Source organism: Brachycentrus maculatus, unplaced genomic scaffold, assembly GCF_059751285.1.
Source record: "Brachycentrus maculatus isolate JH-2025_06_01 unplaced genomic scaffold, ASM5975128v1 h1tg000058l, whole genome shotgun sequence".
In the NCBI taxonomy this organism is placed as follows: Eukaryota; Metazoa; Arthropoda; class Insecta; order Trichoptera; family Brachycentridae; genus Brachycentrus; species Brachycentrus maculatus.
Genome location: NW_028280812.1, coordinates 327,201 through 399,289, shown reverse-complemented (window position 1 = coordinate 399,289; position 72,089 = coordinate 327,201). Strand labels below are relative to the sequence as shown.

The following is a 72,089-nucleotide window of genomic DNA, read 5'->3' as shown; positions in this document are numbered from 1 at the left end:
GCGCATTTGAGGGAATTTTCACGAGAACGGGTCACTATAATTGGCCATTAGTACAAATATAAACATTATTTAGATTGTTATATACTATTGTACAAATATCTTTACAAAAAATGGTACAGTTAAGAAACGATATTGATATGCACACGTGTTCCTCCGTCAAATTAATTAGCACACTTGCATAAATGAAATATATTTATACTCATTGTAGAAACAATAAACAAAAATCGTAATTTAATCATTTGTAGTGTGAATAAGTACAGGACAGAGTTTTAGATGAATTTGTTCCTGCATCCGGCATTTCCGTTCAAACTTCACTTTGGTGGTTTCACGTCCAGTGTTTCAGGATCTCGCCTAACCGCACTTTACACCCTCAACCCTTCCCCATTCACACCCCAATTATTCACGTCAAGACAAGGTAATTGTATAAAAGGGAAAACCGGGTTTGTATGCATAATAACTTCTCGATCATGAAATAATCACAGGAATGTGTATTTCGTGGTTAGCACGTTATTTGGGAATACATAAGTAATAGGTTTCATGCTATCATAATAAATGTTTGGGTTTGTTTTTGATCACTCTATTTCGTTTTGATGTTATATGCTTGTTTTTTTTACAGAACAATCTTTTATTTGAAATATCTCTATTTGAAATATCTCCATTTGAAATATCTCTATTTGAAATATCTCCATTTGAAATATCTCTATTTGAAATATCTCCATTTGAAATATCTCTATTTGATAAATCCTAGAAGCTACTTATTATATCGCTTTGCTCTAATTTTCTGCGTAATGTAGAGGTTAGTGCTAAAGTTCTTGGGCTAGAATTCCCCCTAGACTAGTACGAGAAGCGCGAGACTAATCAACGATCAAGATAACGCTGCGTTAATACGATACTATGCTCTGTGCACCTTTGGGTGCAGAAAAGGGTTAGAAAAATAATTCTTCATTTTTTCAATGTTTTTTTTCTTACAACATTTTGAGTGTGTCCAAATACTTGTTCACAAAATCTGGATTATCTCCAATTACAGGAGTTATTTTCATATTATTTTTTGACATCTCATCAAAGATGAAGAAGAATATGGAAGTCTGTGCATTTACGGGGCTGACGACCGTCAAAAAACAAAAAAAAAACATACAGAATAAGAATAGTAAGAATATATTTCCAAATAAAAAATTAAAAAGTAAATTAGAGCACATGTTTTAAGACAGAATAACATTTTTCAAAACCTGTTTTACAGTTGTTTTAATTAACGTATGTCAAAAACAGACGTTTAGTAAAATAATTTAAATTATCGTGTCGTACTACTTTTCTTTACATCTATTGGTTAGAAATGGTAGACAAAAAGTAGAAAAAATATGTGTCTATTACAATGATAAACGTTACAATTAGTCTGTGAGTTCCTATATATTTTTCATTCCTTCTTTCCCCATCCACTTTTTACCTGTAAGTACCTAAGCCTTTAAAATAGAAGCGGGTTGTTCCTTACAAAGAACATTTTTTTTACGAAAAATGGTAGTAAGCTGAATTTTTCAAAAGGGGTAGAAAAGGGTAAATAGTGTCAGAATATCAGTCCTAAGGGATGAACGTTTTAAGAGATTTATGTGCAAACCTGATTACAGGTGTAATCTAAAATTTATTTCCACCGGTAAAAAAATCATTACTGTGCCAAAAAAATAATTAATTAATGCAAAATTTCGTCTCTTTGCGGTCACAACGGTTGACCTACATAATTGGTAAATGAGGGGGAAACGATAAAGAGGTTCCACGTGACATTTTTATATAAGATTAAAATTTCAATACATAAAAATGGAATATTGAAATTCACAATTTATTGTGAATGTTGGATTCTGATAATAACCCTTAAAAACTTAAAAAATATATTATGTTTTCGATAAACAATGTATGTTTATCGAAAATATTAAAACATATGGTATGTAACATACAAAAGATAGGTAAATTAGTTACATTATCATAATTTCAATCAATATAATTTAGATTTACACATTAAAATTTAAAGTTTCACTATTTCAGTCTTAAAAACAACCATCTAACATTTATGTGCTCCTGGAATCTGCGCTTTTTGAGCCAGCAGCATCTTTGGTCCATATTTCTTTAAAGCTATAATTGTTATCGGTGATCGTAACATGTTGCTTAAATTAATTTTTTGTACTAAATTGAATCAATCAGGCTCACAGAATATCGTTCCAACACGATGGTGCCATAATATGTTCAGTGTACAGCTGTGTACAGCATATGTTGTGTTACGATGCAAATTTCGTCAAAACTTTTCCCGGTCTAACCTTACGAAAAAGTGACAATAACGATCCCAAATTTGACCACATTATTTCCTATAAAATTGTTGTATTTTTATTGTTTCTTTTCAAATAAAATTGATAAGTGAACAAAAGTAAGCCATTATAATCCCTTTGCTTAATTTGAACATTCATAAAGAAACTACTGAAATACTACGAGAATTTTGAAAGAAAGTTTTAAAATATATGATTCGATTGAAAATTAGACTGTGCTGCGGACCAAGGCAGCTATTTGACAGACATTTTTTCCACTTATAACTAACCGACTAACCACCACGCCGTTGCCCCGCAGGGATAGGCAGAGAGAATAAAACGCCACACCAACCTGTCTTTGCAAACCATCTTCGCCTCTTCCACATTCATGCATCTCCTCATACATACCCACCAATTATTATGATTCCTGACCTGACCACTTTCAAGAATTCGTAATACTTAATTATGCCAAGTTTTTCTATATAATTACGTATGTTATGGTAAAAACCATTTAACCAAAAAGTAGTTTTTTGAATATACTTTGTGCACATTTTATAAAACTGTATAAAATAAAACAAGAACTTTTTTTAACCACTTTTATTTCTGTTACTTTTTCCAACCAGTTTCGATAAGAACCTTTGTCATCTTAAGATTTAGTACATGTCTATCCCAGATTTTAAAAACAAAGTTCTATACAAAAAAAATATAAACAATTATGTTGTTTATAAAAATTGTTAAAACAAACATCAGCCTGGAACTTGAAGCGCACCTGACATCATTGAAAAAATATATACTCACCGTACTGAAAAGAGTTCGATGAAAATATGTGGGTGTCGGATTTGTCCTTTTTTAATCAATATTGTATCAAGCATTATAAAAAGTATATTAACCAATTTCTTTTCCCCGATTATCCCCGTCAAAGAAGCGTATGTAACAAATGTTTTTCAGATTTACATTTAAAAATTAATTACTGATGACAAACGTCAACATCAATGGGAATCTACCCATAGAAAAAGTCGAAAGCTATGTTTATCTTGGTCACAAAATCACCATCGGCAGAGACAACCAGACCAGCGAGGTGGGTAGAAGGATAAATCTCTCTTGGGTGGCTTTTGAAAAGCTTAATTCCACATTCCGAAGCCCCATTCCCAACTCACTCAAGACTCGAGTGTTTACCCAATGCATTCTCCCCCTCCTAACCTATGGCGCGGAAACAATGACTCTGACCAAGCAATCCTCCCATAAGTTGCAAGTTGCACAGAGGAGCATGGAGCAAATTATGCTTGGAATAACATTAACAGACAGAAAAAGGAACGATTGGATCCGACGCCAGATACAGGTCTGTGACGTGGTAGAGCGAATTGCTTGGCTGAAGTGGAAATGGGCCGGTCACGTAGCCAGAATGACCGACGACACATGGAGGAAACGCGTTCTGGTGTGGAGACCGAGGAACCAGAGGCCTCAAGGACGTCCACCGATGAGATGGGTGAACGACATCAGGAAGTTTGCTGGAAGACAGTGGATGGGGACGGCGTAGGATCGGGAGGAGTGGAGGCGGGAGGGGGAGGCCTATGTCCAGCAGTGGACCTTAACGGGCTGATATGATGAAATAATTAAAATATGCCATCAAAATATGTAAAAAAATACCCTAAATAAACATGGAAAGGGTTGTTTTTAGTTCGAAAAATGCTATCCAAATTATTTAATATCTTCATAACGAGCCCAAAACACAAAACTGCTGAATTGTGTGAATTTAAGGGACAATAATAAAAAGTTAACACAATTTCTTTCTAGTGAGTAAACGAAATAATGTAATTATTTTTTCATAAATTCAAAATTCAATTAAAATGTTAAACTTTTGAACACATTATTAAAAACGAAGTTAGAAAAATTGAACTCGATTACTCTGATGTCCAATTAAGAGCTATATCTAACTAAGCTTTACAATCCGCAATCGTATTTTTATTTTTTCATTTTATAAAATTTTATTTACTTATCAATTCCATCATATTAATTAATTTTGAATTATTGAATAAATAATTGAAATTTCTTTAATTTTTCGATTTACATAGATAGTTGACTACATAGTTAATAAAGTTTTTTAGAACCTGGGTTTGAATCTTTTGATTTGAGAATTTACTTTCACCATTTGAAATGATGTAATTAAAATTGATGACAAATTTGTAATTAACAATTAATTCACTTTAAAAAATATTTACTCTTTTCTTTATGCATTTCTTATAAAAAGAGTTACTTTTTCTATTATTGCTAGTAATTCAATTTTTTGCAGTTTAGAAATTAAACGCATAAATAACTTTAATGGGTTTTCTATTTTTCGTAATAATAAAGTCTGGGAGGTAACAGGATGCTTGTATACATTATATATACGTATAGGATATCCTTTATATAGGACGATTTACTTTCCGGACCAATGAACGCGAACAACTTTTAGCCGTCATCCTACACACCCTGTGGCAGGAGTATTCAACGCTAAATATAATTAAGATATTCCTTTTTATTTCCTTCAAGATAATAAAATGAAGTAATATAAAGCTTTAAAATTTCATATATGAGTGGTGTTGTCTTTTTTCAATACAATTTATTATAAGTATCAAAAATCAACGTTCGGATATTCTATCATGGGCGGAATATAATGAACGTTATAAATAAGTAATTTCTTATAACTAAAATTATTTCTCCAAAATTATATTTTGCCACGTACAGTTATTTTTTTTATAAAACTTACTAACAATTTGTCTTTGCAAACAAACGTCACCTCTTCCACATTCATGTGTCGCCTCATGCATATCCGCCGATTATTCCGATTTCTGACCTGAGTACTTTCAAGTATCTGAAAAACTTGATCATGCCTAGTTTTCCTTGGTCATCATTTCTTCTATAAAAAAACGATTATTCTAGACGTTATATGAAAAGAAAGAAATACAGCAATTATTTATTATACTAAGTGATTCAAAAACCAAGTTTTTAATGAAGTTTAAAAATTCAGATATTGATTGCATTCTTTTTTACCTCTGAGCGGTTTATTTGTGTTTATTCTTTCTACGTTATTATTAATTTATTAACCTAAAACTAGAATAATTATGAAACTTAACCAACATTTTTGAAAAAAATCTTATTAGAATAAAGATTTTGTTAAAAACTAAGCTAAAAAGTTGACAATTCCTGACACACGCCCCACATGTATCCCCATGGCAACCAGGGATATATCTCACGCAGGTGCTCTCTATAAAAATCGGTTTGTGAAGTGATGTGGATGATGAAAAAGATCGTGGTCAATTTAAATTAGATACACGAAAGAACATGAATCGATATATCGTCATACATAGATACGGAATACTTGCAATAAAATTTAAAAATTATTATTAGGTATTAATGTGACTACAGCCCACTTTATCATTTACTGGTTAAGAGAATAATTTTCTTTTTTCGTCAGATATTTGCGAATTTTAATTAGATACACGAATGAGTATGAATAGGATATATAGTCATGCATAGGTACAGAAAACTTTTGAAAAAAAAAATTAAAACATGGTAATTTTTTATTGTCAGCTGCCTGATATACATATGTAAAATAGAACCTAGTCAGGGATCCAAAATGAATGAACTGAAAAAATACTTCATGGAAAGATATTTGTGATATTATTTTTTGACATCTCATCAAACATGAAAAAGAATATGGAAGTCTGGGCATTTACGGGGCTGACGACCGTCATCGGCTGGTTTAAGTGATCACTTTACACACGTGTAACATTCACCAATTCTACCCATTATTGACAACCACACTACTCAAATTCTCGGAAGTTCTATATATATGTATATGAACCAATTTAGAAACCTTGTTCTTGAATCACTAGAACTTCACTAGAGATATCTATTGGTGAGATGTCATAAAATAATATGAAAATAACTCCTGTAATTGGAGATAATCCAGATTTTGTGAACAAGTATTTGGACATACTCAAAATCTTTTAGATATTTGTGATAGTGATTAGTTATATTTTCTCCTATTTTTTCTTTTATCACGCTCCTTACCGTCTATTGCTTTATATTATACATTTGATCCTGTGTTTTCTTATTTGTTTTTCAGTCTTGTTAATCTTGATCCCATGTCTAGTGGTAGTAATGGAAATTACTCATCGGGAATATTATAAATTTATTTTCTTATTATGACTAACCGTACTGGTGCATATGTATATTTAAATAGATTAATAGATTTGACTGCTTAAATTTTGAATTGTTGGGTAATATATCCAAAATTAAACAAGGTTTATTGGATTGAATTCTACATTTGTTTATGTATTTGTCAATATATGACGCGTTTCGTCTTATTAAGACATTATCAAACACTTTTGTGATTAAACACAATTCAATAAGGAATTCTACCAACTGTCTGCAGTAACAATAAATATGCTTAAATTTTTTCACCAAGGGCAAATGAAACTAGTTTAAAAAATAACATAAAATAAAACATATACGCACACACACATACATTTATATATATATATATATATATATATATATATATATATATATATATATATATATATATATATATATATATATATATATATATATATATATATATATATATATATATATATATATATATATATATATATATATATATATATATATATATATATATATATATATATATATATATATATATATATATATATATATATATATATATATATATATGTATATATATATATATATATAAATATATTTATATATATATATATATATATATATATATATATATATATATATATACACAAACATACATATTTGTATGAATATATCTTTATTTACGAAGATGTCTGTCGTGTGTTTGTCGTGCAGATTAAAAAGCTGGAATATGTTTTCATTCGCGGAATGGGGGAGATACGAAGACATAAGAAGACATAAATCGTCTCCAAATGAAGGAGTGGAAGTAGTGCTCGAATTAAATGTGAGTAAGCTGTCAAACGGAAAAAAGGAAATTTAAAATATAATATTATTTCGTTCGTGGTAAGCTGTTTGTGATTGTTTCTTAAGAATGAAAAAAAAATTCTTGTATTTTGTATATATTTTATATTTTATTTATTGTTTCGGCATTTAATTTGTAGTAAGACATGTTACAATGATTAAGGAAACACTTGTTTTTATAACACTTGAGTTTATTAATGACTACTAGTTTTGGAAGCTAAACGTCCATCGTCAGGTCTGAATAATAACTTTTTTCAGACCTGACGATGGAAGTTTAGCTTTTGAAACTAGAAGTCATTAATAAACTCAAGCGGTATAAAAACAAGTGTTTCCTTAATCATATTTTATATTTAAAAGCATTGATAATTTTTTGGTATGGTAATAAACCCTCTCTTCATCATCTATTGTTACTAAAGTTGTATTACACACTTTTGTAAAAGCGGTATTACACAATGTAAACAATGGGTAATAAGAACAGTGTTTTATTTCATATAAATTTATTCCAATATTTTATTGAAATCTCAAAACCGATGAAATATGTGCCCTTAAAAAAATGTGTATCCTATAAGAATAATAAAGGACCTCATATGTAGTGAGGTAACTCGGGTAGGTCCCTAAAAGGACTGCGGACCTGTCAAACTGTCAAGTTGAGAACAGTGAGTTAGTGAGAACAGTGACGTGGCGGAGGCTATAAAAGCCCTTACGCACTAAACTTGCAATCACTCTGTTTTCACCAACCCGCTCGACCAACTGCATCCAGAGCCAGGACCTTTCCGCGGCAAGATTATTGTTTGCTTAATTAAGTTATTTTCATTAATTAAATAGCTTTAGAATTCTTAAATTTAAATTTTATTTTCAATCTAAATTAATAATCACTGTTCTTTAAGCAAGTAAGTGAGACTTTCATAGCTAAACAATCTTTTGGTGAGTACAAAGAGCAAGATATTCACAAATCTTCATACAATACCCTCACCTCAATAGCAATCTTAACAAAGAAATGGGATAAATACTGGGAAAATTTATATATTTTTTTAAAAGAGAAATATTCGTGTTTTCATTATTTTCATAAATAGTTCAATTTCATAGTATTGAGCATACTATTATTCATATCTGTGAGCCTAAACGGCTCATGATTAGAAATAGGTATCATATTTCGGAAGAGGGGGTTCGAGTCCGTGACACTAACTACGGGACCAAAACCCGAGACTGACGATAATTTATAGTTTTATGACGATAATTTATTTTATTCATTTTCATTCAAACCCTTATCTGCCCCCCAATGGTGGATAGGGCACTACATATATATAAAAACGCAGTGTTATCTTGATCGTTAACACATGAAGGAAAGGTGATCAGCCCTCCGTTTCAGGTATCTACTATGACGTACAGGTGTAATGATAAACTTTCAGAGATATTTCAATTTATTCTTTTACTCAGTACACAGAAGTAGCTTGTGTTTAAAAATAGGAGTAAATTATAGCAGGGTGGTACTGAACTTAGAAACTTGAAGTCCGCGACACTAACCACAGCACCACAGCCCGATTCATGTTAGTATGCTACTTCGTGATATTTATGTAGGTTGGTCCAAATTGAATCGCTTTTATAATAAATTGAGGTTTAAATAACTAAATATTTATTATATTTTGATGGGTCTAAAGGTCGCATTCAAAATATAATTTCACTGTTTAAATTTATTTTACATCAGTTATTTAATCATCCCACAATGAAATGAAATTTTACCTTTGCTCTTTGGATATTTTAATCAAAAAATTCTTTTGGAAATAATTTTGAGAGTCAATTCAAACCTGTTTCGGAGTTTCAAATAAGAAATGTAATAATGGTTTCTGAAAAATGTTGCTCTTCCTTTTCGAATGTGACTTTAACATAACTTTGTACTTAATTCATAATAATTTAATAAAGCAATTGTAGAAAACATGACTTTTATATGTTTTCATATGTTATGTATATTATGTCATGAAAATCATTTATAATATATAGGCGTTACAACTTATTGAAAACTTCACTAAATTTTACGAATTTCAACACTTAGACGGAGATATACTCATGGCTAATTAATTGAAATAAATAGCATTTAATTATTATTGGTTATTCACACATATACAAGTATTATCTTAATACATTTAATTTCACGTTTACGTTACGTGATTTAATTTTATCACCTTGCAATCATGGTCTAGTACAGAAACACCCCAAGTTCTTTTTTCTTGCGTTTTATCCCACATGATATTTTATTTTACAATTTTATCATATCCTAGATATTTCGAATATTTAACAATACTATATTCGACTTAAAGGTGAATGCAGGCAACAATTTATGCATTTTCTTGGATTCGATTTGTATCGATTCATTCGTCCTACCAGAAATAGCACTTTTAAATCAAAGAAGCTGTGTATATTTTTGGGAAAAGTAATTTTTACTGTAAAATATATATCAAAGTAAGTTTTCTTACAGAGGTTTATTTTTTGTTGATTTGCTAGTATAAATAAGGGTTATTTTGGTAAAAAAATATTTCTTTGGTTTTAAAAATATGAAAATAAGTCATATAAATAAACTTGTATCTACGATATATAAATTCAGCGTGATACAAAAATTTGTGAATTGGTTATTCCGAAGATAATATTTTTATATATTAAATAACAATAAATTTCACGATTTTATCAGATCTAAGCAGGGTTAAAAATAACCATCTCATTGAAGTCAGTTTATATAAATTTCATTTATATCATGAAACCTTTTTAGTTCAGCTAATATGTTTGTTTTTGTATGAAATAAATAATTCCCAAATTTACCCAAACACACAAAGTATTATGTATACTTACTCTTACTACAAAAGTAAAATGAACTGCTCAGTTGAGTAGAGGCAATATTGTAAATGAACACCGACTTCAACGTCAGTTATTGCAAAACACGAATGCATCCACAGCGACTTATTAAAACTGTTGTCAAAATATAACTAATATATATTTGAAAATTTCGGTCATTTCACTGATATTTTTTAATGAATCTGAATTTTATAGGAAAAATACCTACATAGCTTTTTCAATTTAATTAAATTTGACCATTGACTGGGTATCATCGTTGCTTGGTATCTGGTCGAAAAAAATAAAAGCACGAAAAGCTATATAGTTTGAAGACTATTTTAGAATAAACATATATAATTAAAAATAATGTATCGGTACACAAGTTTAAAAAAAATGAAGCGAATATTCATTTTAATTATTTGCGAGGAACATAGGTTGTTACGTAAAAAAAAGTAGAATATTCATTTCGTTTTATAGGCGAATGCTGTTTTTTCTTCCAATTATTACGAGGATATAGGGTATCAACATATTTTAAGAATATAATTTAAAAAAATAACAAATAAGGTAAAACATTGCATTAGATCTTCCACTCAATGCTGTCGAGTTGTTTTTGAGCTTAGGTAAGATAATGCAAGTCATATTCGTACCATTAATATTCGCACGAGTATTATTGTGAGAAGCAGCATGTGATGCCTTGCAAAAATCGAGTACACTACCTTCCACAATATTATTCCAGCGAGTGGTTGGAACACCAAAGTGAAACAAGGGTTGAGAACAATAATACCGCGCTAAGTTAGTACTCCAGTACTCTCGTTAGCATGTAACTTCACCTTGAAAGCCTGACCAGAAGCCTTACACAGTGCCGGAGAGCATGGACGGTAATGTAGAGTCGTGAAACATCGATCGGCCGCATTAAGGGTAGGTTTTTTACTAACAGATATAATGGCACATCTGAAAATAGTTATTTATTTATATTTCAATTTTTGTTTACCAAAACAATATATAAACAAAGTATATCATTAAAATATTATTATGCAATATTTCGTACAAAATTTATTTCCATTATGTTTTACCATATCCATTAAAATATTTATGGTGAAATATTTAAAAAAATGCAGAAACAACAATAAATAAGAAATAAATATAGCATACGAGTATGTTCACAAAGTGGCTGATAAATATAATAAAATAAATATTGATTTATGATGGACGACGTGACCAATGTATCAAAAAAACTAAAAATTAAATTTTAAAAAATAACAGATAATTTTTAATTAAATAATAACAGATAATAACAGATAATTTAATTTTTTTGATAACAGAATCATTTTTTAAAATAATTTTTTTTAATTACAGATAATTTAATTTTTTGACCGTCCAATGTATTAAAAAAACTAAAAATTAAAATTAAAAAAATAACAGATAATTTTTAATTGGTCTGGGTATTTGTGACGTAAATTTTATAAGTGTTCTTATTATCTTACCTGCAGACAACCATATAAAAGAGAGGTTTTGCGGGTTATTCTTAAAAAAGGGCAATTAAACACAAACTTATTTTTTAAACATTTTGTTTTCTAATACAAGGCTTGTGTTTCATTAAATTTTAACAAGTTTACAAAATTTGCCAGATAGAGAACATAAATAACTTTTTTCTTCAAATTCATGGAAATAATAAGTGTATAATTTTACTGGGGTTATTGCTATGAAGGTTATTGCTATAAACGCTATCTTAGTAACCAAGTGTAAGCTAGTGATAGTTAAAGAGTGCCACAATGAGTGTGAAAAATCGTTAGACAAATATTGCTACTACATATAAATAATATAAAGTTGATAAGACTTACAAATTAATAAATTTTAAATAACGAATATAACAGTTGTTTGCCGCATATCACACACACCATATACGTGAAAAGAGGAAAATCGTGCCTTTAAAATAGAGATTTTACTAGCAATTTTTGTGTAAAATACGTACAAATCAACGATTAAATTTAAATTCATCCGAGCTATTGTCATAGCTGGAATTAAAACTGAAGAATTAATGGTTAATTTGTTTGTTATGTATATTTTCTAACTAAGCCATGGCTTGACCCGTTTCCTACTGGATTATTTCTGTGTTGAACTGAAAGCCCGCTCGAATGAAAGGTTTAATTTTTAAACCCTTATTAAAGTAAAATAAGAGACACGAAAAATAATTAAAACCTGCAGATTACGTTAAACAAACCATTTTTATCTTGAACATGAATTCGACCATGTAATACATATTATTGGCTATTAAAACAGGCTTAGATTTAATTTGCCTCTTAAAAAATACGTTTATACTTTTATGATCAGTTTTAGGGATAGGGATATAATCCCTCAATCTACGTGCCATCATAAAATACCAGTGAATTTATTTTCCCCAAAAATTAGCAGTAGTGATTCATTAAACTTGTCTATGCTCCAAAAATATTAAACTGCGTTAAATTTTTATCCAGAACGCCAAAAAATATACGACCACTATACTCGTATGTACTCGTTTTTATAACATTTATCCCTCAAAGGACTCATTATTTATTTTGATTATTTTATATTAAATAATGAGGATTATTTTAACAAGTTTTTTGATTACAAAATTTGACGTGTGTCCAAATCTTTATTCACAAATCTACGTTTGTCCACTTAGGAGTTACATTTTTATATTTTTTATGTTTTCAATTTTATTTAAAAAAAAAATGTTTTTTGATAGTCAAGTATTTTTTGTATTTTATATTAACACTATTATTCTAGTTGTACTTATAATACCTATACCCCTATACCCTTTTCTATGACCTAAATTTTATTGTATACCCACACACAGGCCATGCCTTTGTGGGATCTTTTTTTGTATTTATATTTATATTTTATTCATATTTTTTTGTATTTGAATTTATGTCATGTAATGCAAAAGAATATTGTGTAGGGAGAGGGGGTTAAGGAACAACATTTTATTGTAAAAGGAAACATTGATAATAATAGTGAATAAAATATAATAATAATTCAAAATATTGTGAATAAAATCTAGATAATTGTACTATATTAACTGATGTAGTATCCTATGCAACATTATAAGTGCGTCCAAATACTTGTTCACAAGTCTGGATTATCTTCAATTATAGGAGTTATTTTTCATATTATTTTTTACATCTCAAAACAAATGAAGAAGAATAATAATAATAATAGAAGTATTTACTATTACGTGTAAGTGATTAGTATTCACCAATTCCACCAATATATATATATATATATATATATATATATATATATATATATATATATATATATATATATATATATATATATATATATATATATATATATATATATATATATATATATATATATATATATGTGTAATAAAATACCTAGGTACCTACCTATATATTTTATTAAGTACTTACAAATAGTACCTACATAAAACAGTTCTACCACCAGATGTCACATGCGTCGCACAGAATAAAACAAAAGACTTCCGATAGAAAAAATATAATATTCTGAACTGTCAGAATCAGATAGATAGATAGAAAAAATATTATAAAGATAAATTAAGAATAAACTTTAATTATAAACTTTAATTACAAAGCCACGCATTGTTTATTTTATTATTATACACCCACTTTACACATTATTTACACCCAATTTACAAAGAAAAATACTACCACGATATATATATATATATATATATATATATATATATATATAAATATATATATATATATATATATATTTATATATATGTATGTATATATATATATATATATATATATATATATATATATATATATATATATATATATATATATATATATGTATGTATATATAAACAATTATAATCCTATTTCTATTTATTGTACTTGAATCACTAGAACTTTCACTAGAGACATCTATCCTATATATATTATCCTATGCATAATTGAGTCCAAATTAGAGACAAATAAGTTGTACTTATCATTTTTTTGTTCACGTTGAAGAAGAATAATGATTCCACGTGAAAAATGTAATAAAATTCAGGGAAACGTCTGAATGTTGCGAATATCTGAGCATAATATTTGAGTTAGTCAAGTGGCGCCTGTGAGTCCAAGGTAGAGAAGCTCTGGCCACGGGTGGGAGTCGGGACTGAATTTTATTGATTGAAATAATGTATTAGAAACATACTCGTAAATGGACTTCCTCAAATATTATTTTATTTATTGTTTGTATGAAGTGTAAAAAGGATATTGTTTTAAGCTCTGCTTATTATTTAAATTATTATTAATTTTTTTATGTTTTTGAAAATTTAACCTTTATCTTTAAACCATTTTTTTTCGTAAAAAAACTATTTTGGTTAATTTATATAGCAATGATTTTGTAGAAAAATGTCTCAAAATATGTTACTTATTGTTAAAAAATATAAAGCTTTGTCCGCCTGAAGCCCTCAAATGACTCAAAGGTATCAAATCTGACTCACTAACTTAACTGACTATCGTGCCAATTCCCCACAGAAGTAGGTAGAGAGAAAAGAACGCCACATCACTTTGTCTTTGCAAATAATCTTCGCCTTATATACCTATGGTAATATTTATTTAAAAAAAAAAACAATGATTTTTTTTTTGTTTAAAAAAATCTAAGTCTTTAAAAATTTCGCCTACAAGTAAGATTATTTAAAAAGTAGGAAATTTCGAAATAATGTTGGTGGAAAAACACACGTCACGGAAAACAGCACTCGTCATACATATGTTTGTATGGCGAGTATGTAGGAGATAATTAAATGGAAACCGTATCTAGACGACGATGAGACATCACGCTATCATTGTCTCGGTGGCAATTTTATTAACTTCTTATAGTCAACACGCCAAAAAAAAGTACTGTTTAGTTCACAAAGATATATGACGTCAAATATAACGTCAAAAAGTGATGTTTAATTATATAGAAGTCCGCGTCTGATTAAATTAAGAAAATTTAATATCCATTCAAACTCTTAACCAGAAAAATATAAATGTTTATCCATACAATTTTCCATAAGTATTATAAAGACAGACACCTTGTAATTATGATTAATTGTAGATAAGAACTAAATAATTATAAGGGGGGTCTAAACACTCCCATTTCCTGCCGACCGCAGATTATAGTGGATTATAGCGAAAACAAGTTAAATTTGCGAAAGTTTTCCCCGACCAGGATTTGTCATTCTGTCACAAAAGGTAACAGTTTAGTCAAAGTTTCAGTTGACAGTAAACATCAATATTCTCCGAAGTGACAGGGATACCGGGTTATCAATTTGTGATTGAAAAATTCAGTCATTTTAATAAATCTATTACTTTGCCCTTTTCCTGAAATGTTCAAATTAATTGTAGTTCATGCTTGGTTTAGATTTTACACAAATTATTGTCTCTTCGTGAAGAGATACCAGATATCGTGATACAGAGATATCGTGATACCAATGTATGTAGTTCAATATAAGCCCCCTTGAGGTTTTATTTTTTATATATGTCAATGATTCCTATCAATTTCTCAATCAATATAATTGATTATTTGTTATGTTATTATTGATAGATAATTGATTATTTTTTCTTATTAATTGATTCAACAGTCACTTCATGGCAATGTCTATCTATTTTTAATTCATGTTTTACTCGTAAATATAGCTATTTTTTGTTTGCGGTGTGTGAAAATGATGCAGAATAAATCGAAACATGTGTTGTCACAATGAATTTTAAGTCATAGTGGTATTTACCAAGTAAAACTAAAATTCCTTCTCCTTCCTGCTAAATGTTTTATTTTGTATAGGTAATACCCTTTTTTTATCTCTGAATGTTTTTTAATAGTTTTATAACATAAATGTGGAATTGTTTAATTGGCTTTTTTTTAACGGTACTATTTTTAGATAATGTAATGTAATGTTTATTATTGTTAATATAACAATTGTTTATTATATCATTTTTTATATGTTAGCTGTACAATTCCCGAATAAATAAAAAATAAAATATACAATTGATTGATTCGAGGTGATATATAAAGAAAATCCATAAACAATGCACTAACATTAACTCTCTCTCTATCTCTCTCTCTCTCTCTCTCTCTCTCTCTCTCTCTCTCTCTCTCTCTCTCTCTCTCTCACACACACACACACACACACACGCACACACAATGAGCGTTTCAAAAAACCCCTTTCAATACCAGTTTTGAATCGCAGTTTATAAAAGTTTTAAAACGACTGTTTCATTAAAGAGTTAACTTGTTTTAAGGGCTGGGAAACAGAACTTTACTAACTACTCATTTGCGGTGTAGATTAAATAGTAGCAGTAAAAGTATTAAATAGTAACATGGATTTAAGGCCTTTACTTTTAATAAATTTGATATTTTGAAAATGCTAGTCCATTTGTTTTATATTTAGAAGTTTAAAAAAAACCGACAAAAAACATGGATATTTGTTATTTTATTGACCGGAAATAAAGGTTACCCACACTGCGTTGTTAAAACGTTAATCTCTGAACGTAATCGGTGTCCAGAAGTCACTATAATTATCCAAGAAAGGTCACTCACCAAAATCGAGTTGGTATCACAATACAAATCCTATCGACAACGAAAGCCAAAAATAACTTAAAGGTCATAAAAAATTTAGCTACTTTTAATCCAATTAAGATAACCGATGGATCAACTTGTCACAGAGTGACATGATTTTTTAAAATAATTATAATAACTTTGAAAAAAACGGTGTTTGGTATTTATAAAAAAAAAAAAAAACTATTTAATGTTGGTTGGTTCATAAAACTGCTTCAAGAGAAAGATTTTTAAATTTTGGTTTATACATACATATCTTAGCTTTCCTTGATAAATTAACATTTTAACTGATTTAGTATTGTTGAAATTTAACACTCTGTATCTAGGCCTTTTAAAACTAATGACAGCTATATATTGGTTTAACAGCGATGAAAGCTCAGTGAACTAACCACTGTGTTGGCACTCTTCCAATTATTCCGGAATAAATGTCTTAAAAAATCCAAGGTACAGTCCACAGCTCTACCAGGTATCTTCACATATTTTTCCAAAAAAATATAATATTGTAAATCGTCTGCGTTCTTAGTACAGTTCTTTACGTGTTTATTTAGTTGTAAAGCTCCACTGTCTTTCCTTTTTTCTCTGAAGAATGACAAAAATAGTGAAAGCTCTCCAACGTTCTTCTACGGTCATGAAACAAATAGAGTTTGATTTAGTGAGGTAAACACAACTCGACTTTAAGTTGATCAACGCAAAGTGTTTCGAGAGCTTTTGAAAGTGGCAGATAAACGTAGGCGAACAAAAAGATTTTTTTAAAGAAATCCTTTTGCTATATGGTATACATATAAATTTTATTAAGGGCAGAGGACACAAATAAAGGAAAATACGAAACAAGGAATGTTGACTGTTTGTTTTAAAAAATATTGAGAAAACGGCGATGGGATCCGAATTTTGCATTTTTAACCCACAACAGAAAAATGGTTTGGTACAAGAAATGTATTTTACGCTACTACGCTTTACATAACTGAATCTTATCTGCAATATCTACAAATATTAATATGCACCAGAATTTACTATATGTTATTATGTTGACCTTTGTAATTATTTTACAAATCGCTTCACTGGTTCCATTTGGTCAATTCAGCTAATACAGCCAATTCAGCCAATGCGGCTAATTTAGCCAATTTAACAAGTACGGCCAATACAGCTAATACGGCCAATTCAGCCAATACGGCCAATTCAGCCAATACGACCAATTCAGCCGATACGGCCAATTCAGACAATACGGCCATAGCCAATACAGCCAATTCAGCCGATATGACCAATTCAGCCAGTACGGCTAATTCGATCATTTTTGTAATTTCGACCGATTTGGTACATTCTTTTAATTCATCGATTCATCATTTATTACATCTATGTACTATTATTTACTGAAGAAATTATCATATGTTTACACATATGATAATTTCTATACATACACGTCTATACGGGTGAAATAATAAAATTAAAAAAAAAAACTAAAAATGTCAAAAAGTTGTTATCGAGCGAGTGTTTCGGTTCGTTCTTAACAAATATTTTTTTGAAAAAGGATTCTATTTTCTGTATTTCCTCAATATTTTCTATATTTTTATTTATTGAATTTATGAAAAACAATTCAACTGTCACTGACCAAACACAAATGAGCCAGATAAGTGTAGTGTGTAGGATTTTTTTTTCTATCACTTACATTAATATTATATAGAATAATCCTCAATTCAAGGATTCGAAAGCTATCGAGTTTTTTGTGAACCGGTATTTTTAAAATACGGAAAATACGACGAATTTTTTTTTTACTTATTTTAAAAGTATATATATTATAATAAATTTATTATATTTAAAATCTTAAATGTATTGAGAATCTAGTACTGGTAAAAATGCAGGTTATAAATACGTCAATCAAAATGACAGTTTGAATTGAAAAATATATATCCACCCGGTTGTCATTATGGATTTCACTTCCTGCTATTGTCATTCACCCCACGAATCCTGTTTTTGTTACTTAAGGAAGCTAAAAAGAAAGTAAAGTTGTTTACGTCAGTGGTCCTAAAAAGGGCAGTTTATATTGCAACTTTACAACCGGACGCACTTTCCAAGGACGAATAGACGAATAAAGCCGTAATGACCCATTTGTTATTGCTGCTATCCTGGTATTCCAATATAACGGATACAGTGTATCGGAACTAACGGACCAAGATATAAATTTGAAACGGATATATTGCGGATTTCGGAAGCAGTCTAAGCTTCCAGAATGTTAAGGCGTACAAATTGGAGAACAGGAATATATAAAATGAAGAACGATCGAGTTTTTAACTCTTTCAATCCAAACCAATTTCAAATTTTAAAAGTGTTTAATACTATATGTCAAATGTCAATAATAAAATTCAAAACCATACTCGTATTGTATCAGTCGTACACTGTTATTATTTAATTTAATTTTAAATATTAATGAATTATCGTCATAAGTTTAATGTTCTTATTAATGAAGATTTAATTGAAATCTCAATGCTTATACACTATGTAAAATTAACTTCGTTTGTGCTGTATTTCGCTTAGCTACCGAGCTAGAGGTCCCGGGTTCGATTCCTATGGGAAGGGGTTGAAAGTAAATAAATTTATTTTACACTCTAATAAGTTTATTATTAGATTAAAACCAATATTTTAAGCTTTTCCACTTTTTTTATTTGACCAGCGACCGGGTTTTGTCGTTACTGACATCCAGTCTGATGATGTCGGTAACGACGAAACCCGGTCGCTGGTCAAATGAAAAAAGTGGAAAAGCTAAAAATATTGGTTTTAATCTAATAATAAATGAAAAATGCAATTCCATCACGAAGTGTCAGTGGATAATATAAATCTTTTAAAAACTCTAATAAGTCCCCAATAGGTCCCTGAAACGTGATCACCTTACCTTCATGTAAGTAACGATCAAGAAAATTTACTATTTTACTTATATTATGATTGACAATAATGCTGAAAAAAAATTCAATATCCTTATGCAAAATCAGAAAGTACTTTACATATTTTTTATTTAGGTCGCATGAAATAAGAAAATTTTTCAAGATTCAAAGTGTTACAATGGATTTGAAGGACGAGAGAAAACGACTCGGCATGTTTATGATAATAGATTGATTTTAAAGCTATCAGTAATTCTCTTTTTCAAGTTCTTTGGAATTGCCGTTTTCCATTGATTTATCATTACTGTAAATGATAAGCCGTGTGAATTCATCCAGTTTAGCTTTAAATCTTATATCAGGCAAAAAATATTAATCTTCAATAATGTAAGCTGTAAATATAAGAATTGTCACAAGAAATTCTTGAATGGATACTCTGCATTAGTTGTTGTTTCTTAGTAAATCTATGACAGAATTTTCAAGGATATTTCGTATGAAATGGTCATATTTATTCTGATATTAAGATTTGTTCCTTTTTGCAGCTAATGATGCATGAGGCACCACATCGGATCGATAATGCGTTACATTGTCATTAATTATGTAATGTGTGCAAGTCATTTTCAAGCGCTTCGCAATATCTGGGTTCGGATCTTGAATACAAATTTAAAGGTCTCTGCGACATAAAACCTTTCTTTATCCAATCAAAAATGGCTGTTGTGAACTCAATCACGGAATGTCATGAGATGGATCATATATGGTATCTATGACTTCCAGATTTGAGTAGTGTGGTTGTCAATTATGGGTAGAATGGTGAATGTAACTCGTGTGTAAAATTATCACTTTATTAGCCTATGACAGGTAGTAATCCCTGTAAATGCTCAGACTTACATTTTCTTCTTCTTCTATGTTGAGATTTCAAAAAATGTAAATTTTTATTCGTTTCATAGAATTTCATTACAAGTTTATCTCCTAAAACGAAGTATTTCAAATGGTTATAAATGATAATTGATACATGATAAATATACGGTCTCATTATTTTGTAATAAGATGAAAAATATTTTTTTACAGAAAAATCAACCATCTTCTAAATAATGATGTAATGAGGGAAAGTATGGAAAGTAAAAAATAAGATAAATCTAATTTCTCTAATTGGAGGAACATAAAAGAAGCAATTTGATATTCAATTAGATTATTCTGGATCATTATTTATTATAATTGATTTTTTTTTAAATTCTCAACTAAATGCTAAAATTTTATCTTTAAGCATATTTAATGAGATAAATTATTGTGATCACAGCAAAAGTATGCTGAAAATAATTTTAAAAAATAACAATAACTTTGATTTTTGTAATTTAAAGATTACACAAAGAAGGAAATATGAACAAAATAAAGTAAAACAATTCTTTGTATGTAAATTTGAGTAAATAAATTTAACTAAAATATACATAAGGTCAGATTTATATTGAGTCAATAACTGACTTTAAACACAAGGTAAGTTAATGGTGACTTGGTGCTGCTGTCACATAAATTGATTTCACGTCAGTACCTACAGTGCTGGCGAACCAGTGCTGACTTCAATGTTCTCGACTGATAACTACATTTGAAGTAGTGTAAGTCAGCTATCAGCCCCAGTAATGACGTCAGTAACTGACTCAATGTAAATCCGCCTTAATAAAATTTTAAAATAAACATGAGTAGACAGGTTCAAACGTACAATTTGTACCAAATATTCTAGATGTAAATACAAGGAAACCTGAAGTTAAAATATGTAAAAATTCATTTCAATATTACAAAGGCAATTGATAAAACGAACAATGAATAAAATAGAGCATTCAATGGTAAGATTTAAAATTCATACTGACATTTCTTGATGGAACTGCATTTTTAAAAATAATTTAACATCTACATAGTTTTTAGTTGGAAACAGTGACCGGGCTTAGTAGTAACCGACATCACTAGTCTGATGATCTCGGTTACGTCAAAACCCAGTCACTAGTCAAATAAAATATATGTGAATAAAAATAAATAGTTGTTATTTTATAGTATATTTTCTTGTGTAGAAAAAAAATAGTTTCCCTTGTTAAAGATAAAATAGAAAACATTTCAGTTAGCAGTATTTTACTATAAGTACAAAAAATCGAACATTTTACTTTTCTCAGATTTTCCGAGACCCACAGAGAACGGTTTAAGGTCATATTTTACCATAGCGACATTTCAAATGGCTCCGCAAAATAGTTTAGGCAGCCACCAAAATAAAGCCCTTTCCGTTACTTATTTCAAATTTACGATTTTAATTCAATGCCAGCGATGATAACTCATTTTCGGTAAAGTTTGTTTTAAACGAAGTAGTTCAAACTTTAAATGGAATTCAAACTTATGTTACTCGTTTTAAGATAGGATGAGATTTCATTTTTTATCGTTTTAAAGCAATATTTTTATATTAAAAATAATAGAGTAATTTATACTAAGGAAACGAATAATTTATTTTAACATTAACTGAACCATTTGCGTTATTTCTTTGGAGTTATTATATTTAATTGATACCGCGTAAACAAATTGATTTGTTTTTTATTTTTATTTATCAAAGTTCCAATTCTCACTTATAGTCACGAGAGAAAGCTATTCAATCCATAACTCAACACAGGCCATGCCTAAAGAGCCGTAATACATATAATAAATGTATATATGAAAAGAATATGTATATTTGAATGTATCTATGTATTATGAAAAAAATAATAATAAAAAAATAAATAAAAAACGTTTTAAGAAGATGGTAACTGAAATACGATTTCTACCGAGATACGAATGCGACTGTTACAATACTGCATATATGCAATTTAGTATGAATAACTGTGGTAATATGGATGGCCAGAATGATGAACGAAATTCTTAAAAGGGATTTGGAAGGGTCATTATAAAAATTAAAAAATTAAAAATACTATAAAAAATAGAAAAATAAAACAGAGCAAACTAGTTGATTAATTAGTTTAATTTTGTAAATTCATTCAAATATATTATTGTTAATATCACATATTAAAAAAAAATATATATTTTGAGCGTTTAGAAGTGAATTTGTGAAAATATCAAATTATATCGTGATCCCCAGCATGGTTACCCAAATGTGCTCACCACTGTTAGAGTGGTCAAATATTAACGGATATTATTTATTTAATCGGTTTTAAATTTTCACCAGGATTGTTTTCAATATTATGTTGGATGAATAATTGCAATGAAACTTTCAAAAAATAAAACAGCTTTTCGAATTTACATTTCGATTAACAAAAGATACATTTCATCACCGTTTTGATGTCAGCATAATTATCTGGTCCATTATCAATTATCGCTAACGAGATAAATGAGTTTGCACGTTCCAAACAAAATTGCATTGTTCTATTCATTGTTCAAAGTCATTGAGTGTTGATACAATTCAGTAAAATACACATTTCAATGAGTTAGTCCAAGCTCAAAAACTAATTGATTACTTTAAATTTAAACTGGAAAACATTCGACATAAAAGCGTCTCATTATTCGGCTTAAGGTCTCAAATTATTACTCTTTTAAAAATTTTCAATTAGTTATTTATTGTAGAAGAAAAATAAGTTTGATTTTTACTCAAAAAAATAAGTGGTAAAAAACAAGTATTTTTCTTTTACAATTTCATCATGTTTTTATCACAAAGTTAATGCCGAAACAATAATTAAAAAAGTTATTTATTTTTTAAATCTCTTTTCAGTTTTGTTATTCAAGTACAGAATCATGGGGCTTTAAAAGTTAAACTTTCGAATATGCATATTATGTACATGGAATTAAAATTTATACAAAATTTTCGCAATAAAAATAAAAATACATTTAGTTATTTGAATGTTTTTAATGACTAATAACTTTATTAAAAAAATCTTACATTGATTTCGAACGATTTTTTGGTACTATTTTTCTAACCTTACGTGTCCATCCCTGAAGAAAAAAGACGCTAGTCAAAGCCTGTTTCATTTAAATACGTGTACGGTAAAAGCATTTTCTCCAAACCTTGTAATTTTTAATTTTAAATTTGAGAAATAAAAAATATAATTCTTTAAAAATATGAGTATTCTTGTCAATTCCCTGTAGCAAAACTTTAGACCTGAAAAATCGTGAACAAATAGCTGTATATTCTCGTTTCGCAATAAAAATGCCCTAAAGTATTTATTTTTTGCCAATAAATAAGGATTACTTGCTCTGTGTGCTATTAGTAGTATTGCTTTTGGTGCAATAACTTTGTAAGATATGTATTACATCTATAAATATCTCAGGGGGTCGGCGTAACACAACAGTTGATATGATCCTGACTAACGCAAGCGGGGTAAGATTACTGAGGGATGATTGTGTGATTTAATAGGGTTATGTGTTTTATGTAGGTAAGGGTATACAAATTTCCCACATGTAGTTTTGATACCTTGTACATTTTGTGTCAAAATTCATCAATATTGACGTTATCGGTAATCTAATCTGGTGGTACCACAAGGATCACAATTTGTGATAATATATAATAATACTTATTTAAAGCTACTTCATCGTTTATGTATTTTGAGATAAGATATTTAGGAATTAATACTAACTGAGACAAATTTATGAATGAGTGACGTTATAAAGCATGTCCCACCGAGGTTTCCCATGCCGAGGGCACATTTTACAATACACTAAGACCTCACTTTGCGTCATAGATACGTTCCAAAATATCGCGACGCGAAATTGAAACAACGCAAAGTGAATTGCTATTTTCCATTGGAAATCATATGTACATCAAAGATAGGTAACCGTATTTTATTCAGTCCTTCAATATTAAAAAAAACGAAGAATATTTACATAACAAAACAAAAGTAAAACTTTGAAACTACGCAAAGTGAAACGATGCAAAGCGAGGTCTAAGTGTATTTATTTATAAAATCTTATGAATGAAAATGGATTATAACAATTAATCAAATACAACATGGCCGAAAAATGCGATGTATTTCTGATTCACATATTTCTATTGTCCATTTATGAATAGCTCTTCTATATTTAGTTTATATTTATAATGACTTTATGGATTGCATAATAATAAGTCCTTTTTACCAAATGAGATGTGTTAATTGTGAGCGAAATAAATATATATATATATATATATATATATATATATATATATATATATATATATATATATATATATATATATATATATATATATATATATATATATATATATATATATATATATATATATATATATATATATATATATACATATATATATATATTTAATAATAAATAAAAATAGTATTTTAGCTTTCTTTATAAAAGCATGGAAATCAACCTTAAATACTTCTCTTGCGGAACATAGCTGACATCTTTGGTACAGTAAAAACAAGATACTCGTATTTGTATTGATTTGGTCACGGTTTCCAAGATTTAAGGTTTAAGACCAATTTTTAATATAATATCTGCTCTGCTCAGATCCACTTCAATCTAGCTTCTCATGCAATTGGTCTTACAACACATAATTAATAATTTGGTTACTATGTTTCGTCAGGTGGAGGAGCCCGACCAAGGAATGCCAGGAGGAGGTTCATCCGAGGAAGCAGGGGGCACAGGATCTCAGGGCCACTCGCTGGCCACTTCCAGGGACGATGACGATGATGACTCCAGCAACAACGCAAGCTCAGAGGGGAAGAGTCCAGGCCAAAGGTGACAATACAGATTCTTTGATTTTTATCTGCTTTTTATGAATAAGTACCAAAAAAATTAACTAATTTGGCGATTGTTTTTTAAAACATGTTTTTTTGTTAAATACGATGAAGAACAGGGATTTATTATTGTAGGTAGTTGTTGATGAATAATACACTTATGATTGTAAATATAAAGGGTCATATTTATACATTATGTTACTTTAACTGACATTTTTTTATTTATTTTTGGAAATCATTAATCCTTCTTCCTCTTAAAATCATGAATTCATATACGCATAACTATCGTTTATGCGTAACTCGTTTGAGGATTTAGACAATATTTATTTTTCTTACTTTAAAAGGACAAGTAGTGCCATTTATTTCAGATCTACCGACTTCCATTATCCATTTGTGAATAACTCTTAACATTCCTATAGCCTTCTCTCAAGCTTTCAAACCAGGATATGAATATTTAATTCTATTTTATTGTTTTGTCTGATAATTGATTTGTTTTTTTTTTTGTTAAAAATAACCACTGTCTTTCTTAATTTCCACGATAGACTTAGAATTAGATATGAATAACGCACCAATTTTAGGAAGCTTCACTCCCGTCGAACTTCCATGACCGTGGCGCCTTGCTCGTCCCGGGTGACGTCACCCCAGAGTGAGAAGTTGCTAGAGGAGTGTCCTGACGAAGAGAGGCACCCGATACGGAGTTACGGAACTAGGGGAGGCGCGCACGGTAGCCGGACCGGACGCAGGATGTCCGGCAGCCAGAACTGGAGCAATGTCCGGGCGGTCATGGCTTATTATTGCTCCTTGAGGAAGATCAAAAGGTTCGGGACTCTCGCGGAGGTGGCGTAAAGGATTATGCCGAATGCGTGAAATTGGCCACAAAATAACAACAAAAAAATCATAATACTCGAAACATTTTGGCACTTTCCAAATTGAACAACAAACATTATAACGTTTGCGAGATTTAATTGAATTATTATACATTTTTTCACACAATACTTATGATTTTACGAAGCATTATGCCACATTTTATTCAACGTTCTACATTCTAAGTTCTTAGTTCTTGATCTGCTTGAGTCAATGGACCATTACAAAAAAGTTCAAATAACTACTTCTACAGCATTTTTCACTTTTTTAAATGAATTATATATCAAAATGCATGTTTTTCTAGCCCTATCTGTATTGAAATGAACCAAAAGCTACCGCACTCGATTAAAGTGGTGTTAGTTCGATCATTAATTATATGGAGACAAGTTCATTAGCCCTACGCAAATACTTTTTGAATCTAGGAGGAAAGTAAAAGAAGGGGCTCAGGGTGAAAGACATAACTGTTATTTGGAGAATAAATATTTTTGCTTGTGAGATTGAAAAAAGTAAATAGCAAGGCACTTAGGATTGCAACTCGTGCTTATTTCTATACTGCTAATGTGTACAAGTACCTTAAAATAGAACATTTACTTCATACCTGAAAGAGTCATTGATTATTTTTTTGGATTTTAAAAGAATTATTAACTTTGTGATATTGTAATACAGCGCTTTCCTTATCATTAATCGTTCACTTTGTGTAGTACTACATACTTTATAAGCAGTATACTATAAATCTAAAGTGGCATTACGCAAAATGAACAATGAATGGCAAGGAGAATGTTTTATTGCGATATTTTTCATATAAGCTATTGTTGTTTTTGTTTCGCACAAAAGCAAAATTCTACCCTTGAAGGATTGATATCGAGGTATTATTTAAATTATTTATGCTCAACTCAAACTCTTACAACGAAAACTAATTGAAAATTAAACAAATTAGTTTATTGCATTCATATTAAATATGAATTGATTTAAGATAGGTACATAATTTAAGGTCTGATTTTAGTTTAAAACTGTGAAAAATGCTTTAAAAAAATCCTGTTTAAATATGAATACACCCTTTTGCGCATATTAATAAATGGTCTTTTGAGAAAACAATCACGAAGAATGTGATTGTTTGGCGATATTTTGGAGCGTATCTGAGTCTCATTAAACATAGATGCCATGCGATCCAAAAATCGTCAAGAAATGCATCGCACGTCATAATAACCCAGAAATACTCCATCAAAGCACTAATCACATTCTCCATCTTTCTTCTTCATCATTTACAGAATTCAGGGACTTTTGATAGCAGTAACCCAAACCACTGCGTTGCAAGTTATGTATGTTTCTAGGTGTCCCATACCTGCGCAAGGTATATTTCATACTCTCGGCCTCTTCGGAACATCGTGTCGCCAGTGTTTGAAACAGTAAAAACAATCATCTTATCTAGTTTACTGCACTTGGAAAATGCCACACAGTTTACACAAACCAATAGCGAAATAAGAATTCAAAATAGGTACAAACCACTTATTTGTATGTTTAGATGATAATCCTGAACACGAGCACTCTTTATTGAATAAGTTAGACGGAATTGCCGACCTTTCCTACCCTTTTAACTTAAACTAAATACACTTTAGATAAGAAAACTAAATTACCTAAAATAAAAATATCTATGAAACTAACAGAGAATTGCTTAATATACATCTTTTTAATAGATTTATACTATCCACTGACACTCCGTGAGGAATTGCATTTTTAATATATTATTAGATTAAAAGCAATATTTTTAGCTTTTCCACTTTATTTTTATTTGACCAGCGACCGGGTTTCGTCGTTACCGAAATCATCAGACTGGGTGTCGGTCTGATGATGTCGGTTACGATGAAACCCGGTCGCTGGTCAAATAAAAATAAAGTGGAAAAGCTAAAAATATTGGTTTTAATCTAATAATATATTAATATACATCTTTATAAAAAAATTATAAAAATACATTTCTCACATTTCTCTTCATTCATATTATTTTTCACATGGTATTCTAAAATTTATCTCGTTTTCCATCCAACGGTGCGTAGGGCACCGCATTCGGTCAAAACTGCGTTAACTTGATTGATGCAACCATCTGAATGACATAAATAATGCATGGAGATGAAAAAAAATGAGAAAAAATTGTAGACTGGAAAAGGAGGACAGTAGTTATAGTGACGGGACTCGGCATCGCATACTCGTAGTCGTTTAAGCTAGTGTAAATTGTAAAATAATATATTTGAAAATTTTAAAAGAAAACAACGCTATTTTTGGAGAAAAGAATATTACAACATTTTGAGTGTGTCCAAATACATGTTCACAAAATCTGGATTATCTCCAATTACAGGATTCTATGACAGTCGTTAGCCCCGTAAATGCTCAGACTTCCATATTCTTCTAAAATAAAAATAAAAAATAATACGAAAAAAATATTAATTTGCTTTGATTATTTTTTTATATAATAATATATTTTACATGAACGTGCTTGGCAAAAATTACAATAACCGTCTATTTTACTAAAATTTATTAGTTGTTCCATATCATTTTTATTACTTTTAATACAAGTATAAAATACCAACAATACTGATCTTCTTTTATCTGTTATCTCGACAAACATAGTGTGTATGTGACCTAGATAGCGAAGTGAGTAGGAAGAATATAAAAGGAACTTAAGTTAATCACGGAATTAACCGATGGATGCAGTATCATCCCTCTTCATCCCTTAAGGAACGTCTGCTTAATTAAATAGCTAGTCGAGATAAATAAAATTACGAATGAGAAAATTTCATTGATTCAATTTGAGAAATGGATTTTCCATAGACTCATGCAATAAAAAAGTATTGTTTATAATTAAATCTCCAAATGAATCGTTTATAATGTTGTGTTATGTGTTTTGAAATACAATTATATAGTGGAATAAAAAAAACATAATTTTAAACATAAATTAAATAAAAACATTGGATTAAATATAAATTATAAATAAAAAGAGTTCGCTGTGGTAAAGAAAACTTGCAACATTGACGCTAAATTACTTTTCTTCTAAAAAGATTAATATTTTGATATCCGTTGTAACATAACAGGTCTCGTATGGAGTTGTTACCAATAACTGTTAACGTAACACAAAATGCTAGGATAATAACTTAATATTTTACTAAGGACGTGCCTTGATATTTTATTATATACTTGTCAGACTTGATATATAGATACTTCATGTTCGATTTTTTTAAATGACTGCAAAAAAAACAGATGACTGCGTTTCCCGAGCTCAAATTGCAACCTTTGATTGTGCAGGCGATTAAAGTACTAAAACAGTATTCTTCTTCTAACCCTTATAAGCACTTAATTATGCATTGGTAACTGTAATGTATTGACACAGCTTTATCTCCCTTATTACTCTTACATCGAGATACGGTGATCAATGCTGCACTTCAGGTACCAGTCCATGGTAATATCAAAATTCATATACGCGTGATAAGTCATTCGTATTTATTATTAACCCCACCCTTTAGAAATAAAAATCTCGGGGCCTTCAACACAATTACAAAATATTATTTATTGATTCGGCATTAACTTTGTGGAATGACATGATTATTTCAGTTTCAAAACACTGATTTTTTGATGAAAAATGTCCTAACGCCATGTGTTGGCAATCTGAGAATTGAAACAGTTTTGTCAGCAAAAGTATTTTATTATTAAAAATTATCTGGAAATACCTTCTTAGAACATTGGCTTGGGTAATAAATGGAACGATTTTGTGAAAAGTCTATTCGGTATTGTTGTATTTATATCCCAGTATCTTTTTATTTCTTTCTCGTCTATACTAAAGAGAATAAAGAAATTAAATGATAATCTATTTTGATATTTAAAATCATTTATCAAGTTGTGTAGCTACATACGTACGTACAAATTATTGTATGGTAGCAAATATGATGCAAATATCCATTTTAATAAAATGGAGGTCAAGTTTATAAATATGTCTTCGTAAGTCAATCTAAAAAGCTTATGTTGAGTTCTGTTCAATCAGAAAAGCGAGAGTCATAGATTTAAAATAGACAAGTGTAATTTAACTTATTAGAAAATATTTATTAAAACTGCATTCCTGCAGTTTTTTTAATTCTATTAATGAATCAATAAAACTGGTTTAAAATAGCGTTAGTGCACGGAATAATTGATAAATCTTGAAGTAGAGCAAAATTATTCTTTGAACGTTTTTTTTTTCCAAATTCGATCACTGAAAAACGTTTTATTAGAGTGGCATATCCTTTACGAACCTAAGCTTGCGTCACATATTCCTTCTGGTAATGCTACGTGTGACTATAGCTGGAACAAGGGTCTTCGACCTCACTGGCCTTCTTCTTCCTCGTGACTTAGCTAGTGGAAAGGGAATGGAGCTTGGATGTGACTAGCGGATCTCTTGATTAGAATTTTGCGGCGAAAAATCCTCAACGGATCATTTCCTAGTAAAGCAAATTCACAAAAAAACTAACGATAAATATGTTGTAAGGATAAAAATAGTAGCGTTAATGTCCCCATATCTGACAGTCCCTAATATCGTTCTAGGTGCTTAAAACAGGACACATTTTTTGTAGGAGTGTACCGACCGTTGAGTATTTTTAGCTGATTTTTTAAACTTACTTTCATTAATATTACAAATATTTTTCGTCATTGGTGTTTAGGTAAATATCTAAATAAACATTGCAATGTGTGTCCTTAAATTATCTTTAGAAATGATATAGATTATCATCACCTGTTGATTTATTTAACTTTCTTTCTTATAGCAACTGTTTTAGTATGTTTCTGAGATGTGTAATTTTAAAAATGGTTTCTTACTTCTTATAATATACTTGATTTAGAATTCTTAAATATGTTAGATACTAGATGTGATTTCAAACTTGTTACCTATAACCTTTATATGAATGTTTTATGTATTTGACTTTCATTTTCCTACAGGCATTTAAGAATAAACATGACTAGAATTAGATGTAATATGGAAAGATGTTTCAGTAAAAATTATTTTTTAAATCAGTTTTATCTTCGTAAGCATTTGGTGCTATTCTATGATCTTATTTATGATTTTAATATTTCAAATAATTAATATTAAAGCGAGGAATATTTCCTGAAAAATTCACTGAAAATATATAGATTCTGTCTTTCTGTAAACTTCCTTAAGCATGGAGTACATATGCAAGAACTTGAGAGGTTTGCACGATGTGTTATGACTTGTATGTGTTAATTACATTGTTTGTTAGATAATAATCATACATAGATTCATATTTTGTTTAAAACATCATATTAAATTCTTGAACGTCATTTGTTTTCCTTTACACAATTAAATCTAAGTTTCATAACGGTTTCACATTTTGTCAAATGTGGTACAGAATAAAAGTAATTTGAATAGTAAAAGATTGCACGAAATATAAAACTTTTCGATCAAAATTTCAAGAAAACCATTCTTGAATTTCAAAAACCTTTTTGTAAATAAATACTCATCTCTTTACATATATTAGCACGCATTTAACAGTATTTAAAAACGTTTTTTGTAATTCATAGGACGAAATCGAACCAACGGTGGATGAAGCTCCGCACAACCGTTCAACTTAGTTCAGCAATTTCTACAATTCAGAAAAAACCACCACTTAAAAGAGAAGACTCATTTTTGAAGAGGTTTTCTACGAGACAAATACCAGAGACACAGGAAACAGTGAGTAAATGTTTAAAATTATACATTTTTCTTTATTAATCTGTTTATTTTTTTCGATATATCGTTTGTTTAATCTCCCATAAGATTAAAAATATTCGGTAACGATTATTTGGTACAATAAAACTATTCATACGCGAAATTCTGCCGCTGGAATCTCACGCCCGAGTGAGTAATGGGACGTCATTCATTTTTATGGTTATTTCTCCGGCAGTACCTGCCTTAGGAACCCCTACCTACCGGGGGTGACAAATAGTGAGCAGTCAAGTATCACGTTTTTGATATGGCTACATTATTCTGCGTGTACTTTAAGGGAGAACAATAAATGGGTGAGGACTTAATAATTAAGTAGGTATAATCTACAAATTCACTTGATATATTGAGTGTAGTTATTCGTAGGTACTCGTGTTGATATCATTTTTGTCACAGCGATACGATATGGTTATTAACCCTGAAATTTATTACTTATTTTTTTTACAAAAATGTTAATAATATTAGTTTATAACCACTCAACAAGATTTTTATGTCTACAGGTTTCGATACGTACCCGTCTCTTCGTCAGGACAGTTACTACCACAGCATGCAAACAATACCACCCTTCACCACCATAGCACCATTAGCACCCTCAAAACTACACAAAATATCTAACACATGCGATTTTTGGTCGACCCAAACTGTGGTACTGTGGTAGTGATTGTCCTGACCAGTAGACATAAAAATCTCGGTGAGTGGTTATATACTAATATTATTGACATTTGTGTAAAAAAATAATTAACCACAAAGTAAATGCTTTAAATATTAATAATATTGAGATTATTTATTAATAATTTAATTTTACTTACGTGATTAGTGAAATTTGATTTAACGTACATTATTTGTAAAACTTGTTCATTATTTGTGATTTATTGTAACAATCATCTTTATTTAATAGTCCAGAGGATACAAATTCATTATTAATAATTATTTCATATCTTTGATGTTGAATTAGCAATAAGGGCGATTGCGGGGGTGAAATATGATGGCCTTTTAGTACTGCAAAAAGTACTGTGAGTCATTTGAAAAACATGTAAAAACTGTGACATAACCGAAAGCAAATAAAAAATTGGTTAAAGCATCGGTTTTATTAATGTTCATTCATGTCCTGGAGTTGTCGACACTGAGAAATTTAAAGAGAAATAAAGAAACGATAATGATAATGAATCAAAATATTTATAAAACCAAAGAGTTCTTAATAAGAAACAATGTTTTATACAATTATAAGAAAAACATAAGAGCGTGTTTTTTATGTTTACCCATCTCACACGAGAGTACGGCGAAAAATCTAAACGCAACGATATTAACCAATAAATACTACTAAAATCATTCAATTGAAATTAATCATAATTTTTAACTATCTTGTTACATATTATAACATAGAATTTTGTTTAGCTTCCCAACAGCCTGATAGTGTCAGTAACGACAAAACTTGGACACTGGTCAAATAAAATAAATGTGAAAAAAACTATGAAGTTGTTATTTTATTACATAAAATGGGGTTCAACCATGAAATATTAGTACAAAATTAAATATAATATACAGTAACAACGGTTTAAATATAAAATACCCGTAAAAGGTACCATAAATAAGATTACAGCGCCTATTTTACTAGCGACATGACGTCAATTAAACGCACTAAGAGGTAAAATGTATTTCGAATATCAAACAATTGCAGTTAAGTTCCCTGCATGTAATGCTGAAAACAATTACCTGAATGCGATTGACTTTATATAACTGCTCTAATTAAAGTGATTGCACTCCGTTTTGATGACACATAAAAGTGATCAGTATTAATCTTGAAAGCCTCTTTCAACCCCTCCGCTATACAGCCCCGAGAGTATTATTCGTAAGAGGGAAGCTTATTCTTGTGAATGCAGTCTTTCCGTAGGCTTTGGAAGACGTTTTATGTTCTCTGTGTTTAGCGTCGTAGCGTTCCCTTGAAATCGGATCTCCTTTATGCAATCTTCTCCACAGTGATATTTGAGAGCTTTTTTCAAAAGCGTTGAGAGTAAATTTTATACGCTTTAAATAGCAAATAATAATTTATCTTCTAAAATTTTTGTTAAAAAAAGGATACTTACATTTTTATTAATTATAAAACATTCTCGCCCTTTCGCTGGACTCGCCTATTATAAGATGAATTCAAGAAATATGAATTATCAATTGATGTGGGAGTTTGTGATATATTTTTCATTTATTTTTTCCCTTTTCATACTACCATATTTACTATATCCTATCTACTATATATATATATATATATATATATATATATATATATATATATATATATATATATATATATATATGTTTATATATATATATATATATATATATATACACATATATATATATATATATATATATATATATATATATATATATATATATATATATATATATATATATATATATATATATAACGTGGTAATATTTTCCTTTTGAAAATTAAGTGTAAATAATATGTAAAGTGGGTGTATAATAATAAAATAAACAATGTGTTGCTTTGTAATTAAAGAAACGACAATAAAAGTTTATTCTTAATTAATCTTTACAATAATTTTTATATCTATCTGATTCTGACAGTTATTTTTTCCTATCGGATCTCTTTTGTTTAATTCTGTGCGACGCATGCGACATCTGTGGTAGAACTGTTTTATAATATGTAGGTACTTTTTGTAAGTACTTAATAAAATGTATAGGTAGGTACCTAGTTATTTTATTACATCTCCCCCCTTGGGGAAGAAAATTCATAGTAAAATTTTCACTCGTCCTCCGGATCATCTCCTTGAAGTGAAGGGACTGGTATAAGTTTAGTGATATGATAAAGGTTTGATTTTATTTTTTTGTGACCTGTATCAATTCTGTATATTGAGTTAGAAATCTTTTCAATAATTTTATAAGGTCCAATTTTTAGTTCATCCAATTTTTTTCTGTTTAGCTTGTTTCCATTTTCCACATACACCATGTCTCCTACGTTGAATTCGCAGCCTATTCTATTTTTGTCAAATAATGTTTTATTGTAATTATGTGATTTTATTGTATTTTCAAGCGCTATTTGCCTGTCTCTAATCCAGTCATTATTAGATTTTCCTTGTTTTAATTCGTTGGGTAAAATATTTACATCTGTACCATATAAAAGATAACTTGGGGAAAAGTCAGTGACTGAGTGATTAGTATTATTATATTTACTAACACATTCTTGAGCTATTGTGGTCCATGCTCTTCTTTTCCCTTTTTCATTTATTTTGCATCTGATTTTGTTCACCAATGTTTGATTCAGCCTTTCATTTAGGCCATTTGAGAATGGTGCATTTACTGCAGTGAAGATTATTGGGATCCGCTTGTCATTTAAGAATTCCTTGAATTCTTTCGAGTTTATTCCTGGGTATTGGTCGGTGAGAAGCATACCAATATCCTCGGTTTCTGTTATTTTCATGACTAGTTTTATAAAATCATTTGCATTCTGAGTTTTCGAGGTTAAAATAAATGCGTATCTTGTAAAGTGATCCACTAAGAGATGTAGATATTTTTTTGTTGATCTTGAACCTCCTAAACCTCCAATTGTGTCTAAAGATATTATTTCAAAAGGCTTTGTGGCCGGGCCTAGATGAGACATAAATCCAAATTTCTTTTGTCCTCTTGATTTATTTTTAATACAAATTTCACAATTTCTACAAATTGTTTTTATGTTTTTCGTCAAATTTTTGGCTGCGTAATGTGGACTAATAGTCTTTTGCATTTGTCCAATTCCAATATGGCATAGGTTTTCATGTATGTCTTTTATGATTTCGATGCTAAACGGTTCTGAAAGAATTATTTTTTCTTTTTTCTTGACCTTTTTAAAATAGACATTGTTTTTTTCAATCCATTTGTTTTTTTTCTGTTGAATTCTTTCATTTTTATTCTGATCTCTTAAAATATCTTCTAATTTAACCAAATTTACAACTTTTAATTGTTCATCTGCATTTTCACTCGATTCTAATACTGGATTCCTGCTTAGACAATCTGCTTCTAAATTCTTCTTTCCTGGATTATATTTTATTTCAAATTCATATTGCGATAAATAATATGTTAAATCACCTAACTCTTCATCGGTCCTAGATTTCAGATTCATATTTTCCAAAGGTTTGTGATCTGAATAAACCGTAAATGATTTACCTATTAACCAGTATTGCCAGTATCTTACTGCTTCCTTAATTGCTAAACATTCTAAATATATTGCTTTTTTTTTCTTCTGAGCTTCATTTAGTTTTTTTGAAAAGTATGCCACTGGTTTTTCTCTACCATCGGGCTGCTTTTGTTTCAAAATGGCCCCAACACCTTCTAAAGAAGCATCGGTATAAATGTTGATTGGTAAATCCTGATCAAAAATTTCTAGAACGGGCTGTGAGCAAAGCATGCTTTTTGTTATTTCAAATGCTTTTTGGCATTTATCACACCAAATAAATTTTTGATTTTTCCTTAGTAAGTTATGCAATGGATCTAGTATTATTGCACTCTTTGGTATGTATTCATGGTAAAAGTTTATTTTCCCCAGAAATTGTCTTACATTTTTTATCGTTTTTGGAACAGGAAAATTCTTTATTGAAATCAAATTATCCTTTACTGGTTTTATTGAATTATTTTGAATTATATGACCTAGATATTTTACCAAGTCTGACGCAAATGCGCATTTTGTAAATTTTAACCTGAAACCTTCCGTTTCGATCGCTTCCAGCAACTGCGTTAGATGTTTAATGTGCTCAGCAAAAGTTTTAGAAAATATAAGAATATCATCTATGTAATTAACGGTGAAATCAGTAAGTTTATACTTTCTTAATATGTTACCTAGTATCCTTTGAAAAATTGCTGGTGAGGTCTTCAATCCAAATGGTAGGCAAGTCCATTGGAAATGTCCTTCTTGTGTAACAAATCCCGTCTTTTTTCTGTCTTCGATTCGTAAAGGAATAGACCAAAACGCTGAGTTTATATCTAGTGTTGAAAAAAATTTGCAATTCCTGGTCTTTATCATTAGGTCTTCAATTAAAGGAAATGGTTGGGCTTGAGGCACTACTATTTTATTCAAGTCTCTGAAATCTATACACAGTCTGGATTTTTTGTTTTCCTCTTTTTTAAATGCCAATGTAACAGGTGCAGCAAATGGACTGTAGGATTCTTCTATTAGCTTATTATCCAGTAATTTTGCAATTTGTTTTTCTATCTCCTTTTTATCTTCTACATACATCTGTAAGGCCTCTTACTGCAATATCTGTCTACTAGTAAGTCTATCCTCGCTTCGTATCCACTAACAGTGCCGATATCATATTTGTCTTTTGCAAAAACGGATTTATATTTGCAAATCAGTTCATTTATTTTAGATTTTTGAAATTGATTTAAATGATTTATTTTTATTTCAAAATCTTCTTCTTTTACATGTTCATTATAATTTATTTTGCATTCCTCGCTGTTATTATTTTCTGTATTTTTAAATTCACTATTTTTAATTTTATATTTTGTAGAAATTTTTTCTACTTTCTTTTTATTTTCATTTTTCAAGCATTGTCTCTGTGTTATTTTTAAGTCTTCATTTTGGATTAGTTTAAATTTTTTTATCATATCTAATCCTATCAAAAAATCATATTTGAAATTTTCTTCATCAATAATATATACATCAACGTTTTTTTCCAATTCAAATATTTTTATTTTCAAAGTCGTCAAACCGTTTGTCTTTTTAACACCATTAATTGTTACTAAATCTGCTTCATTCATATTGTTTCCTTTTCCTTTTAGTTTTAATAACTTAGAATTTATTAGAGAAACATTTGAACCTGAATCGTAAATTCCAAATATTTCAATTTGATCATTTAGTAATAGTTTGACATTTATTAATGGTGTTACTATTCGTTTTTTTGATCGGTTTCGTTTAACTTAGCTTCTATAACTGAATTGTTTACATGTCTGATAGTATTTTTATTATTAAACTTATCATCCTCCTTTGTTCTAAACCAGCACGTTACTTCAGGGTGATATCGAGTTCCCTTATTTAATTTTTCACAAATCTTACATGGACTTTTCTCTTTAATTTTACCACTAGTTCTTAGATTTCCATATCTTCTTTGATCCGAAAACCTTTTTTTATTTACAATGTTTTCGTGTTTTTTTACTTCATTGAATAAATCGACTGTATCTTCTAATTTTTCTCTATCAATCTTATTAATTATAAATTCTGGTAAACCAGCCACAATAAGATCTACTAAGGTACCCATGTCGATCGTTCTTCTCATCTCCAACAAAAGTTTTTCCTTCCTTATGGCATAGTCTAACAAGGAACCGTCGTTATATTTAAAAGATAATGCAAACATTACATGGTTCCATCCCTTGTTTGTAAATGTTTTACAAAAGTTGTTTTTCCATACTATCCATTCTGAGTTCATGGAAAATTTTATCATCATCGAACTGTACCAATCTTCACAACTTTTATCCATAAACAATCTTAATATTTCAATTTTTTTCTCATCCGTTGTCACCTCAAAACGTGTACATTCTTTTTCAAAAATATCCATCCACTGGTTTGCATTAGGATTTTTGCTTGTAAATTTTTCAATGATGAACTTCTCTGAAATATCTTTTAAATTTTGATGTTTGCTTACCTGAGCATTTTGTATTAATTTTTCTAGTAAGTTTTCTAATGTTTGAGGAGCAGTATCCATTTTATTTTTATTTTGTTTCTTCATTTTTGATTAACAAAATTGTCGTTTTATAACGTGGTAATATTTTCCTTTTGAAAATTAAGTGTAAATAATATGTAAAGTGGGTGTATAATAATAAAATAAACAATGTGTTGCTTTGTAATTAAAGAAACGACAATAAAAGTTTATTCTTAATTAATCTTTACAATAATTTTTATATCTATCTGATTCTGACAGTTATTTTTTCCTATCGGATCTCTTTTGTTTAATTCTGTGCGACGCATGCGACATCTGTGGTAGAACTGTTTTATAATATGTAGGTACTTTTTGTAAGTACTTAATAAAATGTATAGGTAGGTACCTAGTTATTTTATTACATATATATATATATATATATATATATATATATATATATATATATATATATATATATATTTATATAGATACATAGATTGGTGTGGCGTTCGACTATCTCTGCCTACTCTTACGGGAAAGCGGCGCGATGGTTCGTTTGTTTAGTTGTTTAGCTAAATAATTAAGTATTCAATTCGGGATATAAATCAATACAATTTTATTTTATTTTGTCATACATTACTTACGTCGAGATATCAAAGACCTCCAGGCGTCGCAACGTCTGACGCGTCCGACGCGTCGGACGCGTCCGGATGAAAATAACTTGATAATTTTTATGTTTGAATAAAAATCCCTAAGGGGGTTTAAGTACATATGTTAGATATGGTAGAGGTAAAGTGAGTGTGAATGTGAATTTCCAAGTCGATTTTCAATATTTATAAATGATAACGTGACTAAAAATTATCAAAGTATACGAGTTAATAATACAATACATACAGTTTAAAAGTAGTAAATTTCATGTAGTTACACATAATTTTGATATCTCAACATAGATGAAGAAAAATATGGAAGTCCTAGTATTTACAGGTCTTATGACTTATCGTAGGCTGGTTATCAGCCCTGTAAATACTCAGACTTCCATATTCTTCTTTACTTTTGTTGAGATTTTAAAATGTGAAAATAACCCATCGTTAAAAAAGATAGGGAAGAAAGCAGGACATAATAGGTTGCATACCCGTACTAATGCTAGCTTGTATAACTTTGCCATTGATAATAATTGGTATTCATAAGAATGAATGAAAAACCTTCAAACTCACTAACTAAAATTTTAAAATGATTTATTTCTTTATAAAGTTAAGAATTTTTATTCCACTCTTTTCTTTAAATTTTTATCATCCTATGAAGTAATAATGATGGATCAAATAGGAGAGATAATTCTGGGTTAAGTAAGAAAATTATATCTCTGAATCACAAGAAATTTTAGAGGGTGTTTTTATGGTAGATTATTTGTCCGTCAGTGGGCGTACTTCGTGACGAATGTGCTAACGTAATAATTTAAAAAAAGTCTTTCATCTTCCCGAGCGAACGTTATATTTTCCGAATGACGCACGACCCCTAATTAATAAGGGTTAAATAACGAGACGCGATCCGAAGGCTTCGTTTCGGGTAAACATGGAAAAGTTTTAATTGCTAAACTTATAACTACACTGAAGCCATTCCATCAGATTGAGTAATCTGTAACTACACTAAACGTTTTTCTTGACTCAATTACCTGTTTTTTCTTCTTCTTTTTCTTCTCATCACCCCGTAAAGATAAGCCGCTGAAATATGGCTTTCCTAAAAACCTTCCATTTCATCCAGCCCTTCTTCCTACCCCTGTTAAGCTCCTTTCATCTTTTTGGGGATCGTCCCATAGAGGGCCAACATCTTTAGCAACCAATTTTTGTATACGGCCAATTGCCATTTTGATTCAATGACAAATTGAGTAATTTTTGATATTTGAGTTTTATTGCTTGATTTTATAGTTGTATATAATAGATATCTCAAGCATATTCATCACATTCCACTTTCTGTTCTGTTCTGCACTCTGGGCGGTTTATTAAACAAACGTCATTTTTAGATGATTAGGATTATTTTTTGTTGATTGAGGGACATCTCTGGTTGAAATTAGAAGAGTAGCAGAAATGTTCTCCCATCTCAATGGGTTACTATATCTATTTATGTATTAATTTTAAAATCCAACACAGATTTTTTGAGTCTACTAAGTTGTATTTTATTGATAAAACACAAAAAATTATATTGTGACACTTAATAAATAAAATACAATACGTTAATAAAATACAACTTAGTAAACCCAAAAATCTGTGTTTCATTTAAAAATTAATACATAAATTAAAATGGAGTTCTACAAATCAAACGCCAAATCAATATATTGTATATACTATATCTTTCTTTTGAAATTATCCAAATCTTTATTTAAAAATATGGACTTTTCTATTTTAAGGAGTTATTTAAATTGATATCTCAGGGTAAACGAAGAAAACTATGGAATAATGTGTATTTACAGGGCTTTTTAAAGATCTATGCTAATTAAAAATAAAACTGTCTATGGTAAATTCAATCATAGATGTGCCAAAAAGTAGCAAATAAAAGAACGTTTTAATTGAAGCATAAATACCATAATGACCAGAATTTGAGTAGTGTGAGTATAACAATGAATGTCACAAGTGTATAAAGTAATCACTTAAACTTAAACCAACCAATAGGTCATAAACCTTGTTAATACTCAGATTTCTATATTGTTCCTAATTTTTGTTGAGATATCAATATGTTTTGCGTACTATAAAATTTTTAAAATAAATATGATGTAAATTAAGGTAACTGAGGAAATCCCGTATGCTGCTGACAAAAAATGACGCGGAATGCATCAAAACGCGTGTCACAGTAGATTTTAAGAAATACTGGTATTTACTAAGTAAAACATTAATAAAAAAATGGATAGATTTTACCACCAAGTGACTGCCGAATCAAATAATACAATTAAAGTAAAAATGTTGATAGTCGACCCATTGATAATGCAACGTGTGTTGTCCCAGGTAGAGGACACCGGGTCGGAGGGCGGCGGCGCGGCGGGCGGCGCGGGCGGCGGGCTGCACCCACGCCGCCGCCGCCGCGCGCCGCGCCCGCCGCGCTCCGTCGTCAACCCGGACGAGAACTTCTACTTCTACTGGCTGTGGGTGCTCACGGGCTGTGTGCTCTACAACCTCTGGACGCTCATCGTGAGGCAGAGCTTCCCGGAACTGCAGGTACACTTTACTTTATTTATTTAAACGTATTACAAACATATTAAACCATATCCGCTCCCTAAGTGGAGCACGTGGACTCCACAAACTATCTCTTGGCTTTTCTGTCAGCTGCCAGGTCCTTTGTATCTTCCAAGTCCGAATTTCTCTCGAGAACTGCTGACGAATTGTCAGTGTTTCTAGGGTACGAATCCAATCTTCCACAATTCGATACCCATTATGAAGAGATTTAAAAATACTTTTAATACAATTACTTATTTTTTTTTGTCACAGAGATTGCATTATATCAAAGTCACATATTAAAATGTACCTAACTATTTTCCTTCAATGATATTTCTAATAAAAAAAAAGTTTTAAAAAATCCCTTGAAAGCGTCACAGCAAAAGAATACATAAATTGATTTCTTGATTTATTTGTCACTTACATAATTGACGGTAAATTTGAACGTGTAAAGGCCAAGTGATTTATTTTCTCAAGTGGCACTTTTCAGGAAATTTCTCGCGAGCTCAGCAGAAAACAGGAGTGATTCAGTTCAGACAAATTATCTGAGAGAATTGCTGCCTCGGAAGATTTACTTCAAATAAATCGTGAACCATTGTGATTGTTCAAATCAAACCAATATAAAACACTGATTGAATCGACTGTACATACAGGAATACCTTTATAAGATTCAGGGGGTGTGAGTATCACAATTACAAAAATGTCGGGTTGTAAATAACGTGAAATTATTCCCCACGGGTCTCGGGGTAGGTAGGCCGTGAAAGAGTTCGTTACAATTCCGATTCAATTATATATCTATCACGAGTTCCAAAGCTAAAACATAGGCAATAAATACTCTACGTAATTCATTAAGTTATGGTTGTGAATCTGAGCCGAATTCCTGTGACCTATTTCTATCTATTTATTATTCCTACCAATGCCCCAATGAACTGATTCCACGTATTATAGCGCGACTATATGCCTAGTAATATGAATGTAATGTATGGATGTAGTCAGTTCAAATATTTGGAAATAACTAGGCTGTAATAATGGAATAATATCAAGTAAAACACAATATTTTGATTATATCCTATTTTTTTCACATCTCATCAAAGATGAAGAAGAATATGGAAGTCTGGGCATTTACGGGGCTGACGACCGTCATAGGCTGGCTTAAGTGATCACTTTACACACGTGTAACATTCACCAATTCTACCCTTTATTGACAACCACACTACTCAAATTATTTCAAATTATAAGCTTGAATAATAAAAATGAAAATGGTATTTTCTGGCGTTTCTCATGTGTGTGATTATAATCCAGGATTCGGACCTCACATAAGAGTTTCTGCATAGTAAAAAGCTTCTTTACATCTCACCAATAGTTGTCTCTAGTGAAGTTTTAGTGATTCATGAACAAGGTTTCTAAATTGGTTCATATATATAGAACTTCCAAGAATTTGAGTAGTGTGGTTGTCAATAATGGGTAGAATTGGTGAATGTTACATGTGTGTAAAGTGATCACTCAAACCAGCCTATGACGGTTGTAAGCCCCGTAAATGCCCAGACTTCCATATTCTTCTTCATCTTTGATGAGATGTCAAAAAATAATATGAAAATAACTCCTGTAATTGGAGATAATCCAGATTTTGTGAACAAGTATTTGGACACACTCAAAATGTTGTAAATAAATTATCTGGTCAAATTATAAGCTTAATAATAAAAATGAAAATGGTATTTTCTGGCGTTTCTCATGTGTGTGATTATAATCCGGGATTCGGATCTCACATACTAATATAAGAGTTTCTGCTTAATAAAAAGCTTCTTTACATCTCACCAATAGATGTCTCTAGTGAAGTTTTAGTGATTCATGAACAAGGTTTCTAAATTGGTTCATATATATAGAACTTCCAAGAATTTGAGTAGTGTGGTTGTCAATAATGGGTATAATTGGTGAATGTTACACGTGTGTAAAGTGATCACTTAAACCATCCTATGACGGTCGTCAGCCCCGTAAATGCCCAGACTTCCATATTCTTCTTCATCTTTGATGAGATGTCAAAAAATAATATGAAAATAACTCCTGTAATTTTCGAGATAATCTAGATTTTGTGAACAACTATTTGGACACACTCAAAATGTTGTAATTATATCCAAATGTACCACACTTAGTTTATTGGAATTATTCATTAAGAGTTTATTTTTTATTTATCAACATAGATACATACACATTAAGATGGGAATGAAAAAGTCTGAGTATTTATAGAGATCGAAATATGTCATTGGCTGGTTGAACTGATTATCTACTATGTACAACATGAATCTATAGAAGCATTTGAATATGAGTATCAATCAATCTTCAAAAAAATGAACGTGATTATGACCCACACAATACATACATATTATCATATCGCTCACTCCTTTCAAGAACGTCATAAATCAAAAAACTTGATTTTTCAGGAGAATGTTTTTAAAGTTTAAAAATATTATATAATGTATTAAAATAAATATCAAGCCACTAATTGAACTTTTTACTGCGCAACAGATCTTTTTAGGTAAAACCTAAAGGTTTTTTCTCCATTTGAAAAATATTTAGTATAATTATAAAAATAATTAAACAATACCTTTTCTTCAAAATGCAAAAACAACACTTTCTGCCCGGTAGCGGGTAAATATTAAGTTAAAAATATGCCGCTTTTGCTGGGATATAGTACATTTTCTGAGCATTCCAAAAAAAAAGGAAAACTAAAAATTGACGATTTTTGATTTATGACGTTCTTGAAAGGAGTGAGCGATATATTGTATTGCCGTTAAAGTTAAAATTACTAAATAAAAGTCTTTTCCTTTAAAACTTTGATAATAGTAGATTATTTTTTTATGGAACTCGATAAGCTTTATTCACGGTAACGTTGACCCAACTGTTCACAAGAATTATTTTTGTTGAATTAATAAATAATTGAACATAGTTTATTCATCAGTTCAAAGTTCAAATATATGGTTTCTCCGTGTTCTGGGAGAAAATCACCACGATTATGGAGGGCCCCCTCAGTTATATGGTATTATTTATGCACACCAGTATGTGAGTTTCTGGGCGTGCATTTATCAGCGATCTGCATGCATCAGACATAGGATCTGCTTGAAACAACTGGAGTAGAATAACATAAATTCGTCTTCGTTTTTATGCAAATGCGAGCGTAGCCGAGCAATACCAAAATGCAAATGGGGAGGGATATTGTTTCCATAATATCCATCTACGAGTGTGTATGTATGAATTTGAATATTTTATATTACGTAACGAAAGACACGTTATCAACAATATTTTTCATTTAATTTCAAGGGAGAATACTATATTGATAGAATGAGAGACATAAAGTACAAACATGAGACAAAAAGTAAATAGAGCTATGAAGTTATCGCTGATTGGACACTATCTACAGGGTGACACAAAGGGATTTCAAAAAGGGTGTTGTACGCTCTACTCAACGGTACAGTGTATCAGGAAAGAGCAATTCCAATAAATTACTGCAGCCACTGCCAATTTCATTTTGCTTTCATTAGGCGCTGCCTTCGGGCACCAAATCACCGTGTACGTGTATTGCTCGAACAAGGAGTAACCTACCATTTCAATAAGAGTTCTGATTTTTTCAATTATGATAAACCAATATGTTACAATTCAGGACAGCAAAGCGGATTTTTTTTTCATGCGCAGTTTTTTTTAATAACATTTTTAAAAATAAAAATTGTATGAAAATACCACACTTAATTTTTTTGGTAATAAATGTTTTTACCCTGGTATATCAACCACCTTAGTGTCCGCTAGTCAGCGTTTGTCCGCCTCCGTAGTGTAATGGTCAGCACGCTCGGCTACCGTTCCGGAGGTCCCAGGTTCAATTCGCAGGGAGGGTCAAATAAATATAAGTAATTTTTTCACTCTAATATTTATTCAATATTACCGTGGACTGGTGTACCTGAAGCGGAGGGCTGATCACCTTTCTTTCATGTGTTAACGATCAAGATAACACTGCGTTTATATGATGCCGTGGCCTTTACACCATTGGGATGTGGATAAGGGTTTGATGAAATTAACCACATGGAATATCACAATAAGTTCACGAATCAGCTTTTATTTAGAATTTAACTATTAACTGTTAAATTTTGAAAGTTTATACGAATGATCATATTTTTAAAAATTTAGTATGATTTAGTAGACACCAGTGTATTTACCAAGTAATATTTGAATTCAAAATGTATAAATTTTACCACAAAGTAACTGCTTAATCAATTTATGAAAAAATATAGTATTAATATAGTATTTAATAAAACAAGAAAGGTTGTTTAAACTACATAAGATAGGTTCAAATAAAAATATGAGTAAACAACTTAGATTTACCATTTTTTATTTCATTTTATTTTAATTGATATATCACAGAGACAAATCAATTTATGGAAGGAGAATAGGTCTTTGGGCATTAATTGAGCTTATGACCTGTCAATTTTGAATATGAATTATTCGGAACCATATTTTTTTAAATTAAAAAAATATATTTTGAATACTTTTGAATGTACTTCTTGTTTTAAAAAGATGATTAAATTTGTATTAAAGTATAGTAATATAACATTCTGCTTATCATACATCGTTCACTTTGTGTAATACCACTTCAGTCCATAGTTGACCTGATGAGGGAATCGTTTTTCCAAAACCGATAAACGTGAAGTAGAGTTTTTATGTTGCAGTACACAAATTGAGCGATGAATGAAAAGGAAAGAGTTATATCCAAATGTATCATAGAACACATACTGGATTTGTCCTCTGATGTTTTTGAAAATGCAAACTCTTTTAAGCACATTACAAAAAAAGTGATAACATCGAACTCATTCATGAAAACAAATCGACTTATTTCCATACTTGTACCAATCTGTTTCATCAATCTCTCCTATTTTCTGAGATTTCAAGGATTTACAAAAAGTTATCGGCATTTTGTGCTTACGAAAAAGTGATTCTTGAACGTGATTTGAAATTCAAAATGTCAAAGTTAAGGACGTGTTCGGAATTATGTGACGATTTTTTCAAGAATTATTCTGACAAATAGCCCTATATAGGAACAATATGGCCCCAGCGGGAAATCAGTCTGCCTTATAATATATTGAATTGATCATTTTGAGCCTTAACTACTGTATATTAACTCATTATATATATATATATATATATATATATATATATATATATATATATATATATATTTATACATATACGTATATATATATATATATATATATATATATATATATATATATATATATATATATATATATATTCTGATTATATAGATTCTGAGGTGTTTTTAAAGAGATATTGGGACGTTTTTATCGACTGTTAATATGTGAGAAGTTCACAGCATCGATGACGCAGAAATGATAGCGCATTAACTATGCAATGTAGGTAACATTTACTTATTATCTAGGTAGTAAAAGAAAAAAAATCGATAATTTTCGCACCTTGACAAATGGTTTGAAATGCGTCAGATGTAAAATAAAATCTATCTATTTTTACTTATTTTTCTTTTAACCCTTATTCGCACCCCATGGTGCATAGGGCATTGTATCATAGCGACAAAGTGTTATCTTGATCGTTAATTGCATGACGGCAAGGTAATCAGTCCCGCGTTTCTTGTACCAGTCCAGAGTGACTATGAGATAAATATGAGAGTGAAAATCACCCATATTTATTTTAACCTACCCTTGGAATCGAACCCGGGACCTCCAGCACAATTGCCGGATGCTCTGACCACTACACTACGGAGGTGGACAAAATCTATCTGTACCATGTAGTTAACGCATTTTCTTTTCTATGTATTTGACTACTGCGATCCTTCTTACGAAGTGGATCTAGAACTTCCAGAAATATACGTTGAAAGTAAACAAATTAAATTAAATACGGAATAAATCAATTTGAATGCAATTTAAAATCGTAATGGGTCGGTAACATTGATTACTTAATCACCACGTTGTTCTAAACGCTTATTATTGACAAGAAAAAAAGTAAATTGCACCGAAAGTAAAAGTCTAACATTTCAAATTGAGTACTATTTTTCACGATATCGAATTTATCCATCTCACGCCAGCGGTGGCCAACCAAAGATGCGCGATAGTTTATGATTATTTTACATTTAATTTATTATTAGATTAAAACCAATATTTTTAGCTTTTCCACTTTTTTTTATTTGACCAGCGACGATCCGATGTCGGTAACGACGAAACCCGGTCGCTGGTCAAATAAAAAAGTGGAAAAGCTAAAAATATTGGTTTTAATCTAATAATAAATTAAAAATGCAATTCCATCACGAAGTGTCAGTGGATAATATAAATCTATTTTTTTATTTGACTAATAACCATTTTTATCGTTACCAATATCATCGAACTATTGAGAGGCAAGACAAAATTCAATGTTTTTACACAACAAAGCAGGGGTTGACAACCATGATTTTATAAAAAAAATCTGACAAAAGGAATTTAACTTTGATGAAATTAGGTAGTGTATAATAATCATAAATCTGTACAAAAACTAAAAAATATATAGTAGGATTTTAATAATAAAACAAGTAATCAGGATTATTTTTATAATGCCCTTTTCGTAAAATATTTAGTCAAATATCACCTCAAGGGTGGCTCTAAAGATTTGAATAAGAATATGAAGATGACGATAATGATAGATAAACATAAAAATAAAATAAAATAAAACGTCGTAAATCGGCCCCAGGGGCGTCGAATGTACAGAAACCGGTCTTAAAAAATGTATTTCCATAGCAAAATCCATTTCTATTGCCAGATTTTATATGTTCTTACACTAATTATATCTTAAAACACTGTCAGTCCATTAAACTAGTTTCTTTTTTCTTCATCAGGATCTAGCGTCGACGTTCTGGTTCACCTGCGACTGCCTGACGGACGCCGTGTTCGCCGCAGACCTGGCGGTGCAGCTGCGCACAGGGTACCTGGAGCAGGGCCTCATGGTGTACGACTCCAGGAAGCTGGCCGGCCACTACCTCAACTCCAGGGCGTTCCTGCTCGACCTGGCGTCACTGACTCCCCTGGACTTGCTACAACTGAGATTTGGCTCGCACCCCATGCTTAGATTCCCCAGATTTTTGAAGGTAAGGGATGATGCTAATTACATTATATCAATATGCGAGGACGTGGAAAGATTTGTTATCTATGATAGATAAAAGATCAAATCAGTTTCCGGTTTTAATTTATGGTTTTTCATTCTTCACAAAGATTATAATTTTATTTCTTGAATATTTTTCGCACATACTTTGTGGCACATTTTATAAACTTTATAAAATTAAACAACTTTATTTTAACCATTTTTTTAATTTATTATTAATACACTTTAACCAACCGAAACCGGTTGGTTTGAGTGAAATGAAAATAAAATAAAAAAAGTGGTTAAAACAAAGTTGTTTATTTTATAAAGATTAAAATTTTAACTGGCTGTTTATTTTAAATCAAATAATAGCATTGGAATGGCAACCTGTACATTTCATTATTTTTCATAGATACTTGGAATTGACAATAATTATAATAATCTAAAAAAAATAACTAACTAACTAATTAACCGTCACGCCATTTTACTGTAGGGGTTGGCAGAGAGAATAGAATACCACACCAATCTGTCTTTGCGCACAATATTCACCTCTTCCACATTTATACATCTTATAATACAGCTTTCTAATACATACCGATATTCTGACTCTTGACCTGACAATTTTCAAGTATATGAAATACTTGATCTCGCCAAGTTTTCCTCTATCTTCCTGTGCTTCTATTACTAACCACATTCGGCTAATAATTTTTTTTTCTTTTTTTTTCTTCACTCGGAACGTGCAGCTAAACTTACTAATAGCTATTAGTAAGATAATTTGTCCGTTTTGCAAACTTGTCATTAGAAGCGACGTCGAACGATCACTTTGCTTGAATTTACTTAAATGAAAGTGCCGACAAGACTGACACCTGCTTGTTTTGTGCCAATGCACGATAATATTAATTTCATGAGAGCAGAAGTTCAGTTCCTGGTGACAAATATGACACCAACTAAGTGTGACGATTAATAAGTTTGTCGTTGTATTTTTGACATGTGAGATTACATGATAACAGATGACAGTTTGATAAACTACATGGTGTGATAAAATTAATTACACTTTCATTTTTATATGAAATAAATTACAAATAAAACAAAGCGAACAAGTAAAAAAAAACAATTTAATGATTTTAAAATGGTGATTTAATTTTATAAAATTGCTTCTTAACATAAAAGGAACTTTCACTGGCATAAAACGCCAAGTCACGAATTGACTATTTTGGTTTAAAGATGTTAAATTTAAAGCCTGCAAAATAATTTATATGAAAAAATTTTATACACATTTTAGACGCTTTTATGATCAACTAATAATATTTGCTGCTTTTATTCACAGACTATAAATACTTATATTCTTAATATATTTTTTTAACATAAGTTTTTTGCTCGATAAAAGATAGATCAAAATTTACATTCGTAATATAAGACTTCTCAACATTATGATTTTTTTATTCATTTTTTCATTGGTGTTTTGATTTTAGGTGTACAGAGCTGTTAACTGTTATTACATCGTGGAGTCTAGAACCGTGTATCCTAATTTCTGGAGAGTCATCAACCTTATCCATATTCTCCTTATCTTGGCTCATTGGTTTGGTTGCTTCTACTTTCTGTTATCGGAAGCTGAAGGGTTCCAGGTTTGTACATTAAAAAATATTTTATTGAAAAAAACCTCACATATGTACCTACCAATATCTCAATTTTTATGCAAACCATCTTAGTCTCAAATTTTTGTAAAGACACTTTAAGTGTCAGAAAAGTAGAATTTTATGAACATACTTTTGCAAAAGAAACATTTGTTTTTTATCTTGCACACATATTATAAAGATTTTTTATAATTTGCAATTTTGATAGTTAATACAGGAAATTGATTGTGGCAAACGCGTTAACCTAGACTCAGAGTTTGGCGACAGTAACTATGGGACTAACAACCCGTATCTTATTACTATGAGTATTATCCCTGAAAATAATTTCATATTACGTACGAAATTTAATTTCAGTTTTGAATGTATCGGTTATTTGACAATCACTTATATAGTTGGCATCGGTTATGAGATAAACTTAGCCAACAATTTATCAAAAATATAATATTTATCTTTTCAAGCCATAACGCATCAATAGTCATCTGGTTCAAATACCAAAACAACGTATCACCGCATTGCAGAATTTCTCAGCTTGCCAAACTGAAACGAGCAAATCACGCTGGTTTGAGGCTTCTCATTATTCCCTTTCAAATTTCAATAAGCACACTTCCTTTATTCTACAAAAAGGGAAAATTATATTTTATTCAGCTTTTCATCAAAAGCTCTTGATACCTTTTCGAAGTGAATTTGGCTCGAATGTATTTTCTATTTTCAGAAATATATTTTTTAATAAATTTGTGAAGAAAATATTTCTCCACCAATTTTCGAATACATCTAAATGTACATTTGAATGAAAAATAATGTGTTCATTATTTATCATTTTTCATCTGAAATTTGTACTTTGAATCCACAATTTGATAAAAAAAAAATTTTTTTTATCTGAAACAAAAAAAAAAATGCAAAAATACGGTTCTTAGAATTCCGAAACAAATTTAATTAAATAAGTTTTAATAAAAGTTTGGTAATTAGTTAACTTGTTTTTTTTTATGTTTTTAAAATATCTTAAAATGTAATCAGGAAATAAATAAAAAAAACATCACTTTTCAAACTTAATTTTAAAACTCATAACTATCGAATTTTTAGAGATTAATTTTATTTTTAAATTTGTTTTTCATTTGTAAATTTTCAAATTAGAAAAAATGATAAAAAACGTTATTTTCACAAATTAATTCGAAAAAAAAATAGTGTTAGATGACATTGAATCAATTTAATGGCTGCAAAAACAAATATTTAATGATTTTTTGTTAGTAAACCAAGTTGATAGACTATTTTTTCTCCTTAACATATTTTCTACTTAGCCTATATTTTAATGTAGAGTATTTTCATGCCGGTATATTTTTGTTAAATTATAGGGAGATTGGGTGTATCCACACAGACCTGGCGACTACGCGACCCTTACTAGGAAGTACCTCGGCTCTCTGTACTGGTCAACCCTCACTCTGACCACCATCGGTGATCTACCAACACCAGAAACCAACGCAGAGTAAGTTCTCAAAATTTGTCATCAAATATATGAATACAGAGGTATATTTAAAATATTATATATACAGGGGCGTATTAGAGACATATTTTTATACACAAAAAATGAACAATCCCATATGCAAAAGCAATCATGGCTCTGAAATCTTAGCATTCGTTAATTGATTTAGTTATCATATGTCAATATCAAATATGGAATACGTTATTTGTTTAACTAGCCTTTGTATGTTTTCATAATAAAAACCTTCGTCAAAGTAAATATAAAAGAAATTTCTTATAAACAACAACAATTATTTGACATTTAAAAATCAGATATCGTTTGTAAATTTACAAATGAAATGGTTTATAAGCTATTTATCAGAAAATTGCAATGTTTAGTTCCCATACACTCAATCATTCGTCCTTAATCTAAATTAAACATAGCAACTAAAAAAGTATTGACGAAAACGTAAAAAATATGCCATTATATTTTTTATCGCTATTTTCCCATAAAACTGGTATTTAAAAAAAAATAACCTGAATTTTTTTACCATTAAAAAGTATGAAATGAATATCTACAGAGTTATTATTCATACATTACTTAATTTTTTACTCCAACTAGTTATACGATTTGATGATTTGAATATTTTTTAAGATATGAAGAATGTTTGTTTGTGATATCTGTTTCACCTGATATTTAATGCTGTTACATAACAATGTATCACTAGGGCCTCTCAGTCAGCGGATGGGCCCAAATCTCTGCCGCGAAGAGGCCTCAAGTCGCGCCTCTTGCAGTTCAGGTCGAACAAGGGGTATGTGATGACCAAAGGTTAACTAATTTGTGGGAAATAATACCCACATACGAAGGCAAAACGCAAACCAAATAGAGTTACTACCAATTAAATACAACTACTACAATACACTGCACCTAACTAACCAAGAAGCGATTTGGATTCATCTGAATTTATGTTATTACTTTAAAACTTTTTACTTTCATATAAGTTCGATGAATTGTTTTCGGGCATTTATTCCAACAGCTCAAACAAATACTACGAATAGTCGCATTTGCATAAGGCATATTTAGTTATTATGTGGTGTTATCCTTGACAATTCATTTAAATTTATTTATTTGACATTAACTTTCTGTAATAAAATAATGATTTAAACAGAAAATTAAAACACTTTTTGAGTTTATTTATGTAACGATGAATAGTTTTAATGAACTCGAAACGTGGTTTTAATTATATTATACAAGTGTTTTTTTTTTTATTATTATTATTTTTTAAAAATATTTATGTAAATATTTTATATATTGATAGAAAATACGTATCACACATTTTTTAAATTCATAAACGTTCATGAATTTCACAAAATTGATGCGAAATCAATAAATTTTAAAAACAATTTTACGTTTTTTTTTGTAAAATATTTTCTAATTTTGGGACAAGCAATGACGCAAGTATTTTCGGCACTGCCAAGTTTTGGTTTTTACTTTCGAATTCCGACTACGTTTTTCTATTTCACGGTAAAATAAACAGGAAATCTGTATAAAAATAATGTGCCGATTGTAAAAAAATAGGAATACCTGTATTGTGTATTTGAACTCAGTTTGATTTAGCGTTTTGACTTCCGCCAGAGTCCCCCCTCCCCCCTCCGCCCTCTCCCGTCCACGTCCCGCTCCCGCCCCTACGTATTACTTTTGTTTAACATTCCGAACACATATGTAAATAGACCCCCTTCTCCCTCTAACGTAAATACAGTCGGGGTGCTTTGGCGGCGGCAGAAATTTGGAGGCTGTTCGCTGACTCTTGCGAGGAATTGTCGCAAACTATAAACTTTTCACATCAAACATACATTTCGTGATAACGTTTGGAAAAGACCGCCGATCCGACGCGCCCGGATCCGCAATTCCATCCACCGTCTCGTTTCCAAATTTGGCGGATAAATTTTTTTCGTGCGAAATGTATTCAAACAAAGTTTTCGAACAGCCTGCCTTATTTGTACCGCCCGCCAGAAGATGAATTGCCGAATTTATATATCGCTGTTGATAATTTTTTTAGTGTCGAGTCGATGACCGCCTCGATCTTGTCTCCCCGAGAACGATGCTGTTCGAAAACTTTGTTCGTCTACTTAGTTCAGTTTCAATTCGCTTTATCTTCATCCGACATGTAAAACGATGTAACGAGACATGGTTCACCGTTGCTTTTCCAATACGCGATCTCAATAAAGAAAACAGCCATAAAACTATAACCACTGTGAAAATCCAACTGAAAAACGAAATATAAACAGTAAGAGTTTTTTTCCTATAAGTACATGAAATTTATTTATTAATTTTTTTTTACATATCTTGGATAGAAAAGTATGATATTCAAAAGGTAAGTATATTCGTATATGATTCTCTTCATTGATTTGATATTAAATTTTTTTTTATTTCAAGACAATGGCACTTCTAAAGGCCATTTAACTTTTAAATTGAATATCTAAAAATATTTAAAAAAATCTCTTGAAATGTGAAAATTTTGGAACGAAAAATGTCATTATTTTATCGTTATTTCCATTTTCCATCCAGTTTTGCTTTGGCAACCCTAGACAAGTTGAGATATTGGAACGGAGGAACAGTATCTGGTATTTGTCACACTTCTTCCCTTTGACGGGAATGTCACTATTTATTGCCTTCAGTCGTCAAAGCCTCCATATCGATCCGCAGGCAAAGTGAAGATTTATTACTATCCTCGGATCGCAGGAAACATTTTGTGATATCTGTATGTGTATTGATGTATTGCCTCCTTTTTGGCAAAAAAATACACATAGTTCAATTGTACAATCCATCTTTTGACTCGTCTCTACACAAAGCATTGGAAAACAGCGATTTTCAAACATCATTGTTTATACTTCTCTTGAAAATCTGCACCTCAAGATTGGCTGAAAACGGTCAATAAATTGTCAATGTTTCTTTCCTTTTTGACCCCTATCCGTACCTAGTGGTACATAGGAGTGCATATGATTCAAGCGTTGAAAAGCTTTGATGTAGCCCAAATTGTTCTTTAAATTTTTCTGCTAATTTAAATTGAACTACAACATTTTGCGTGTGTCCAAATATTTGTAAACTCCGAGTTTCTCCGCTTATAAATTATTTTAAAAAAATATATCCCAACATAGATGAAAACGAATATGGAAGGCTGGGCATTTACAGGACTTATGACAGTTATATACTTGATTAAGTGATCACTTTACAAACGCGTCACATTCACCAATTCTAACCAAGATTGACTTTATGTTTTAAATATTGAAAATGTGAAAATTTAAAACACAAATTTTTACTTGATGCATGTGAGACTAATATTAGACTACAAGCTCTCTATTTAAAAAAATATACCATCCATATACCTACAATTTATTTACGATTTATCACGATTAGAGTAATCTACGTCTAATACAGTTTCTTTATATTTGAATGATTTAGGTATCAATTATAGAAAGAATATTAAATATATCACAGTGAAAACTTAAACAAGTCAATAACAGGTCGTAAACTCCATAAATATCGACAGATATATGTTCACATCTAAATTAAGGTCTTCTTAATCTTGGCTGAGATTAAATTAAATCTTAATTGTATTCATAGACACAGCAATGAGGGCATTTAATTGCCTATTTTAAGGGTAGAGGTTATTACGTCTTAAAGATACTGCCGAATTATATATAAACTAGCATATTTTTCATCCGAATATTCGCGTTTTATTCTAGTGAAATCTATTAAACACCCAATAAATCATAAATCTCCATCTTCCAGCTGTAATTGAATTTCCAAATATTATAATCTGAGTGGGAACGTAATGTCTCGGCTGTTTTGGAAAATAACATTCAATTTCGCTTTTAAGATTTCACACCGCGGCGTAAGAAGCTTTCCAAGGGCTCTATTAAGTTCTGTTAATTAAAGTTCCAACATTAAGTCAGCAGTTAATAAAATGTTTTCAAACTCATAACAAATTGCGACAGAAGATAAAATCGAGGCGACGTCGACTGATCTACACTAATCTTGTAGTTAAGAAATAAGATAAATATTTTTAAGCGATGTTTATTAATTTGAAAAAAACGATTAATAGGAATCGGTTTATTTTTATTTTAATTCAACATTAGTGATGAATTTATGTATTTATTTTAAATCAAACACATATTTTTTGCGTCTATCAAGTTGTATTTTATTAACAAAAACAAATAAAAGATTAATATTGTGACAATGGTTTCGCCTAGTTAAAGCATTTTCGTTTGAAAATGCCATAACTAGGCGAAAAAATTTCCAAAATACTATTTTTATGCGTTTTGTTGATAAAATACAACTTAGTAGACTCAAAAAATCTGTGTTTGATTTAAAATTAATATATAAATTAAAATGGAGTTCTACAAATCAAACGCTAAATTAATAAATAAATTAGTGATTAAACTAATTAGGTATTCAAAATAATTTTTTTTCAAACACACACACACACATACGTACGCACGCATATGCTTGGTGTGGCGGCTGTCAAGAAACACGCTGTCCGCCATGAACAATATTCAGTATTGCGTGTTGTTTATATTTAACAGATGGCGCTGCTATTGAGTTTAAAAAGTATTTTAAAATATAAAACATGTTTTTACTTGTCACAGGTAAAAACAATATTTCTGGTATACTCGTATAAGATTAAATATTTAAACAAAATTACATTTTCATTTGCATTTTAATTTATATAAATCGATAAAACACGCGTATTTTAATACGGCGTAGTGTCAAAATTAAAAATAAATAAGAGAATAGGTTTACAATATTTATGATTTTGAATATACAGACATTTATATTTTTATAAAACCAAACTTAAATTTTGTTTTTACCACTTTTAAAGTTTATAAAATGTGCCACAAAGTATCAGCAAAAAACATTCAAGAAATTTACATTTTAATTTATTAGAGTACAAATTTATGTAGTATGTTTATGTATGTGTGATTTATTTGTTTGATAAAAAATATTTTCTTTTAAAATTGTTTTACGCCAAATTTATGCAAATCAATATTCATGAGTCAATGAATTCACTAATAATGTATTTTTTTTTAAATAATGCTTTTATTTTTTTAGGTACGTATTCACCATTGTAAGTTACCTGATTGGCGTGTTCATATTCGCTACTATTGTTGGCCAAGTCGGTAACGTAATCACCAACAGAAATGCCAATAGATTGGAGTTCGAGAGACTTCTCGATGGAGCCAAAACCTACATGAGACACCATAAGGTACAAAAAACCCTCTCTTATGTTATATATCAAATAACATATACAATTTATATACATATTGTTATAAATTCTTAGCTGTAACGCCAAGTATGTACGTTAATTATTCAGAACTCATTATTCGGTTGCTGATAACTTGTTTAGACTACATCCACCTTTGCCGATATTGTAAAATAGACTACATCCACCTTTGCCGATAATGTAAAATAGGCCGTAGAACATAATTTAATATGGAATGTGTTCCAATTTCGGTCAGAATACATTAAGCAGTATTCGTTATCATAGTAGATCAGACAGGAATTGTGAAATCAAATTGTAAACTCAAAGTTCGTCTACCGTACATACTCAAACTTGTCTACTGTATATACTCAAACATTGCCCACTGTATATGAGTAAACTCAAACTTTGTCTATCATAATTTAACCTTGTTTACATACTAAAGAGATAAATAAATCTTTTAAAAATGATTTCATAGTAAAAAATAAAGTTTTTAATGGTGTAATATTTAGTGTAGTAAGTTTTTAATGAATTTGTAGGTTCCTGGAGGAATGAAAAGAAGGGTTTTGCGATGGTATGACTACTCATGGTCTAGGGGTAGAATCCAGGGAGGAGGCGATATAAACACAGCCCTTGGTCTACTACCGGATAAGCTGAAAACGGAACTGGCCCTTCATGTAAACCTCAGTGTTCTGAAGAAGGTTTGTTATCTGAAATCTGAAAAAATTGTTACCGTGAAAAAAATTTTTTTTTGTTACTGAACACATTATTTTAAAAATGCCTTTTTATTTATTATTCTAATTAGAAGGATACAGCTAATGATAAAATATATGATTTTTAATACCCAATACCAGGGGTTGGCAAAGTTTTTGTTTTTGTTTTTGTGAAATGCCATATTCTGAAAACTTAAGGATCAACGGATCAGGAAACAAATTTAAGGATATTTAAATGAGTGATTCTACTTATAAGAAACCTACTTATAAGGTTTTTCTCAAGGTGTTGTTAAATTAAACCTCTTTATCAAATAAAATTTCATCTCGATGGAGTTCCTAACTAGTACATACTTGTCTACTAACGAAACTCATTGCAAACGGTGATTTTTGGTAGAGGTGATCTACACATGGATTTTCGTACGTCATTAAAAATAACCCTTTTTGTATTGTTAATCACTACTAAATACAGATTAAATTTATAATTTGTTTGCGGACTGTATTCCGCCGCGGGCCGTAGTTTTCTTACCTCTTACTAATACCCGTGTTTGAACCAATGCAATTGATTTAAAGGTAACAATCTTCCAAGAATGCCAACCGGAGTTCCTTCACGATTTGGTGCTCAAAATGAAAGCGTACATCTTCACTCCAGGAGATTCCATCTGTAGAAAAGGTAAAGTTTTTTTTCTAACTTAACTAGGTTTGCGTTGTTGGTATATCTTACTTTAACAGTGTTTTATTATTGGTTGGTTCCACAGGGGAGGTAGCAAGAGAAATGTTTATCATAGCTGATGGAATTCTTGAAGTCATCTCAGAAACTGGAAGAGTTCTTACTACTATGAAGGCTGGTGATTTCTTTGGAGAAATTGGAATCCTCAATCTTGATGGACTGAACAAGTAAGTAAAATACAAAACAGACATCAAAAATATTTTTGTTTGTTTGTTTAATTATTATTTTTCTTTGATTAAATTGTCATTTAATTTGTAGAATTGCGTATTATATTCATGAATGATATCGAAGCAGGATTTTTGATTATCTACTGTTTCGCCTTGTGAGAATAGAATTTAACAGTTTCATAATGCCCTAAAATGAAAAACAGCTGTTACGAAAATAAATAAACAGTAAAATCACAAATCTTCTTTCAATTTTTATTCATAATACAAAAATAACTTTCTATCTAACTTAACACCATGCCGCTTACCCGCAGGGGTTAAGTGAGAGAGTAAAACGCCACACCAATATGTTTATGTAAGCAAACCTCGCCTCTTCCACATTCATGCATCTCCGCATACATATCCTCCGATTATTCTTGACTTCTGATACTTAATCAAGCCAAGTTTTCCTCGGTCTTTCTCTGCTTCTATCACAAACCACATTTGCCTCATAAATTGGTTTTTTGTCCTTTAATAAATTAAAATGACAATAAGTACTAAAATTAATCCAGTGAGTAAGATTGGAAATTTTAAAATTAATTTTTTAGACGAACAGCTGATGTGCGGTCGGTGGGATATTCAGAACTATTCTCCTTGTCACGGGAGGACGTGCTAGCTGCCATGAAGGACTATCCGGAAGCACAAGAGATCCTGCAGACCTTGGGAAGGAAACGACTTCAAGAAGCCAGAAATTGTTCTAGAAAGGCTAAAGGTACAAAAAGTATGACGAATTTCTTATAAAAAAAAACACAGTTTAAATCATTGCATGGAGTCCTAAATCGTAAATGTAAAGGGAAACGGGTTTGTAATAATTTTTGAGGTTATTATTGACAGAACGTAAAATACAGAAGTTCGTTAATGTAAAAGTTACTTTATTGATGGACTTTTATTTTCCTTATTATTAACTATTGACAAGTATTTGGAATGTGGATATTTAAGCTAGTCGAATTTTTTCAGGAGAGAAGGTTGATGATAAACTCGATGCAGATGATAACAGTGGACCAAAAAGGATTGTCCACAAATTAAGAAGTGATGTTAAGGTATCCATTGTTCTATTTTTTTTAAAAATATTTTTCAAAAAAAAAAATCTTACAAATAATAAGTCGAGAAGAAAAGGAAAAATTCTCTTGGGAAACTAATTTGAATGAGTAAAAAAAAAAATTCAATATGACTAACGTATAAAAAAACGGCAAATTTTAAATGAAGTATCACAAAATTTGTAGCTTTGCAAAAAAAAAAAATATGTTTACATTGTCATAGGCTGGTTTAAGTGATCACTTTACACACGTGTAACATTCATCAATTCTACTCATTAATGACAACCATATTACTCAAATTCTTGGAAGTTCTATAAATATGAACCCATTTTGAAACATTGTTCTTGAATCACTAGAACTTCAATAGAGACAACTATATAAAAAAAGAGTTTCTGCTCAATAAAAAGCTACTTTTCATCTCACCAAAAGATGTCTCACTTAGTTACTGCACTGCAATAATTAAGTATTTCTTAATGATCATTGGTGTCGAAATACGTTAAGTATATTGAAAAACAAAAAAAAACTTCAATTCACGAGAATTATTTTTTTTTTCTTAGTACAAGAGCATTAAAAAGAGTTTATGACTTTTAAGGAGAAATTTTAATGAAAATTGTTGGATAGGAAAAAACTGTATTTGCATTATTTTTTGACATCTCATCAAAGATGAGTATATACTAACATACTAATAAGAGTTTCTGCTCAATAAAAAAGCTTCTTTTCATCTCACCAATAGATGTCTCTAGTGATTTAAAAACAAGGTTTCTTAATTGGTTCATATAATATATAGAACTTCCAAGAATTTGAGTAGTGTGGTTGTCAATACTGAGTAGAATTGGTGAATGTTACACGTGTGTAAAGTGATCACTTAAATCAGCCTATGACGGTCATCAGCCCCGTAAATGCCCAGACTTCCATATTCTTCTTCATCTTTGATGAGATGTAAAAAATAATATGAAAATAACTCCTGTAATCGGAGATAATCCAAATTTTGTGAAAAAGTATTTGGACACTTTCAAAATGTTGTGAACTGTATTTGTATTCAAGTTTGAAATATTGCTGTCAGGGTCTGCGCAATGCGCTTCGCACGAGGTCTCGCCCGACTCGCCGATCGGCCGCTGGAGCTGAGTCCTTAGAGCTGAGAGCGTTGAGCGGCGGCTCTCCGGGATCAGGAGCTAATGGATCTGGCGGGGGTAAAGGAGTTCTCCGCAGGATGCCGAGGGTGGAGAGCGACGAGAACCACCATGCTGAGGTACGAAGCTCTTCTGAAAACGGAACCTGGATATACGAGTATAAGATAGATATATTCATATTTATTAACCTGTTAACCGGGCGGGACTCATAAATACGTCAAACGCAAACAATATCTGGTGCGGGTAGGGCAAATGAATACGTCCTTGAAATATGTGTTTATTTTATTTTATATATGTACGTATATTATTGGAACAACAAAGGTATTAGTCATCCATACATGTCTCGACATGAATTTAAGACACGGAGTGAATCAGTATTCGCGCCTGTTACAAGTTGCGGAATTGGACAGCGGACTGCCCGGTTAACAGGTTAAGAAGCTAAACTGGCAGTACACAACGGAGTTCTGGTTCCAACTCTAATGTATGGAAGTGAAACATGGGGTTGGCAAAAGAAGGATGAAAGTAGACTGAAAGCAGTCGAAATGCGATCTCTCAGAAGAATGTGCGACAAAACGATGTGTGATAGATTTTCGAATAGTGAAATAAGAAAGGAATGCAAAACTGAGATAAGCATTATCGATAAAATTAAGAAAGGTGTTTTGAGATGGTTTGGACATGCAGAAGGAATGAGTGAGGAATGAACGGCAAAACAAATTTATGAAGCGAATTTAATTGGAAAAAGGAGGAAAGGAAGACCGAGAAAAACTTGGCACTATCAGATATGCCCAATACTTGAGAGTGGTCAGGTTAGGAGTCGTAATAATGGTCGGGTATGTATGAGGAAATGCATGAACGTGGAAGAGGCGAAGAATGTTTGCAAAGACAGAGTGGTGTGGCATTCTATTCTCTCTGCCTACCCCTGCAGAGAAGCGGCGAGATGGTTGGTTAGTTATTTAGTTTATGTTAATATTTAGGAGAGATCTTTGATCTGAGAAATAAAATCTTTGATGACTTATTTTAAAATTTTAGGATGAAGGGAGTTGCCCCGAGGCTGGACCATCACACAAAGAAGAAAAGGTGATATCTCCTCTTGGTGCTGGACTTCCTCTGCTAGCTCGTCTCAAACTTCTTAAAGAGAGACAGGTAAAAATGAAAAGCTACAATAATTATCTTGTTCGATGATATAAATGATTTGATAAAAGTGTTCGTTTATTTACTACCGTCATCATTTAAGATCATTATTACTTTGACTTACTATTCATTTTTATCGATTTAAGGAAAGAGAAGAAAAGGAAGTAAACAGACAACGAGGTGGATTAACTATACCACATCTCTCAGCCCCATCTCAGTCGAGTCCTTCTACTTCAACTCCTAGTGAGCCAGAAGTCATCGGAGCTGGACTTCCATTACTTCAAAGACTACTGCTTCTCAAAGCTAAAGAAGACCGAGAAAGAAACCTGATCGCAGCCTCTACAAGCGGACCTGAGAAGATCACTCTCAGTAGCAACCCTCCTTCTAGCTCTGACACGATCAGTCCGTGTTCTCTTAAAAGTCCACTAAGTCCCACTGTAAAAACTCTGAGTCCCATGAGAAAAGGCTCAGGATCTAATTCTCCCTTGAAATCTCTCAGCCCGACCACAAAACCTTCCAGGAAAAATTCTTCCGGATCTAGTGATTCATCGTCTAAACCTAAAGTTAGTTTTAAGGACAAAATAATGAAGCTTCAACAGGACGGAACGTCCGTTTCTCGACCATTGCCAATAGAAAAAGATGAAAGTGATAAGAAAAGTGTGCCAATTTTTGTAACGAGTGATAAACAAAGTGCCATTTCGAATGATCAGAATCGGATTTCTCAAACTATCTCTATTCCGGCTAGTGTTGTCAGTAAAATAAAATCTCCCGCCAAAGCTATGGGGACCACATTCAGGGATAAACTTAAACTTTTACAAAGTGTATCACCAGGTCCCAAAGAAACGCCAGCTACAGAAACAGTGCCAAATAAAGTAGAGACTACTAGTAGTGTTAAAACGAATACAGAATCAAAACCTCAGCAGCCAACGGAGTCATCAAGTTCTGTTGTAGAAAAAATAGAAGATAAAATAATGGGAAGTAAAAAACCTTGGTCCAAGCTAAAAAAAGCATCTATTTTAGGCGAAACAAGGGATAAAACAAGCCCTTCGCCGAGTGTTGCGCCAGTTACACCAGACACGAATGGTTCCAAAACGGACTCTGGTGCCAAATTTTCAGCTTTATCTAAGTTAGGTTTAGGAAAATGTATCCATACGCCTGTTGCGTCCCCAAGTACTGTTCCATCCCCTAGTATAGTTACAAGTGATAATAATAATATAGACCTCGATAATAGAAATTTAGAATTAAGTAATGCGGCAAGCAGTGTCGCAACTCTGTCGGAACTTCCCACTAAAGATGCCAAAACACACGAGTCAATTAACAAGGTGCAAGAAATGAATATCTCAAGTGAATCTGGAATATCTCAAGCAGAATGTTCTAGAAATATTTCGGAGTCACACAATAGAGTTGCAGTTAGAGTCGCCCCTAAACAAAAAGTATTTACACTAACGAAAAAGAATAAAACGTACGCTTCGGTAGAAGATCTTTCTCCTGAATATGGAGCATTGCCATTTGTAAAGAAACTTAAAATTTTAAACGAGAGGCAGAAATTAGAGGAATTAGAAAAAGTTATCAAAACCCGTAGTTCTAGTCTCGATTGTCCGGAGACACCGATCGACATTGATACGTTGACGAGAAGTAATTCCGAAGGTAGCAAAATGGACAAAAGAAGATCCAAGCAGGTGGCGATGTTAGGTCCAGGATCTTTTATATCTCAAGAAGATGGTTCTCAACCTCTCACAAGTCCCGAGTCAAATGAAACCTTAGAAAGAAGAAATTTGAAATCTATTTTGAAGAAATTATCGGAAGACACCCAAATACAAGACCAGCCAATATTTTGTCCCAAAGAGTTTAAAAAGTTGATTAGAGCTCCAACGATAGAAGGTTACGCAGCGAGACATTCTAAGTTTACGAAAAGTGTAACTTTTAATCGTGATACTTTAACGTCCCCTCCAAATAGTGCCAATGAACAAAAAACCCTTTTCCCCTTATCTAATCCGTACCAAAGGTTAACCAGTGTTCAATCTAACGAATCGGACAAGGTCGAAGACGTTGATGACATGTGGGTCTGCGAGGATGATGTTGCGAGTCCCACAATGAGTGGTAGTTTGACTAATGTTCACAGAGATAGTGATGATTCTTTGCCGTTAGTGCCTGATGCAACTTCGTTGATTGGTGAATTGTTGGCAGAAAAGCAAGCGAGGGAAATTGAGGAAATAAGTTCGACGTTAGACCCAAAATACAGGTATACGACACCAGGATTAGAAGCGTTGCGTCCCGAGGAAATCAGAGTGCCTAGCGATAAGCCAAAACTGAGTTTGATAGCAGCGGTGGCGAATCAGCGAAAATTATTTAGAGGTAAAAAAAATACTTGAATAAAGATGACAGTAATATTAGTTTCATGAATGCATTAAAAAAATATATTTTTTTTATTAAAGGTTCCTTAGAAGAACAAGAATATTTCAGCGAAGTCTTGCTAGGAATCAAACATGTTATTCAAGGACATCTCCACGAGGTCCAAGGAAAATTTCAAGAGAGGTTTATATTGCTTTTTCTGTTTTATCTTTTCGAATAGATTGATTTGTATTTTCCTATTTTTTGAGCTGACATAGACATTTGGTTATGTGTTATTAGTAGATATTTGCTTTTAGCATTGAATATTAAAACATCAAAATAAAAAAAAAGTACAAAAAGTTAGAGGAGCGATGTTGATGAATATTATTGATTTTCTAATTTTTCTTTCATAATTAGACCGGAGTAAGTATGACGACGAAGTATGCACAAAATAAATAGCAAAGGCAATATTTTAACAAAACGCCTTAAACAATAATATAATAAAACCTTTATCCGCACCCCAATGGTGCATAGGGCACTGCTTCATATGAACACAGTGTTATCTTGATCGCTTACACACGAAGGAAAGGTGATCAGCCCTCCGCTTCAGGTACCAGTCCAGGGTAATATTGAATAAATATTACAGTGAAAAAATCACTTATATTTATTTGACCCCCCTGGGAATCGAACCCGGGACCTCCAGAACGGTAGCCGAGCGTGCTGACCATTACACTACAGAGGCGGACTTAAACAATAGGACTGTTATAATGTTTATTTAATTCTTTTGTTATAATAATGATTTATTTATTTGTTTTATTATTCTTACATTATATCTTTCAACAGGTTTAATAGTCTAGAAATGGAAGTTAGAAAAAGAGATGAAATCATTTCTCAACTACAATCCAGAATACTGGAGTTAGAAAGAGTTGGACTACCAACTGACATAGAATCAGAAAATCGAGATGAAAGGTTACTTGAAAATCAACAACACAGATCGCCAACTCAAGATGATAATAATGGACTAATAGAAGAATCATCGATGCAAGTGGATTTAGCATCAGCACTGACAGCGAGTTCTGGAAGTGATGAATTTTCACAAGAACAAGGGTTTATGGTAAATACTTTTTATATAATTGAGAGATTATTTCATGACCAGGGTCATTTATTGATGATTTCAATGCCGGTGTTTATACTTTCAGAGAGGAGATTCTCTCGACACACTATTCACGACGTCACCACCCAACATGGCAGCTTTAGAAGAAGAAGCAGCTTTTACAACAGAACAATCAAATTACCTAGCGTAGGTTTATTTTTCATATTATTTTTTGACATCGCATCAAAATTGAAGAAGAATATGGAAGTCTGGGCATTTAGTTCTAATGATTCAAGAACAATGTTTCTAAATTGGTTCATATGTATAGAACTTCCAAGAATATGAGTTGTGTGGTTGTCAATAATGGGGAGAATTGGTGCATGTTACATGTTACGTTTACTTATTAAAATATATTTTTTACCACACAATTTCTTCTCTATAATAATAAAATGCTATCAATTCTTATTCTAAAATATTTTTATTTACTTTCAATATATTCATTCAATAATTATATTTTAATTATCCTTAATCTAATATTGCTTTATTTTTCATAAGTCTTATTTATCATTTCATCTTTTAAAGTTGTTACAAATAAACATAAAAGTATATTCCTTTTTTACATTATGTTTATTGCAATCTTTTCCGTACACCATCTTAGTAACTTTATTTTTACAACGTACGACATCAATTCTTGATACTATCCGCTGAAAATTCTACTCATCGCTCAAAATAGCATCGTCAAATGTAAAAGGTTACTGATGGTAAAAAATTTAATATATTTATATTTAAATTTATTTAGTGATCAAGATCCTCTGCGAGGAGATACAATGTCTTCCTTGGCAGCCGAGCTGAGTGACAATGGACAAGATAATGAAGAAACTCTGAGAAGGCTAACCGAAGAACTGGAGACACTAGCAGCTGCAGGATTGAATCCTGAACAATTAGAAATACTAATGGGTGGGGATAGAAGACCTAGACAGCCCAGCAGATCTGATCTAAGGTAATAAAAAAATATTTCCTAACTTACTATACATTTTGGCTTTTTTTTAACTGTACTGGCTTCAATAATTTCATTAATTGATTTGGCAGTCTCTTTGTGGTAAAAACTTTGCATTTTTATTTAGTTTTACTTGGTAAATACCATCATTTCTTTAATATTTATTGTGTGATATGGTGTTTGAAAATGATGCGGAATGCATCTACACACGTGTAACAATAGATTATAAGAAATAGTGGAATTCACCAAGTAAATGTTAAATTAGAAATGAATTAATAAACGAAAAAAACATTTGTTGCAAGCTAAATAAAAAACAATGAATTTTTTAACTATTAAAATTATGCAATCATTTTAGGCTAGAAAAATTAGACGTCACGTACTCCAGGCAGAGAGCAACTAAACTTAGAGAAAGAAGATCTTGGGAAGAAAGTAGTGACCAAGAAAGTATGGAACTGCAAGAACTACCCAGGTTAGTATTAATATTTTTAGAGCACATATTAAATGCACTTTAGTTAATTTTGCATGTCCAAAAATGGTAATCGTTTCACCAGGTCTCTTTCTCCCCACACAATAAGCGACCACCGTGCCTTGCTGAGCCCGGACTGCAGGAGGCAGTCGGAGTCCAAGAGTAGGAAGTCCAGCTCCTCGCACCACTTCCATCTGTTTGGCTCCCACCTGGACCCTGGCAGGAGCAAGATGAAGAAGACGCTATCCGTGGATACTGGAATCCATCAAACGGGAACAAAATCAGGAGGTAAAGCTAGCATTTAGTCAAACAAATATATGACGTGAATGTAGTGTGAAATATGAGTTTTAAAAGTCCGAGAAAAAGTTGGCATGATTTAGTTTGTCAAACACTTAAAAGTGGACAGAATAATAGGCAGGTATATATGAGGAGATGTATGAATATGGATGACGTGAATATTGTTTGCAAAGACAGAGTAGTGTGGCGTTCTATTATCTCTGCCTACCCCTACGAAGAAGCGGCGCGATGGTTGGTTAAGATATTATTTTGTAATTGCAGAACGTTGAGAATATGATTTTAAGGATTTTAAAATTTGGACTACTACTGGCACCTATTGAGGAGTAGCAAATTTAAAGTGACTTAACAAAACATTTAGCCTGGACTCAAACCAAATTCAATTGGGTTTTAGAGATAAAAGGATGCACACTATTTTATGAAAATAAAATGCCAAAATATTATAAACTGTAAATATATTAAGTTATAATCGAAGAAAAATATGTATAAATATTTATATTCTTTCCACAATATTGCAATTCAATGCTATTCTAAACGGCTTGAATTTTTGACTAACCACAAGACCATACCAGACTGATTTTATTAATTTATATAAGTATCTATTTGTTTTGGAAAAAAAGTTAACAACGCATTTTTGTTTTAAATAAAAGCCAATAAAAATTACAACCTTCAAGATATACAATACACTTTGTGTTTTGCGTAATGTGTGAGTGAAATGTTTATTTTATATAAGATATTAATGTTTTTACATTTATATATTTTGGGAAGAAAAGTTTAAAACGCATAAAAAAATAGGTAATTCAAAAATTCAAATACATGAAAATATATAATTAAAATAAGATCAATAAGCAAGAATCAAGAAGCATGAATGAAGCAATTATAATAATATTATTTTAATTAAAAAGAAAAAGTCAAAAAACAGTTTTGTCTTATCATGAAAAAGCAGAAAAAATATCAATAAAAACTATTTCAACATTAGTTTCAACTGGTACTAGTGACAATAAATACAAAAAAGTAAATTGTAAGTTATGTAGTAAATTGTTAGTCATATAACTCCATAACTTACTATGCTTTTTCAATGATAAGACAAAAAAATAGGTTAGGTTTTTACTTTTTCCTTTTAATTGAAAAAATTACATTTATATGTAAATGAATACCATCTATTTATTTCATCATTTAAATTAAAAGAATACAAATCCTTATTGCATATTTGAGAAAACAAACATAATTTGCATGATACGACAATTCATCTTTATGAAAATATTATATAATTTAAGAATAGAGAACTTGAATTATTTCAGTAATCATCTAATGTGACTGTCGTCCTGCGTACTATGTCTTGTGTCTCACAAAGTTTGCACACACTTAGTCAAACCCAAAGATGTGAAAGTGCATTCTCTCTCCACCCTTATTTCACACATCATATTGTGGGTATATTGGCACAAAACGTTAACTCTAAAATTCCTGAATGAATAATTCCTGTTATTCAAAGCAATTAGCTTGCATAAAATACCTGCTATTTAACTTAAAGTTGAATTTACTTTTAAAACCACTTAAATATGACATTTTAAAATTATTTTTTTTCCAATTTATAACTTTTGGATGTTGAAAACTTTATAATATGCATCATTATTCAAAATGTCATATTTTCGAGTTTACGTTTTAGCCAGTATACTAACAATATATGATACAATAATATTTTTTTTTAATGTGTTGAAGTAGTAATTATTTTGTCCATATTGCAGGGCCGAGATCAGACCACGAGCATCGGAAGTTTAGTTTAGGATCTTTCTTTGGTTACAACCGCGGCACCCAGTCGGCAAAGCAGGGCTCGTCCAGAGTGACCACTCCACAGCGGGAGGACACCGTGGTGCTCGACATGGGCAGTGAGAACGGATCCAGTGAAGGCAACAGGTGAACTCTCATTCCAACTTCATCACAGATGGAGTACAGTCATTACTCTCCAAGTACACAGGGAGTAAATATATTCAAACCACCTGACAAATGCCATTTTGGATCTTTGTCATATGAGAAGTCCCATCTTTTAATGTCTATTGAATTATTAACAAGTAATAAAAATACAATATGTATTTAAAGCACAAGCTTTGTGATTTTCCATTTTATAATTAAAATGTAACTTTGTTTTAATTATAGTAATAAAAACATTGTCTATTTTTGATTGAAATTAGTATTTATTCACTTTTATTAGAACTCATAGATAAGACAAATTTATTGAGGGTAAATATACTTTCTTTTTCTTGCAGAAGAGCAAAGACAATGTTTGGATTTGATATTTTGAGCAGGTACATTTTATAAATATTTTTTAATTTAAATGCTTTTTGTTGGGTATTGATTGATTGGGTAGTGATCATAATGTTCCTGCTCAAAGATAGTTTAATGTGGTGATTGATTCATTTTCAATGATTTAGCTCTCCATCAAGCAGTAGCGGTGAATCTGACTATCTCCCGCGCACCCCGGTGTTTGAGCACTTCCAAGAAGTTCGACTCGGCGAAAGCAGTTGCAGTCGGGCAAGCGGGTCGGGGATGGCAGCCGGTGGAAGCGGGGGGGACTGGGAAGTCAAAATGCTGGCCGAAGAGTTGGAAAGGAGGGAGAGAGACGAAGCGAGGAGAGGGAGAAGAAGAGAACCGGTTCCTTTGAAAAGTCTCGAGGAGGTAAGGAGATATAGGAAACCAAGAAGACAGGTAAAACTCCATTTGGAAGCGAGCATGGCCAAACAAGCGCTGGTGCTGGCTTCAAGCTAAGCATACATCATCCTATTCGTGTAGTTACTGTTTGGTTGGTGCTGAATGGACCAAAAGTATTTCTTCCTTTGTGTACGATCTTCGAATGTTCATTGCTTGATTGTTGTCATGCTTGTAACTTAACCAAATCAAATTACATTTCTTCAATGTTTCATGGTATACCTTCATAATTACGATAAGTAAAAAAAATCTTCATTAACATGCTTAGTAATCGTCTCTTTTTGATGGAATTCAGTTGTTCTGATATTCGTTTGTACTATTATTGGATAATTATTGAAACATTACATCGTTAACAGGACTCATCAACCAGTTTTGAGATATCTTGAATATGTGATAGATAGCATTTGTTCGAAGTGGAAGTTAGCCAATTATTATGACTTCTCCAATAGTGTACAAGCAAATATATTTATTTTAAGTGTAACCGGATAATGTCATTTTATTATCTTTTTGAAGGCATCAGTCATCAGCAATATATTTGATGTACGTAATTATTTAGCATTGATGTTTCCCTTATTTTTATGTGTCGATAAACGCATTCTTCATCGAAAAGCTGGTGCTTTGCTTTTTATTGTGTGCAATGCCTTAAATCAAATTAAACTTCCATAATTTATTTTATTGTCTGCTTTTAGGAATCAGACAGTCCGACGCCTCCCCAGCACACAGCATTCCCCGAAGAGGAAGATCAGCCGACCCAAGGGTCTCCGTACATTTCTCCACATCGGCTTCAGAAGACCGGGTCGTTTTCCGGTCGTCGTTCCTCCGCCTCATCCACAACTCCCGACTGGTTACAGCGGAGATCTCGAGGTCTGATACTGAGAGCATCCAGCCTGGAGCATCCCGAGCCCTCCAGATCCCCCCCATCTTCAGGGTTGACCATCAAGTCCAGCAGTACGGAAGGAAGTCACAAGAGACTCTGATGCCTGTCGCTCTGGTGTTTAGTGAATGACGGAAAAGAGTCCCACGAACTAATTATATTCTACTGTTTTTATTGGGACTGTTACATCATCTATTACTTCTCATTTTGATTCCATCTTATCAATATAATGGTTTTTACTATCGACAAGACCAATGTTATTGTGTTTGTATCATATTCATAGTGTGAGTGCCAAGCGCTCTGTAACTCTTGTTGATTGATCTAAGGGACAGTTTATTTTAATAAAGACTTGTGAAAGGAATCACCTAAAGTGAGAAAAAACATTTTGTGGATATTTATAACGAAAAAAAAAAATAGAAACTGTGTTATTATTTTAAACTATTTTCTTGTAAGTAATTCATTAGATAGATACTCTTATGTAGTTTTTGAAATGTTTTTCATGATCCAAGCAGTTTATTCCTTGATATTTTTTTCTTGGATGAAGTATGTATATTAAATTGTTTTTATTAGGTTAAATCGTTATCCACTTTTTCATATTATTGTTTTTATTACAATACGTTGAGTCAATTTTCTTTAAATATAAAATAGTTTCTTTATAAAATTTTACGATTTTGTAGTTATATAGTTTTAGTTAAGTAATTTAGGGAAAACTTCTTAAGGTTTTATTTCTCTAAGATTGTTCAATAAAAAACTATCAATTATTTATAAGAATATTACTCTATAATTCTACTAAACTTATTATTAATGAGTTAGATTTGATCTTCTTCTTATTAAAATTCTAGTACATCGTATCGTAATAATTTTTACTTAAAAAAAGTGATAAATTTATAAATATTTGTAATTATTAAACATATTTTTTAATGGTTTTCTTGTTTTATCCATTTTATTAAAAATATCGCTCACTCCTTTCAAGAACGTCATAAATAAAAAACCGTCAATTTTCAGTTGTGCATGTTTTCGGAATGCCCAGTAAATGTACAATATCCCAGCAAAAGCGACATAAATTAAACTTAATATTTACCCGTTACAGGGCAGAAAGTGTGGTTTTTGCATTTTGAAGAAAATGTATTGTTTAATTATTTTTTTAAATATTCTAAAGATTTTTCAAATGGAGAAAAAACCTTCAGGTTTTACCTAAAAAGATCTGTTGCAAAGTAAAAAGTTTCATAAGTGGCTTGATATTTATTTTTAAAACATTGTATTATATTTTTAA

General features: G+C 30.9%; 1 protein-coding gene across 1 annotated transcript; it reads left to right on the top strand.

Annotated features, from left to right (window-relative positions):
- Window positions 1-23,837: 23,837 nt before the first annotated feature.
- Window positions 23,838-69,046, top strand: LOC148311728 (uncharacterized; the record flags this gene model as incomplete). Its single annotated transcript, XM_088256167.1, has 23 exons — window positions 23,838-23,861; window positions 25,068-25,222; window positions 31,639-31,789; window positions 41,439-41,648; window positions 48,526-48,774; window positions 50,240-50,392; window positions 51,751-51,881; window positions 56,970-57,123; window positions 57,657-57,818; window positions 58,401-58,500; window positions 58,586-58,724; window positions 59,309-59,472; window positions 59,718-59,800; window positions 60,861-61,046; window positions 61,957-62,070; window positions 62,205-64,413; window positions 64,494-64,593; window positions 65,233-65,503; window positions 65,589-65,689; window positions 66,282-66,482; window positions 66,835-66,948; window positions 67,031-67,233; window positions 68,985-69,046. Coding segments are annotated over exons 1-23 (5,436 nt in total), but the record flags the coding sequence as incomplete, so codon positions are not given.
- Window positions 69,047-72,089: the final 3,043 nt, after the last annotated feature.